This window comes from Canis lupus, chromosome 1 (assembly GCF_011100685.1).
Source record: "Canis lupus familiaris isolate Mischka breed German Shepherd chromosome 1, alternate assembly UU_Cfam_GSD_1.0, whole genome shotgun sequence".
Taxonomy (NCBI): Eukaryota; Metazoa; Chordata; class Mammalia; order Carnivora; family Canidae; genus Canis; species Canis lupus.
The window spans coordinates 53,143,590-53,215,678 of record NC_049222.1 but is presented as its reverse complement, the minus strand read 5'-3'; the positions used below and the strand labels follow the sequence as shown (position 1 = coordinate 53,215,678).

The 72,089-nt window shown below is 37.2% G+C and overlaps 2 long non-coding RNA genes across 4 annotated transcripts; one reads left to right on the top strand and one right to left on the bottom strand.

Moving 5' to 3' along the window:
- Positions 1-38,845: 38,845 nt before the first annotated feature.
- LOC111095940 lies at positions 38,846-59,221 on the top strand. The gene is made up of 3 exons (XR_005353786.1): positions 38,846-39,073; positions 47,566-47,689; positions 57,028-59,221. It is a non-coding gene; the product is annotated as an uncharacterized LOC111095940 (long non-coding RNA).
- On the bottom strand, positions 39,013-53,737 carry LOC106559700. 3 transcript variants are annotated; one of them, XR_005353784.1, is made up of 7 exons: positions 53,558-53,737; positions 53,010-53,086; positions 49,748-49,958; positions 47,406-47,661; positions 45,333-45,394; positions 39,457-39,524; positions 39,013-39,342 (listed from the first exon to the last, which is right to left on the bottom strand). It is a non-coding gene; the product is annotated as an uncharacterized LOC106559700 (long non-coding RNA). The 3 variants fall into 3 exon arrangements; XR_005353783.1 differs by lacking the exon at positions 49,748-49,958; XR_005353785.1 differs by lacking the exons at positions 45,333-45,394; positions 49,748-49,958.
- Positions 59,222-72,089: the final 12,868 nt, after the last annotated feature.

Here is a 72,089-nt window from a genome sequence, read left to right as displayed (position 1 = left end):
TCAAAAAAAATAATAAGTGGAGGTAATTACACGTGGACTGGGCAGTCCATGTTTCTGTTGATTTTCTCTAGCAATAGTATCATGGTAGAAATTATATGTTATTTATCATTTGAAAATGCATAATGTATAGTGAAGTAATAGGAGAAAGGGGTAGTAGAGGAGAAAGGACATGATTCTATGTAATTCATTTTAAAATACTCAAATAAAAAATGAAGTAGGGGACAGAAAGAATAAAATCAGCAAAAAGTTAACTATTGCCAGGAATTGGGTAGATGGGAATTTAATATATCATTTTCTCTACTTTCTTATGTTTGAAATTTTCAATAATGAAAGTAAGGAAATCACTACAGGTTAAGATGAGCACTATTAGGATGGAAATGTGACCCAGACTGGAAAGGTACGGGGCAGGGAGACCTGGAGCTGAGCTCTGAGTGGCAAGAGAACATGGGAGGAGGATTTAGGTTGGAACAGGATGGTGAGAATGTTCCAGAAAAAAAGAACCAAAAAATGGGAAGTTCTTGTAGCAGATAGGAGCACGGAAGAAAGGAGAAGGTCTGAGCAGTGGGTTAGTACTTATGTATTATTATTTCAGCCTACAAGTAGATCACATGGATATAATGATATTTCCAACTATAAGCCATTGGAGCTACTGGGTTATTATTTTAGAATGAAGGGCTATAGGTGAGATGTTAAACCTCTGTGTATTGCAGGAACTTATAGCTGTGTCATGAATAATCCCAACACCCCAGACATTCCCCACGTACTCTCCGGAGACTCTAAGTTGTGATCACACCTTTACATGTCACTCTGTGCTGAATGATCTCGGCTCTCTCTCCAGCACAAACATCTGTCCAAGTCAAAGCCTGCATTCCTAAAATGGTAAGTCTAGAAGTCCTTGGCACTGAGAAGTCAATTAGTTTGGAACAAAACCATCACTGTCCTGTCAAATGTGGTCTCTCCTCATACAGTTTCATAAGGTTCTTGTTTCTTGGAATGGCACATCACTCTAGCTGCTTAAGCCAAGAAGCCAGGAGGGTCTTAAGTTCCTTCTTCCTCATATTCCACATTTATTCAGAATATCTACTTCTACTTTTGTTTATTCTGCTCACTAAATTTATCTTGAGATTTATGCCTACCTCTCCATGCCCCAAATATTTCAACATTGTGTGGGTGGTGGTGGTGGGGTATATCTGTGTGTTTTATATGTGTCTATAGACTGTTAACATAACTCCTACTGTTATCCTTCCTTTAGTTCTTACAACAAATGCAGTGATATTTCTCCAAAATGTGGATCTCATCATGCCAGTTCTCTGAATCAAAACTCTCGATAGCTGCAGGGGTAAATTACAAGACACAGTGAAAGCTCCTGAGGACATTGGGCAAGGCCCTTTATGATGAAGACCTTGTCTGCTGTCTTTACCCTCTGTTTTACACTCATGCATACGGACCCTACAATTTAATAATACTTGTTTACTACTTGCAATCCTCTAAGTGTTTCATAAATTTTTGTTTACTCTTGACATTATGATGAATGCCTTACTCTTTATTTTTATTTATTTGTTTTTATTTTTTAAAGATTTTATTTATTTATTTGAGAGAGAGAAAGAGGGAGTGGGAGGGAGAGGGAGAGAGAATCTGAAGCAGACTCCAAGCTGAGTGCAGAGCCCAACACAGGGTGTGATCTCACAACCTCAAGATTACGACTTGTGCCAAACCAAGAGATAGACACTGAACTAATGAGTCAGTCACCAGACTCCCCACATACTTCTTTTTAAAGGACAAAGACTGTCCACTTGACAGGTAAGCGTCTGACATGTATTGGGAAAAGAGTAATATTCAGAATCTTAATACCCAATGCTGTCTAGTTTCTTTGTATATATCTGGCTTTAGTAGTCTATGTCTGCGGGGGCTGCTATTTCCATAAATGGCTAAGTAAGGCAGCCACAGGCGGTCACTGGCAAGCAGTCAGAACCTCATTAGCTATAGGAGTTCCAGGCATTTGCCTGCTGCCAGGAGTATAATATCCCCCGAAGATCACAAGATCAGTGCCCTCTCTGCCCAGCCAAAGATGGAGACCCCTGGCCAGGACTGGCATCTCCCTGTGGCCCAGGGAAGGTGATGAGAAAGCAAACAGGTGAGCTAGAAGGACTCTGTGAGCTGTTCTCCATGCAGTTAACTTAAATTGGCAAAGAGGCTCCCATCTGCTCACAAGACAACCTTTCATGAGTCCAACCCAGGGAGACATGTTGCTCTGTGCTCCTCTCAGACAGCTGAATGAGCACACTGCTGACAGCTTTCGTCACAGGTGTGACCCGAGGACAGCTCTAAGGTAGGAAGAGGAGGAGGCCTGGCTAGCTCTCAGGTCTAGCCAAATTATCTTACAATTTATCAGAAGTCCTAAATTGTTGAAGCAGCTGCTATGACCTTGTTTATCTATAATCTATGGATCTGTTGGAACCTAGGGAGAAGAGGTGTCCTCATCCTCAACTACAATATTCACATTCACATGTGTTCCTGACTTTATAAATGGCAACTTCAAAATTCACATCAGGATATATGCACCCATGTAAATAGAGTAATATTTCCAAGATTTGGATGATCTATTTTGTGGGGAGTGTATTTAGACATAATTAGGAGTGGGCAATATGTATCTGACATCTCTGTTCTTATTTTGTTCATTGCACTCACCAAATGTTCTGCTACAAGATTAGGAGTCTATTGACCTAAATTCCAGATTACTAATGAATCCTGCTACTGCCATTCTGTGCAGTTTTGAGCAACACACCAATTCTCCCAGGCCCCCGTTCGCCTCTGTGTTAAATGGAAGGTTTGAACTAGAACCTCTCTGAGGGCTGGTCAGGGATGCCCTGGACAGTTCCTCATGGCCTCCTAAGCTCTTGGCAGAAAATGCCAAAGGCAAACCTCACTCCCTGCTTTGATATTTGTCCAAAGTCAAAGAGGCTGCTGTAAGGACAATGGAGGCAATGTTAATCTAGATAGAAATACACCAAGAAGATAGGCAAGCCAAAGCCTCGAGTGTTAGAATTTCCATGGAAAGAAAGTAGAAGGCTCAGTGACACTCACCCTAAGTCTGAGGAGGAAACTTTCTGGGCCAGTTTCAAAGGACAGGAGAGGAAGTGGCTGGGGATCAGTGACCCGAAAGTGGGGAAGTGACCAGAGCTACTCAGGAAAGGGGTTTGGTGGTGCAATCACAATTTGAGTCTCACTAGGAAAACTGATTCTGAATGTTGTTGAATGATCCTGAATTTCAAAACAGTAAAGAAATGACAGCAGCAAAAATAAGTCCTTCAATTGTGTATAAAGGCTTAGGAAAAGGACCTTGAGAAAAGAATTTACCTGTGTCTCTCAAACAGAGATCAGCAGAATGCTAATGTCCTGGAAGTGTTAATAAATATTAATCAGAAAAGTAGGGTCCGTGGAGTACCTGGGTGGCTCAATCAGTTAAGCATCTGCCTTGGGCTCAGGTCATGATCTCCAGGTCCTGGGATCAAGCCCTGCATTGGGCTCCCTGCTCAGCGGGGAGTCTGCTTCTCCCTCTCTCTCTGCTTGCTGTTCCTCCTGCTTGTGTGTGTACTCTCTCTTCTCAAATAAATAGGTAAAATCTTTTTTTTAATTTTAATTTTAATTTTATTTTATTAAAGATTTTTTTTTTTTTATTCATGAGAGAGACAGAGACAGAGACATAGGCAGAAGGAGAAGAAGGCTCCATGCAGGGAACCCAATGTGGGACTCAATTCTGGGACTCCAGGATCATGCCCTGGGCCAAAGGCAGGCGCTAAACCATCGAGCTACTTAGGGATCCCCAAATCTTTTTTTTTTAATATTTATTTATTTATTTATTTATTTATTTATTTATTTATTTATTTTTATTTATTCAGAGAGAGAGAGAGAGAGGCAGAGACACAGGCAGAGGGAGAAGCAGGCTCCATGCAGGGAGCCCGACGTGGGACTCGATCCCGGGTCTCCAGGATTACACCCCAGGCTGAAGGCGGCGCTAAACCACTGCGCCACTGGAGCTGCCCCAAATCTTTTTTTTTTTTTTTTTTTTTTTTAAAGAAAAGTAGGATCTATCACATAAGTTTAGAAATTCTGGCTAAACAAAATAATGCATTTTTTTCATGAAAGGACTTCACAGATTTTTTAGTGTGCTAATATGCATGATAATTATCCAAGAGCATGCAGTGTTTTCCAAACTATTTTAACTTCAGAATTCCTTTTTTTTTTTCTCTTCAAACATTTATTAGCATCTCATTGGACATTTATGATCTGTGCCCCTCAATTTGGGAAGCATCAGCAGGGTGTCATTTACATTTCAATGGCTGTCAAGAACTAAGCCCCAGGAGGATGATCCCACTGAAAGGTTTGGCTGTGAAAGGTGGAGGCTGATTTTCTGAACCCAGAAAAGCCAGTGTGTGGACATGGGTAGTGCCCAAGCTGGACACCTCCAAGCTGACATAGACTGTTATCAGGTTTCTGTGACTGACAGAAACCTAAAGGGACATTTACATTGGGTTTCCAGACATCTCCTGATCTGCACAAGCCAGGAAGCCCTGGATACAGACTGGGATGTCAGTGAGGAATAAAGAAGGCAGGAAGAAGGGGCCACAGAGGATGCTCTCCCCCTCAGCAGTGTAAGGCTCTGGGCCAACTGCATCCTCTGCCTTCTGGAGTCCCCATCAGCTGTTAGGAGAAAAGAAGTGTGGGATGAGTAGGGAGAGGGAGAGACACAAATGAGATTTCATGTTTTTAGGGACTCAAGAGTGTTGTCAGAATCATTATGTAAAGATTGTTTTTATCGTCCAGAGGAAGCATCAGCAATGAGAAGACAGGAACCATGGCAGGAGAGCAGTCTGTCATGAATAAACTGGATGTCAGATGTTTGCTGTTCAGAAGCTCAGGAAAACTGTTCAAGAAGTGAGTTACCGTATGGTCAGTGGCCTCGGTCACTACATAGGTCTGAGTGATGTCAGAGGGGGACAGTATGAGCTGAGATGCCAGCAGCCACAGGTAGGGGCTTCTGCTAGAGATGAGGCCCTCACCTCCATCATGACATAGATGCTCATCTAAAGAGACAGGTCCTTAACTTAGGGTCCTCCAAAATGCTGAAGTGAAGGAAGTGGGTGAGAGCACCCTGAGGGTGATTAGTAAGGCCCGGATTTCAGGCATGAGCCAAAGAGATTCAAACATCTGCACACTGGAGAACTGTCCCACATGCAACTGGCTGGGATCATATTTGTAATTCCTGGAGAAGAGACATTCAGATTACACTCTCTGGTAGTAGGATAGAAAAATTAATAATTAGCATTGTACCATTTACAATAGCTATGAAAAATTTAAGGTAACCTGAAATAATTTTTTTAATGCAAGCCTCTTGTTTTAAAGGAAATTTTAATACTCCATTGAAATTCATTTAAAAACACCTAATTAAATGGAGAGATGTACCATTTCACTGCATATAAAGCTATCATAAAAAACTCAGTTCTCCCCAACTTGAGCCATTGCTCCAGTAAAAATTTCCGTGGAGGATTTTGTGTAATTTAATAAGCTGAACAAATGGTCAAAGTTAGTAAGACATTTCTAAAAAAGAAAAAGGAAAATGGAAGTAGGAGGAGCTTGCCAATACGGCAAGTGTGAAAAGCCATCATCTTGTGGTTATAATTTGCATTTCTCCAATTACTAAAAAAGTTGAACAAATATCTATATTTTTACTCTTTTTTTCCTGTGAGATACTTAAAAGTTACTACCCTTTTCTCACTGGATGATTTGCTTTCCCCCTACCCCTGATTCGTAGAAATCCCTTTTAATATTCTGGATATTGATTTTTTTCAGTTGTTGTTAGGTAAATATTGTCTGCTAGCTTTTGACTTGTTCTCTCTTTGTGGTATCTTTCTGTATACACATATCCACAGATATAGCGGAATTATCTTTCCTTATTGTTATATCTGGAGTTGATTTTTGCTTATGACATAGGGAAGAACATAATTTTATTTTTCCAAGTAGGTAACTAATTTTCCAGCATTATCAATTGATTATCTCCCCTTTCTGTACTGAAATACAATAGTACCTCTAATATGCAGCAAATTTCCATGCATAGATGCATCTGCTTCTGATCCATATCTGTTTTGTGCTTCTATCTGTGCATAGCAATCACAGTATATTAATTTGCACCTCTTTTAAAAAGTGTGGCTACTGAAATATGTGGCCTCCATTTTAAATGCTTATTATATATTTTCTATTGGCTAATGCTAGTATCCACAGCAAGTTTCATTCTGGAATTTGTTTTTTCTGCTTATTCGCAGTTCAGATCTATATTTGAGAATTGTTTATTTTATACAGTATGTTTACATGTTACAAACCATCTTTACCACATTGCTAGAAACAAATTCTTTTCAATTACTTTAAAAAAATTTCTTTCAATAAAATACTAATTTTATGACAGAAACTTTATAAAATTCGTGAGTATAATCTAACCCATAAGAGATATATTTTACAAATAATAACTTATAAACTTTATATCTAATACTTTATATTTAATAACTTTATATTTATCTTATATTTAATAACTAATAATTTATAAACTTTATAAAATTCTTCAGTATAATCTAAACCATAAGAGATATATTTTACAAATTGCTTCAATGAATTTTCTTGAAATATTTAAATATTTGATCTCAAACAAAATAAGTACTATTTGGGACATGAAGAAATGTTGATGAGATAATGATAGATGAAAATACACCTTTGTTTCTCACTGCTCCTGAAGCTACAAGTGCCAAATGTCCCATATAAATTTTAGAAAATAATCCCTTTTAGTTTTTGCAAACCTATTAATTTTAGCCTTATTTTATTTTTTATTTTTATATTTTAATTTTTTTCAGATTTAGCCATAGTTTCAGTAAGCCTGGGTTTATTTCTACAGATACTAATGGAATAAGTCTGGGATACATTTGGGAATCTGTTTTTAAAGAAAAAAGTTCTCAGGGTTCTAGTTGGAAGCAAACTATGGAAAATCCTAGAAATAGATCTTTTATTCAGAGATTCCACAGTTACACACAGAGATGAAAATACTTTAGTCAAATTTGAAATATATGTCTGAGCTAATAGAAAAGCAGTTCTTAACTCACATTTAGTAGCATTTAAAGGACTAGAAAGTTTTGGTTTTAGTTCCAGTTATGCATTAATTAGTCAGATCTCATATCCTGCTTTTAGTCAAACTGTCAAGAAAAATGTAGGCATATTTGCATTTCAGAAAATAATAGCAGAAACACGGCAGAGTTGCTGTCAGGAGGATGGTGTCTTCCATCAGTAGCCAGAGCAAGGACACCCTGGTCTATACTGATGAGCCACAAATCCTTCATTAAAAAAGGGTTAGGCCTAAGTTACAAAAGTTTCTCAGAAAGTGAAGTATTTCTTTTCCTCTTTAAATTATTATTTCTTGGCCAGAAGCCTTGAATATTCTGGGAACATCCATTACAAAATTGAAATGTTGCACCAATAGTTTTTTAACACCAGGAGTTCTGTTAATAATTTTTTTCACTAATCATACGGGAAAAAAATGTGTGTATAGGTTTTAGATAAAATACATTCAGTTTTATGGTCTTGCCGAGCCAACCAAATAGAATGTTAACAAAATACAAACTAAGTATGACTCGCATTATGAGTTTTAATCCCATAGATCTTTCTGTGAATAAGAAAATTTTCCAGTTACAGTTTGTCCATTCAAAAACTTGCAGTCTTTATCAGTTTAGCATGTCTTGTCCATGCTGCAAACAATGCTTCCTAGTAGCTGATGGTTAGTTGTGCTGTTAACCATAAAGGACTTGTAGAAAGTTACAGGAACTGCAGACAATGGGAATGTGAGACCCATTGGCTTTCTGAGACAGCAGCTGTTTGACTTTCTAAAGCCCCCATAAGTCCAACAAAACAGAAAGAGTTGTTCCATTTTGTTCCAGAATCCATTTAATTAAATCCATGCCCTTTAGAAATCTGTTTCTTAAAATGGCATCAACCATGGAGATACGTGTCAGGAATCTAGGGGAGAAATATGCTTTTTCTGTTTGTCCAATTACTGGTGCAGACAGCGAAGAAGATATTGAGGGGAAAGGTAGAAAAGAAATTTTCTTTTCTGCTGACTTTCCCACTTTGGGTTGGGGAATAGTAATGAAAGTTCTTTCAATAGTAGATGATAGTCTTAGCAAAAGGAGAGGAAGGCTTTGCACACTTTATTTTTTGCTTCACCTGCAATTTTCTTTATAAAATAAAATACTCAAAAGTACCTACTTGAAAAAAATACATAAATCACTTATCTATATGTCAAAATCAATAAACTTAGTAGTTATATAACAAACCTGCAAGTGAGCATGGAATGTCTTTTTAAAAGTCCCCATAAAGTCAGAAGTTTATGGATTAAACCACTGCAGCTGCCATTGAGAGATCACTGATAACATCACACAGGAAACAATAAATATCTTCTGAGTTAGGGTGGGAGGGGAGCATTTTCCAAGGCAAGAAGTAATCTCTCGTTCTTTTTCAGTTTAGGAAAGTAGAGGTTTCCATATCCCGCATCCTGACAATTGCAAAAAGCATTTATGGACATTTAAGAGCAGCATTTTTTTCTTTTCTTTCTTTCTTTCTTTCTTTCTTTCTTTCTTTCTTTTTTCTTCTTTCTTTCTTTCTTTCTTCTTTCTTTTTCTTTCTTTCTTTTTTTTCTTTCTTCTTTTTTTTTTTTTCTTTTTCTTATTTCTTCTTTCTTCTTCTTCTTTCTTTCTTTCTTTCTTTCTTTCTTTCTTTCTCTTTCTTTCTTTCTTTCTTTCTTCTTTGTTCTTTTTTTTTAGAGAGCAATACATTTTTAAAGAGCATTGCCAAAACCTGGGCACATCAAGAGAGCAGTACCTTGGCTCTTTAGCATCATGTACACACAGTTAGACAAAAGGATAGCAAATAAAATGGCTAAAGCAATTAAAATGAGATTTGGCTTGTATAACTTTATAACTTTTTAAAATAGGACATGCTAAATAGAAGAAAAATGAGAATATACAGATTAATGAAATATGAAAATATCAAAATCATTTGCTATACTACAACTTAGGTATAATTACTATTGATATTTGGATGTGTCTTCTTCTAGACATTTATATTTATCTACCAAATTTTTAAATATTTAGAAATATCTCTATCAATCATCTATCACAAAACAAGGTTGTATTAGATATTTTAGATATAAATAATATCTAAGATAGATATTAGATATAGCCTTTTTTAACTTAAAAATATATAACACACAGCTATAGTTTTCTTGGAATACATAACTTCCTTATTATTTTAAATCACTATATGTTGTTCCATCTTATGTCTATATATCGAGAGAGGGATTATATAAATAGATATATTAGAGATATACAGATAGTTTTTAAATTATTTAATAGTAATTTGTATTTTACATAGAGGCAGATTTAGGGTTCAGTTGGAGAGTTCAGATGTACATATACTTAAAGTCAGGTAGTAGACCAGGGAAAAGATATTATTTTAAGGGAAAAATATATTATTTTATGTTAAATAAAGCTAGGCTAGCATTAAAAAGACCTCTCACTACAAATATTTCAACTTATGCAGCAAGGCTTTTACATTAAAGTTAAAATAGTTAAAAAAAAAAAAGAGAGAGAGAGAGAAGAGTATTTGGTTTTTTAAACCAATTTTTTCTTTGCAGAATTTGAAGTTTTAAACACAGAGATAGTTATATAACATATCTCTATCCCCATATCTGTTGTCCAAATCCACAAATAGCAAAATTAAAACCACTAGCCCAATGAAATAGTAATTAGTGAGAGTCTTTTATGTACAAGAATAGCTTCTGAACTGAGAACTTTCAAACCCAAAACTGATATGAACTCAGGAGCATGGTGTTCCAGGATGGGTTATAAAGTGACAATGAGGAGGTTGTCCAACCTTTGCAATGACTGGTTATTACAATGTGGTTTCCAGACAGCAGGGGATTGGCTAAAGGCAATGATCTCATACCATTTTGGAAAGATGATTTCAGTTTCTTTCATGATTATCAGAAACATTTATAAGAAATAACCTAAATTACATTTTGCTTATGCTCATGAAATATAGTAAACTTAGTTTTGCTTACTTGGCTTAAAATTGTTTTGTCTGCTTGAGGGATTTTCAAGCCTGGTTTCCACTTTATGTTATTTTAGCTCATCCTATCTACCAATCAGTTGATTGATTGATTGACCAACTTGGAGGCATTTAATTTGTTTCTGTATTTCACCTGAGTTTCATCATGGGTTCCTCAGGCATCCTCTCAGATGGTTTCTGCATTCCAAGAGAAACCATCCTTAGGAGAGTGAGGTGCGTGGAATTTTTACCACCAAGCCCCAAAAGTCTCACAACGTCATTTCTAAAGTTCAAACTATTCTAAGCACTTACAAAGTCTAGCCTAGTTTCCAGAGAAGGTAATAGATCTCATCTCATGCTAGGGAAGTCCTAAATCCCAGAAGTGCATGCAGCATAGTTTTGCAAATGATCCTCTGCATTATATTTATTTTCACTGAGTAGAGATTTCATAAAGGGTTATCTTTTCAGCACTGAAAAATAGAGAATGTCTTCATAATTTTTCATAGCTTCTCTATTGCATGAATGAGGCCCGAAATGAGATATTATTTCTTAGATATAGTTTTAATTTCTTCTTTTTATGTAGAAAAATACTTTCATTATGAAAGGATTCAACCCTTGCTTGAAATTTAGAAACAAAGTTTAAAGGGAACCCGGATTTTTAATTTTTTTAACTATTAGCTTTGTATTTTAAGAGAACATGAGACACTGGTTTTCAATCTTTTGTCCAGTGTCTAGTTGAATGGCATGCACCGATAGATACTATATGCACACCTGTTAAGTATCTGAATCAGTTCTGTTCTTGATCAAGTGTTCTGTTATAACATATGTGTAGCAATGATAAGAGCTGTAAATTTATCCTCCTAGATTAATTACCTACACAGAAACTAACAGAATTCTTCATTAATTAGTGAGAGGTTTATTGGTGAACTTTTTATAATTTTGACTCCTGGGACAAAGGATTGAGATAGGAAGGCAAGAATTTCTAGCCAATAAGACATGTCTTTTGCACTGAGTCAGAGCCTAAGTACTTATGTGATGTCCCAGCTTCAATAGACACCAAGCCCCTGGAATGGCTCCTCACTCTTCACCCCTTCAAACAAGCCATTGTTGGTTGAAGCACCTGCCACTCTCCTGACAGATTTTGAATAGCAAGGTTTTTCAAAAGTATCTATATAGATACCTCGGCTGTATCTATTAGCTTTCTAAACAGGCTGTCTTTAAATAAAGACATGGTATTTTTCAATAGCTCTTGCCTTATGCCCCTCCCAATTGAGTTGCTAAAGAAATACACTTGTCTGAAGTGAATTTCTTTCTTCACAATGAAAAAATTATACTCCCTCTTCTGAAATATCTAACATCCTGACCCTCTACTATTCCTCCACACTCTTCACACTCTACTCAGTATTCTGTCAAGAGAGAGAAGGAAGTCCTTTTCTTAAACTGCTGCTAACACTGACAATGGACTGCACTGTCATTTATCTCTGTGAAAAAGAGAGAGACAATTATTGAGTGTTGCTTTACTTCTTATAGAATTCCTACCTTGTCATAATTTTTACATGTCTAATGAGAACCGCTGTTCTATGAATATTTCCTATTGAAATCTGCTAGCTGTCAACTTCCCTTGTCTTTTCATTTCTCTTGTTTTAAGGGCACTGGTCATGCAATGTGCTGAGCTGAATCAAAGAAGTTGATTATTTCCCTAATGAATTGCCTTATGATCTATGTGACTTTTTGACATTTGGTTGGTTCATTTTATTCTTTATTTGTTCCTTAGTGTTCTGATATTTTTCTCCTCTGAGTAATGACCAAATGACATTCATCCTATGGAATAGACTGCTTTCTAAATACACATGTGAAACATTCCAGTAGCTGATGGGCTCTTTTGTTTTCCTGAAAACGACTCAGTTCTAATTTTGGAAACACCATCTATGCAATCATGGCACTAGAAGGCAACATAATGAGATATGTTGAAAACATGGACAATTTTGTTATAATGGAGATGCAACTCAGGAATATTGAAAAAGATACAGTCAGTAAAAGTGTGGTAATAAATGTAATGAACATGAAAGTGCCTTTTAAGCTATAGAGTGCTATACAAATATCAGCTTGCGTGTTGACAATAAAAATTAACAATTTCAGTTAAGAAGCTCACTCTCAAAGGACACATTTACCACAAGGGGATATATGCATATAAAATGAAAGCAATTCTAAAGAAACAATCCTATATTCTCATTATTTTTCTGTGAGAGTGAAGCAACTATTTGCCTATAATTAGTGCTTTGAACGAGTGGGACATGATAAAGAACAATCACAAAGCAATTTTTAAATTACTCTCACTGGTCCTTTTCAACCTTCTTGAAAGCATAATCTCCGGTAGGTCCATTTGCATTTCTGTTCATTCCTAGATAACAAATAGTTCTCCAAATTGAAGTCACAAAAGGTGTATCATTTCTCCAATTAAACTATAATAACGAAAACTCCAAATTTCATTACTCATCAAAGCTTCTTTCTTGCCCCTGTCAGGCTGACTGGCTACTGGAGCCCTACAAGAGCAAGAATGGGAATGCCAGCTTTCTACTTCTTCCACACCTGAGCTGCTCCTGCCTTTTGCCCACTAGGCAGCAGTTGGCTCTTCTTCCAGGATTGGGATGGAAAGGACAAATAAAGTGCACATGCACACACACCTTACCTGACTATAATGGCATGAATTGTAAGCAAATATTTGAAGCTGACTCCTCAGACATTTTCACTAGAAATAGACAACTGTACTCCCTGTGGTACGAATGCTGTATTTCCTCTGACTGACTCTCCCTGAGTGTCATGATGCCTGCTGTTCTCTTCCTTAGGGTCTACAATTAGTAATAGACAAGTTGGACCCATGGACCCACCATAGATAGAAGTGCACATCACTCCCAATGGCACCATCTTCACTTTACAGTTACAAGTCAGTCTCTTGCTTTGGACTTTTCAAAAGCATAATTCAGATATCATTGTACTGTGTCCACAAACCCAGGAAATACATATTGACCTCTGGCCCTGTCCAAGCTCCCTTCACCAGATTTCAGGTGAGAGAGAAAAGGGGCAATCACTGCCTTCCTCTCCATGATAGGAAGGGTGGGATCATGTCACAACACTACCCAAAAAACTCTCTATCAGATTATATAGAAGGCCTAGTCTTTTCAACAAATCAGTAACATAAAAAAGGGATGGCAGATTTAGACCTATACAAAACGTGGGCTCTGGTTGGACACTGTTTGAACAAAGCAGATAGAAGGGCACTTTTGAGGCAATTGAACATTTGAACATGATGTGGATTTTAAATGAGATAAACCTTATTGAACTGGAAGTTTGAGAGTGATTGAAGAGGAGTAAGAAACACAATATGCACTATGATACCACAAATTAAACAAAGCATACAAATAAAGAAAAAATAGATATGTATCTAATATATATTAATGTATTAACAATGGTCATCTCTGTATAGTGGAAATATATATTTTATTTTGCCATTTTTGACCATCCTTATTTTCTCATTCTCAGGAAGGTATATGAGTAGCTTCTATAGTGCAACAGTTTATGTAAGAAGGAAAGAAGAAATAAATTCTGTGTAAGAAAAGTCTTCTTTTCTACTATCTCTGACTTTGTAAATATCTACTTTTGGTAAGTTAGTCAAAAGTTTAAAATAAAAAAAAAAAGACTAGTGAGTCTTCCCTTTCCCAAAATCTCCACAAATGACCCATCTCCTCCTATAAGATCACATAGGGATGGAGTCCTACCTGGTATCCTGATTCTTTGTTTCCTTTGTTTGCCAAAACCGAGGCATTTTAACATTTTATTACACACACCACTCATTCAGTAGACCACAAAGATCCCTAATGCTTTAGGGACAGCCCACTCAGAGCACTTATTTGGATCACACAGACCCAGACAGGTGTAATCTCTGATCTATTCTGCCCATTGCTAAAGAACTATTGCGTCGGTATACCTGGAGGGTATAACCATGCAGGGATTTGCAGTGACAACAATGACAGTGTCAACTGACAATTCAAAACAGAGGAGCACCCTATGCTTTGCTTAAAAAAAACCAAAAAGACAAAGTATACTCTTTTCCTATTATAAGAAGATAATTCATGTTTACTATGGCCTGCAAAGTTCTGAACCCCTCTCTCTGCCTTGTCATAGTCTTGTCCCAGATCTTCAGTGGCTGAATATTTTACATGATACTTGGTTTATCTGAAATGTCATGCCCTCAAACAGGGTTCTATGACATTCTTTCTCAATCACACTATTCTCTATTCTCTTCATATCACATCAGTACCTGCAATTGCTTTGTCAATACTTTGTTAATGATGTGATTGTTACTACTTTTATTCCTTACGTCTCTTTCAGGGGCTTGGGCTGTCTCCTACTTTAAATGATTACTTCATATGCATACTGTATTTGCTCCATATTAGTGGCTTAAGGAGTATCTGTCAAATGAGTTAATCAGTGCTAGAGAGGAGTGGGTTCAAATAAATATGCTTATTAGTAGTGACTTTAAGTGGGTACTGAGTCCAGCAAAGAAGTGGAGCTAAAGATAGTTTGTTAAGAAACACAATTGCCAGCAAGTATTTGAAAATACATCCAAAATTAAAAATGAAAAAAAAAGCAATGAAATTACACATTTTTTCTTTAGTATGTTGAAAAAGATGAAAAATTGGCAAACTAGTATTGTCAAGATTTTAATGGAAATGAGTATGCTCATGTTATTGTGAAGAGGGTGTAAATTGGTATGATCTTTCTGGTGAGAACAGTCAAAAAAAGTAAAATGTGAAATGTTCAGCAATCACAATTCTGGGTCATCTTACGTAGAAAATATCACAAGTGGGATTTAACATAAAGAGAATGATATCCATGACTACTTTCACAATAGGGAAGAGTTTACATATAGTTCTTGCATTAACAGGGAATTGATTAAAGGGGGGCACATAAAATGGAATAGTATACAGCCATTGAAATGTTGATGCCACAGAATTAATGATTTTTTTCCTGGTGGTGGGATTAGAAGGGGTTTTTCATTTTCTTCTCTGTACATTCTCAAATGGTTTGATATTTTTTACTTAACATTCCTATTTTCAAAACTAACAAAAGCTTTAACAAAAATCACTTCTGTACCTTTCAAAAGCTATAGTGTATTATACTAAGTATAGTATTTTAGCAGTTCAATATAGTGCTCAATAATGTATGAAATAATGAAGAACTTCACTTCACAATTTCTTCAAATGTGGATGTAGCTTTAACCTTGAATTAATTGAATTTTAGAATTTAATCTGCATATATTCCATAAGCTTAATATGAATTTTATGTCTGCTATTCAGGGTTGTAGTTTCTTTTATTGTACTTTTGGCAGTCTAAGCAATAATTATAGATATCTCTTATAGGAACCTCTGAACTTCTGCCTGAATTTATAATACTATTCATGTTGATCTGTGTTATTCTTTTGAATAACTTTGTACCATGATTAACTGGAATAAAAGATGAGTCATTGCATAACACAAACTATACAAATGAGGCTATATATTTTCAGGAACAAGTGGTCTCTATTGCCTTATGATTTTGGGATAACTACTTAACTTCTAGTCTCATATTTGGTTTCAAAACAAGAATATTTAGCTTATGTCAAAAAGCTAGGCATTCTGACATAGCTACTCAACAGTAGGTATATAACCAGTATGACCTAGAATTTTTTTTAAAAAAATTATAAATAAAGAGTACTCAGTGTGAGTCACTGAGAAAATTAGTTTCCTTTCCTGAAAGAAATATTTTTGGCATTTTTGTCTAATTCCCCAAAGCAGATATGTTGTCTTGTTGTGATATGCTATCGTAGCCCCCCCCCCCCATGAAGTTTACAGTTTTAATATAGTCCCTCTATAAGTGTTAGGTGGTTTTGTTGATTTAGCTAGAACCTTGTTTCTTTCTTCTAGTATCAATGGGTCAGTCACCATATATTTTAACAATGTCTTTTAGCACTGTTGTGTATAACCTACACTCATAAAAAATCACCGGTTTCTTACATCCCTCTACCATGTCAAATGGGAAGAAGGCATTAGAGCTAAACTGTATAGTGAGACCCAACCAGAAAAGTGTAATAGTTAAATTCTCTATCTGTCCTCTTGACCAGAATGGAGTCTTTTTTTTTAAGATTTTAATTATTTATTTATTTGAGAGACAGACATAGAGAGAGCACAAGCAGGATGGAGGGGCAGAGAGAGAGAGGGAGAAGCATACTCCAGGTGTTGAGTAAGGAGCCCAATCCTGGGCTCAATTTCAGGACCCCAAGATCATGACCTGAGCCAAAGGCAGATGCTTGATCAACTGAGCCATCCAGGCAATCCAAAATGTAGTTATTTTAATGAACTATCTACACAGAAGTTCCATTGTTGTTTCTCTCATTTTCTCCTTGTTTTAAAATTGAATCACCATTTCCTTTGAGCTGTTTTGCAGGCTTAGGTAAAATTTCTTGAGAAAAACCTTTATTTGGCTTTCGCTCTTCTTCAACTATGCCATCTAATGTCATTCATCTCTTGGAAATGTCAGAATAATAAATGCTTCTATTCTTTCTCCTCTCTGTTAGATAATTAGTATATTCTCAAATATGAAGCACAATGGAAGTTTCTTACTTTACTCTATTGGACCACTTTCAAAAATGGCTATTAGTCTGTAACAAGTTCCTTGTAGCTTTATATAACTCGAAGTTCTTTCACACACACACCATGGATCACTCACGCTTTCTCTTCTTTATCTCCTAAGCCTCTCTGACTTGCCTTTTTCCAGCTCACCAACCGAAAGCATCTATATCTCAAGCCTGAATCCCAGTAATTTATTATCCAGTTCTGTTTTCATCATCCCTTTCCCGGTCTCCAACCTGAGCTGTCGTCAACTCTCTCTCACACTTTTCACTTATTCATCATGGACTCTTGCCAATTATTTCTTTTTTTTTTAAGATTTCATTTAATTATTAATGAAAGACACACAGAGAGAGGCAGAGACATAGGCAGAGGGAGAAGCAGGGTCACTGTGGGGACTCATGGACCAATGCAGGACTCAATCCTGGGACTCCGGGATCACGCCCTGAGCCGAAGGCAGATGCTCAACCACTGAGCCACCCAGGCATCCCTTGCCAGTTATTTCTCCATCATATCTTTCATTTATTTTATCTATTTCCCATTTTTATAGTTACTAGCTATTTTTGTGTACAGTTCTGGTCATAGAAAGTTGAATATGGCATGGTTTTTTTTCCATGGAAACACTGGCAGTATATTTTGCACAAACCTCCAAAGAGCTACCAGTGTCTGCTCCTTCTCAGAGATTTTATAGCGTCCACTGAGATAGTTCTAACTACAAGAAAAACTCTCAGGGGTTTCTTACAGTTTATTGGAAAATAAAATCAACTTCTCTAGTTAATCTATTGTTTTTCATTAACAGACACCCACATTTTAGTAGCATTTTTTAACAGAGACTTGATACTTCAACCAAGACATTCTCTAGCAAACTGCACTGAAATGCCTCAAAAAAAAAAATATATATATATATTAGCTCTCTGGAATATAAGCTGTCTTACATCTCTTCCATTAATATGGCTAACTATGGTCTAAAACAAATTTACGCTTACTTTTGTCTATAAATAGACTTCCATTAAAAATATTTTTGGGAATTTATCATATGCAAGATACTGATGAAATTATTTCCAAATGGATTATAGTTGGAGTATGGATAAATATTTCCATTACAAATATAACTACAAAATTATATCATGTGTTATTAGTAAGACCTGGTATATAACAAGTCTTTCCCAACAGTCTGACATTATGGTACACACAGAAAAGAATATTTATAGAGCACTTTGATATAACCAGAAAGATCTGCACATGGTCAGAGGTGACTAGCTGGGAGTTCCAGCAATCTACTCTGCTTCTGGACATCTAAAGGGTTGAGGAGATCAGTATCTTGAGCATACCTATAATTACTCTGGGCACACTTCTGTACCTCTCAAAACTGGTTGGAAAACTAGTGCAGAAAACCTCAAGAGAATCACTCTTTCACCTTGGATAGTCATTGAAGTAGGATTTAAATGTCCTTGGAGTAATTTTTCTTATTTAGCTATTTAAATCATAGAAGGAGGGGAAACCCTCTGGTGCATAAATGTTCAGGGTAAATAAAAAGAAAAGTATGTTTGCAAAGAAGAGATATATTTTCTGGACTGGAGAAGATTTGGTTGCTATGCATTCATACCTGATTATATTGAATGCTTTATTTTATGCCTTCTTTGAATTTTTGTATTTAAGTTTTGGTCTTTAATTTGCATTTTTAAATATTGCATAAGGTTAACACTTAATATTAATTTTTTTCATTCTCTTTACCCTATTTGTTCCATTCTTAGCACCTCATCATTAATGCATTATTGAATATTTTCTACATGTACTGACTGAGAAGGAGGGCAGATAAAACGTTGAAAAAGAAGACAATTGAAGTGCTGAACAGACTTTCAGTAAATCTATCACAAATAATTAGATACATGAATGAATAAATGATAAATGACAGATAAATAATGTTAAAAGTAAGGTTTTTTTATTTGGAAAAACAAAGCTTTGCTGAGAGAGAAAAAATGTGGGTTTCAAGAAGAAAATCCTTGCAAAACTACAAAGAACATTTATATTATAAGCCATAGAGTAAGAAAAAAAAAGTAACAATCATCTTCTTACCAAAAGAGAAATAAGAGTTTTATCAGTAACATAAAGAGAAAGACAGGAGAGGACATGCCTAAGATTTGGACACTGTCTGGATTTCAGAGCAAGGATCTGGTTCTTCACATTTTCAGTCCTAACTACAAAGCAAAGTTGGAGGCAGAGTGTTATAAATACACTAACAGAAACCTGGATAGCTTAATGAATTTTCACATTTGTGAGCATTTGTGTAAGGAGACTACAAGCTTTGTAGAGAAGCCCGAGGTTGTTGAACATGTCATGTAGGCCATGTTAGGAGGCTAGATTGATGGTGCTGGTAAACTGAAATAAATCTTGACAGTATGGGCAGGACCATGGACAGTGGCCACAGCTTCCTGGTCTTCCTGAGGAAGGGTGAGCAAGATTTCAGGGGCTGTCAGCTTATGATGCCCATAAGGATAGTTGGAATGAGCTTCAGTGCAAGAAGGTCAGCAAGAAAAGAAGATGGCCCATGGATAAGAATGTTCCTTCTCAGATGTAAGGATAGTATATAGATCTATTAGAAACTTATATCAAACCAAGGAGAGGAGAAAAAAAATTGGAAAGAAAAAAATCCTATATTTGGTTATTTATCCAAAAAAACGCACAATTTTAAGAGTGGAAACGGTTGAGTTACCCTGACTTATTACATTTTTCAACTATTATATGGAATAGCAGCTCATAAACTGTAATGAATTCATTTGTAAACAAATAAATAACATTAGATTCAGTTATTCATTATTTATAACTATAAATTTTAAACCAGTTATGATATGTTTTAGATTCTATCTTCTTTTGGAAGAACTCATCTCTGGAAAAGACAAGTCAGTAGTTTTATTAGTCATTGAAGAAAAATACAGGAATTAGGTGATTCAGGTTCAAATTTTAATTTCTTTATTCACTAGCTATGTGGCTTTTGTTGAGAATAGATTCTGTATGGGTGTCTCACATTTCTGCATGTCTTATAAAAAGAGACACTCCCTTCTGTGTTCTGAACTTTCCTTTCAAGGATGCCTATAGAGTGAACATCCTTGACAGATAGAGATGATGTCTTCCTCTGGGGCAAATAACAGGTATGCTTTTTTCCCCATTATAAAAGATTTGGGTTCTGTAAGCTCAGGGTCTGCCTCCTATAATGCTATCCACTGCATGTAAAATAGTCACCTGTCTCTCTTCCTTTCACTCTGTTAGAACTGTGGTTTGGGGAATTGGAACACAAAAAATACTGTTATTCTGGCTACAGTATTACCAGAATGGGAGTCTCATGTTTTCTGTCAGTGTCTATGAGACATGAGCAGGATAATTTGTTAGTGTGCATGGCGCTGAGCCTCATTTTGTCACCTGTTGAATGAAGATTATACTTCTTTCTTCACAGGGTTGTTGCAGTAATAGGATATGGTAAAAAATACACAGAAACTGCTTAAAAGCTTGGACCCTAGACTCTGATAGCCTGAGTTTAAATTCCAGCTCTACCATTTACCAACTAAATGACTTTGAACAAGTTTCTTTATGTCTCTGCACCTCCAATTAATAAATAAAATGCGAATTGGTAATAATATTACTAACCTTATAGTGTTCTGTGTACAGACACACCTTGTTTTATTGCACTTCGTGGATATTACATTGTTTACAAATGGAATGTTTGTGGCAACCTTGCATAAACTGAGCCTATCAGTGAGATTTTCCCAACACCATTTGTTCACTTCATGTTTCTGTCACATTTTAGTATTTCTCACAGTATTTCAATTTTTTTCATTATTACTATATTTATTATGGTGATCTGTGGTCAGTGATTATGATGTGCTGAGAGCTCAGATGGTGGTTAGCATTTTTTAAGCAATAAAATGTTTTTCAATTAAGGTATATAAATTTTTTAAGACATAATGCTATTCAATTTAGTAGGCTATAGTTTTTAAATATAGCCTTCATATGTATTGAGAAACCATAAAATTTATTTGGCTTGCTTTATTGTGATATTCACTTTACTGGAGTGATCTGGAAATGAATGCACAATATGTCCAAGATATAATGATATTAAATGTTCTGAGAATATTTCCTGGCACAGACTATGAACTGTATTAGTGTTTGCTATAAAGCATTGACAAAGAAATTTGCATCTAGCTGGTTTGCAATAAATGGTAGATTAAAGATATACAGACAGACACATAAAAGGTAGATAGTAGATAGATGATAGATAGATAGATAGATAGATAGATAAGATAGATAGATAGATCACTCATACATACATACATTCATACCTACATACATAGAAAGATAATTCTGGTTCAGAAAACAAAGAGATCACTTCTGACCACAAATGCTTATCTAGAGTACTAGATGCTTGAATTCCCAATGAATGATTGATAGAATTCAGATATGTATAAAGAAGTATTTGCAGTCTAGAAAAATACCCCAGCACAGACCGAGAAATTCAAAAGAAGTTTACACAACAATAGTAGCTTTTAGCTACTGTGCCTTTTCCCCCCCTTTCATGTCAAGTTCAATGCAAAGCACACAGTAAGTGCTCAGTAATTTTGTTGACTAGAAAATGAAGACCTTTACATAATTATCATGCCCATTGAATCTTTAAGTTAGAATTTAATATAAATGACTTTGATGTGCATTGATTTTTCAAAGATCTTCCAATTCCACTGGCTCATAAGATAGCACTCAGAGCTATTTACAACCAAAAAAACCCAGATTCGAACAGTACTTCTTTAAGTGTAAATGCATAATTACCCTCTCTTCTTTCCACAGGATTCAGAACTTACTCTGTTACATTGATCTGGCTATAATGATGTGCTTCAGTCTTAGAGATGGATTATTCTACTTTTTTCTAAGAGAAAATAGTGATAATTTTAGTTTTTCTGTAATCCTTTTCATTTTTTTTTATTCTTTGCCTTTCTATTTTTTGTTCCAGTTTTATGTTATGAACATCAGGTGGTAGCCACAATAGAGAAATACATTTTCTGGCAGCTGTGAATGTTATCTTGGATACATATACTTCCCTAAAGAAATTAAACCATCTGGGTATTTTTCCAAATGCATTGAATTTATTGAAAAAAAAAAAACAACCATAAGATGCATCTTATTGGAGAGAAGAGCAAAAGAAAAAGTCTTTATAATAAATTGCAAATTGATGGTAAGTTTAACAATCTAGAGTAATTTCCCACACTGGGAGAAAAGACTTTTGATTTTTTACGTTTGCCTTTCAATTTGCTTTCTTTGTTCATCTGTTTGAAGATTGGAACAATCTGTATAATTCTAGGAGAAATGTTTAGAAATAGGGAATGTCATAATCGTAGAAGTCTATGCTACCCTGGTAGCATTAGATAGTTTTGTAAGATTCTGCTTCCTTATCTGGCTAATCCCAGCTTTATAGATGATGGTATATATATGTGCCAGCTTTGTCAATTGAAATAGCAATAGCAGATAATAAACTATCTTCAAGAAGAAAGATGAAACAGCTGACTGCATAAAAAAATTAGTGTGCTAGGCAAAACTAACATAAAGCATATGCTCTACTGTAGCATTGCTGCCCTAGGTCTTAGGTTAATGGAACATATTTTTTGGTGGTCTGTGCACATAGTACATTTCTGGGATGACATCAAAAGCCTTTACTCTGCTCTTTTGACTTACATGAGCTTTGCAAACTGAAGACCCTGTTGGCAATGAGGAAAATGTGATTTTTTTTCACCCAGTTCACCCTGTAGACCTGTGCTGTTATTTGTGCTTCTGACATTGGGTCAGCCTACTTCTCAGACTATATTGAGTGAAACAGGTCTGTGTAATGTGTCTTCTGGATGAGGTTTGCCCCACATGGGCTTCTGGGGACAGCAGGAGAGGAGATAGTGCTGCGCGGGAAAGACAAAAAAGTAGCCTCCCCCCTACTGCATTATTGGCATTTTGGACAAGATAAATCTATGCTGGGATGCACTGAGCCCTGTCCTGAGCACTCCAAGAACATTCACATTCTTGGCCTTCATCATTGCACACTGGCAGTGCTTCTCAGGCTGTGTAACTACCAGGGGGTGCACTGTTGCACGTCCAGAACTTTCCCTCATGCAAGATGATGGTGGTACCTGGGTGTGAGCAACTGGCGCTTGACTGCTTTCACCTCCCAGCACCAAGAAACATCCCTCACAGCATTTGCTGGTTTCCAATCTGAGAAACCAGATTGGATTAAGTCTATGAGGATTGAGTCTGCTGGGATATTTACGGTGTTTTTATTTCTTAAAAAAATACTTTTATTTTTATTTTTATTTTTATTTTTTTTTAGTTTAAAGGGGATGCCCTATCATTTTAAGGCCAGGTTCTAAACTATATATTTCATGCCCAGGATTGGCGATAAAACTTGCAGGACCCAGGAAAAGATAAAAATCTGACACCCCCTGTTCAAAGAGCAGAAGGGAAAAATGCAATTGAAGTTGTTAAAGACTATTCTTTCAAAAATTTTATATTCCTTACAAAATCCATAGAGTAATAGTAATGCATTAGTACAATTTGAAAAAAATTGTGTCATAATTTTAAAGAACACAAAAATATTTTATGCACATAGTACTTTAATTGATCATAAGATTTTTCTGGCTTGCTTTCCTGCAAATGCATTTATTAGGTCATCAAGATTTATACTTTCAGCAAACATCATGAAAATGCCAGCCAATTGCTACTTTTATCACTATCCTTTTACAAAGCCTTTACAGAAATTGGGTATCCGACAGGTAATTTGTATTGATGAAATACAGTGTATACAAGAGAGAGTTGATTTTTTCATAGAGGCCCCTGGCTCTCATTTTGCTTTCTTTGAAAACTATGTTACTCAAGCCCAAATTTGGAAACCACCTTCTTAATGATGCACAGGTGAGTCTGTTATGAGTCACTTGCTAAAAATATGTATGAGGACATCTTTCACACTTAATAGAAAGCAACAAAGTAGCTTTTGGCAAATTCAGAATTACAAATAATTATAAAAAAATTTTAATATTGAGAAAGATCTTTCCATTGATGTAGCTCTTGCTGGGGTGGGGGAGGTGTTAAGAAGATTTCATAGTCTATGACTGCATTGGGATATATTTCTGATAAATGATTTCAAAACATAAATTTTTGTTCAGCTAGAGCTCATGGTTCTCAAAGAGCAATCTTTACTAACACGTTCATTCTACATACAAAAAAGCTTCACGTAAGCTTTAGTTTAGTGTTAAACAGAATTCATTCGATGAACTTCAGTATTTCCTCAGACGTTTCCTGTAACATGTTATAATTGTGACTTCATGAGTTGATAATTCAAAATGTCTTCTATGCCTTCTATTGCTATATCTTCAATTACAAAAAATGTTAATTTTAGAATTGTCTTCCTTATTAATAACTAATTCATCCAAAGCTTCATCTGGAAGTGTTATTTTCCATCCAATGCCACAACCTTTAAATTATGTCTAAGCTGGTGAATATGTGCTTCCCAAGGTTATACCAATTGCTGAAATCAGGACTCTAAATCTCTGAATTCTAATGTGTTCTTGATATACTTTATTGAAATGTCCATGTAGACACTTTTTTTTCCTTTTTTTGTTGAGATAAAATTCATAAACCATGAGATTCATCCTCTTAAAGTGTAGAACTCAGTGGTTTTTACTTTCAATGTTCTTTCACCTTCAATCACCACAATGGATTTCCAGAACATGTCATCATCCCATAGCATTCATTCTTATCAGGTTCTCTTCATCTCTGTCCACCCCTGAGTTCATGGAGACTACAAATCTGTACTCTGTCTCTGTGGATTGGCCTCTTCTGGACATTTATTTGAATGGGAACATATAATATGAGGACTTTTGTGTCTGGCTTCATTCACTTAGCATAATGTTTTCAAGATCCAATCATATTGTGGCATGGATCAATATTTCATTGTCCTTATGACTGATGACCCTTCATTGTTTAGATATACCACATTTTGTTTATTGACTCATAAATTGATGGACACTTGGAATGCTTCTACTTTTTGACTGCTAAGAATAATACTTCTATAAGTATTAATGTACAAGTTTTGGTGTGAACATGTTTACTGTTCTTTTGCATATATATCTAGGAGCAGAATTACATAGATAATATATTATCCTTCATATATATGAATTTATGTGTGTATATATGTATATATACATATATGTATATGTATATGTATATATACATAAGTTGATACAGGATGTTATATTAGTTACAAGTGTACAATATAGTGATCGATTCAAGTATTCTATATGTTATGCTTTGTTCCCCACAAGTGTGGCTACCCTCTGTTACCCTGCAACGCTATTACAATACCATTAACTACATTCCCTACAGTATATCTTTTATTCCTGCATCTTATCCATTCCATAATTGGAAGCCTGTATCTTCTGCTCCCTTTCATCCATTTTGCCCATCCCCCCACTCCTCCTCCCAGCAACCATCAACTTGTTCTCTGTATTTATAGATTTGATTCTGCTTTTTTAGTAACTTTCTATTTAACTTTTGAGGAACTTCCAAACTGTTTCCTAAAGAGCTTGCACTATTTTACATCCCAACCAGCAATTTAGGAGGGTTCCATTTGTCCATATCCTTGTTAACACTTCCTGTTTTCTACAATTATATAACAATCCTGATGATGTTTTCTTTGATTCTAAGCATATTTACTAGACAGTGTAGCTGTATCATGCTTTGGTTTTTGAGTGTTTTGTACATTCCCTCAATATTTATCTTTCATTGAAGTATTTATTAATAGATTTACATTTAATATAATTACTAATAAAGTAGACTTTATATCAGCCATTTTGTTATTTGTTTTTTATATATCTCATTTCTTTTTTCCCTCTATTTTCTTTCATTGTTTCATTGTTTCTGTTAAACATGCATTTTATATTATACCATTTTAAATTCCTTGTTATTTCTTTCACTATTATCTTTTGAGGTATTTTATTAGCCATTTTCCTGGGGATTACAATTAACGTATTACCTTAAGATAACTGAGTTGAGATTAATACCAGCTTTAATTCTAATTGTATAGAAAATGTATGCTCCTATATATCACTATTCCTTCCATGCTCCTTTGTGTGGTTATTGTCATATAAATTACATCTTTTTAGATCAAACCACTACCAACAAAGATTTGGAATTACTGCTTCATGTAGTTTAAAAAAAAAATCAGAGAGGAAAAATAAACATGTAACAAGCATATATGTTTACTGTTATTCATATTTATTTATGTAGTAAACTTTGTTGGTGCTTTTTTTCTTCATGTAGATTTTTGCTGCTTTCTATGTCCTTTTATTTCTGCCTGAAGCACTCTTTTTTTGTGTCTCCTTAGACATGTCTCCTAGCCATGCATTCTCTGTTCTTGGTTATCAGAAAATGTCATAACCTCTCTCTATTTTTCAAGTACAATTTTGGTGAATATGGAACTTTCATTTCACATTTTTTTCTTTCTGTATTTTACATATGTCATCCCAATATGTTCTGGCCTCCTTGTTTTGTGTCGGGCAATCAGTTGTTGCTTAGCAGTCATCCCTAGTAGGTGATGAGTCACTTCTCATTGCTTTCAAGATTCTCTGTTCCTGCCTTTCAAAGGTTATATTGTGAAATGTCTAGATATAGAACTTCTTGAGTTTATTCTACCTGGAATTTATTGAACTTCTTGGACATGTAGATTAATATTTTTAAATACATTTTGGGAAGCTTTTGCCATTATATCTCAGATTTTAGATCCTTTTTTTTTCTTTCCTTTCTTTCTGGGACTCCCATTGTGCAATATGTTGGTACATTTGATTGTGCCCACAGTTCCCTGGGCTTTGTTCGCTTTTCTTCATTCTTTTTTCTTACTGTTTCTATGACTGATAATCTCAATTGGGCTGTCATGAAGCTTGTTGATTCTTCTGCCTAGTGCAGTCTACTGTGATAACTTGTATAGGGAGTCTTGCACCTCAATTATAACTTTCACCTCCAGAATTTCAGCTTTCTTTTAAAATAATTTTGATCTCTTTATTGACATCCGCTATTTGATGCAACATAATTCTCATACTTTCCTTTTGTTGTTTAGACTTGATTTCCTTTAGTATCTTGAGTATATTTAAAGTAGCTGACAAAAATATTTTTCTAATAAGTCCAACATATAGGCTTCCTCAAGGACAGTTTCTGCTGACTGTTTCCTCTCTTATGTGTCATGGTCCATACTTTCCTGTCTCTTTGCATGCCTCATATTTTTTTTTTTTTTGATAATTGAACTTTTTAAATGACCTAATGTGACAACTCCAGAAATCAAATTCCCACATCTCCCCAGAGATTTTTGGTTTTGCTGTTTTCTCTAATTGTTATTATCTTCTTATTTTGTGACTTTTAAAAACAAGTTCTCTAAGTCTGTATTCTTTGTCATGTGTAGTCACTGAAGTCCCAGCTCAGCTTAATGGTCACTTAATGGTTGGACAGATATTTCCTTGAATGCTTGGAACCAATAAGTCTCCTGTTATTTATCAAGTGGTGACTATGTGGGTGTGGATTATGTCTCCAGTGCTTAGACTGGAATATTATACTTCTTCCTTAGCTTTTCATTCTTGCTTGTACAATCTCAAGATCAACCAGATGTGGGAGCTTGGAACCTTCTCAGACGTTCCTTAGTATATGTACTGCTCGTACCTGAGCACAGCCCTGGGAATGCACACAGCCTTCTAGATTCCCAGGATTATTTCAGAACATATCAAAGTCCCTGTGAAGAGTCTCACATCCTAACTCTTCTTGTAAAGCTTTTTTGGTACATTTTGTTTGCCACAACTATTCACTATCTCAGGCACCTATGAAGGTAATTAACCACCTGCTGGTTTGTTTTGTTTCCTGACATTTGTCTCCAGAGATAAGTGACAGAGATTCTGTCACTGGAAGAGCCATGAGTCAAGTCAAATACAGACTGTTTTACAAGTAGAGTCTCAGGGATCGATCACATAATGACAATTTCCTGGGAATAAAGCTTTTAATGAGCCTCATTCTGTTGGTGGCTGTCAGTCTATTATTTTCACCACATTGTGGATTATAGTTTTTCAAAATTACCATGGAAATGGAGAGTGGGAAATGGGGCTAGGGCACCTTAAAATGCCACAAAACCAATTGTTCTTACTAAAATTCAGCTATTTTTCTTGAACAAATGCTCCCCAGATTTCTTTCTGTAAGCCTCTGGCTAATTTCCAGATTTCTGAAAGGTTGATTCTAACTACTCTTTTTCAAATTTTCTCTTTGCTTTAATGGAATACAGAATATTAGGAGACTCTTATTCCATAATTTTTACTGACATAAGTCCATGTATACAGTTCTTTTTTTAAGGATTTACTAACAAAATATACTGCCTGGGCACTGACAGTTCCTTTCCTGGAACCAGAGAATTAATATATGTGCCCCAAGAATGAACTCCAGTGATGAATGGCAAAATTATGTCCCACTGAGGGTCCCAGTGTTGTCTCTGCATGGAGCCCCTACTCTCTCTCTCCTGAGACTGTGACTACTCTTATTGCACCTGCAACATCTCTTGCCATCATCACCACTGCTAATATGGGTGCAGACCCTTCCCATTGCCCACTACTCACACACTTGTCATGCACCAGATTGCCCCATGCTTGTGTTTACATGCTGGATGACAAGGTCAACCACTCAGCCCACACATAAGCTACCTGGCATATCTCCTCTGTTTACCTGCATGTCCACTGTCCCATAGAACTTCATGTGTAAAACATAAGTTCAAAGACAAAACTAGTAATAATTTCAATACACTGACAGAAATGCTGGTCATGCTTTTCCAGACTTTTATCTCTTCTTTCCTTCTGTAGCATTATTTAATATATATATATGTATATATATATAGCCTTCTTCCTCAGAAGAGATCTCATGAACTAGCTTATGAAGAAAGAGTACAAGCAAAATAATTTTTATAGTATCTAGACCGAAGACACATCCTACAAATGATAATTCCTTACTCATCTCTTTTCCTTGACATTGTTAACATTGAGTAATGCTTCAGTTTCTGGAGTATGTGTATGTTTTTACATTTGAACTCTGTTCTTATGAATCCTTTTTCTTCAGAAGTTCTGAATGCTTTTAGTTCTTTGAACCTTTTTGTACTCTTTTTCAGAGATTCCAAGGGTTTTTACCTCAGTATTAACTAGAGTCTCATTAACTTGTTTCCTCAAGCTTGAAATCACCTCCAAAAGGTATATGCTATTGTGCATTGTAATTTTGATGACTCTTTATTTCGATTACAGTAATTTATCACAAGACACTTTAACCCATTAGCAAGCAGTCACTTCTTGATCAAGCTTAGGTTGATATCTTATTTTTAAATTAAAAGGATGATCATATTGTCACATGTAATAAATATTGTTGTTAAAATACTAAAAATTCATCTTCTATTGCTTTTATGAATAGCTTTCTGAGAATCATACCTTATAAGCTGGTTAAGCTTTTTTTCATAAACCTTAAATACTCACCCACTACTATTAGAATCAATTTTGTGAGATAACAATTTGTATATTCATTTAGCTCTTTAATTGAACTCAGAAAAATTTCAGCTTTCATAATATCTTTAGAATATCTGCTAATTTAAATTGAGTTCAAATAGTGAAGTTCTCTTATGGCAACATACTGTATTCAGTGCTTAGTGTTAGGCTAAAGTGATAAGTAAAGCATGGTCTTTGAATTCTGAAGTATCACAGTCTAGGTATAAAATAAATTATATATATGTAAATAAATCTACAACTGGAAAGGGCTTTACCAGTTCAAAAGAATGGAGGAGATAACATTTATTTTGGGATCCAAATTGTAGTGGCTTTGAGCCTGACTGGCAATATTAGTGGAGTCGGGCCTTGAGGTAAGGTAGTATTGCATTAAGCAAGTCTGTCATATTCCATATATTTATTCAGAAATATTACTGAGAATCTACTATGTGCCAGGTACTCTTTGGGGCATTTAGTTTATAGCAGTGAATGAAAAAATCAAAATCATTGTCCTTATGATGTTTGCATTCTGTTGGAGAAAGATATGCAAAATTAATAAAGGCAATAGATACAAAATTAAATAATATATTCTTCCTTGAGAGAAAAATGAATGTAAGGTAGGTTAAGGCACACCAGAGTGCCTAGGCTCAGAGCCGGAAGAGCTTTGGGATTTTAATCAGATATGGTGTGGGTGGGTCTTATCGAGAAAATGACATTTGAGTAGAGTTTTGGAAAGGGTAAAGGAATAAGGCATGAAGATATATGGAAGGTAGAGCATTCCAGAAAGAATCAGCAGCCAATGTAAGATGTGAGAGAGAGATGAGTAAAGATAACTCCAGCCATGTTTTGATGAAATGCATTGAAAGAGTGGCTGAAGCAAACTTAGATATAATGAACAAACACAGTATCAGACAACTTCATTAGTTCACTTTGATCCCAGTATCTTTGCTCATGATTATTAGTCTTAGAATGTACTTGTGCTAGCTCCCAGAAACCATTCCAAGTAAATCCATCATAATGTGATAATGTAACTGTTACTAGTAACAATAGATAAGATGGTTTATAATATGGAAACATGGGAAACAAGGTTAATTCTCAAAATGAGAGAGGAGTATAAGGAACATTTCCTAAGGGAAAGGAGGATTGAACTAATCCTGAAATAACACAAAGTGTCAGAAGTTGTCTCTATTTTCCCCTTGGGAATTAGGGGGTGGGGAAGACAAATCATATGCATGTGATATAGACACAGAATGGAAGACCTACATCTCCTTGTCTGCCAATTCATTTCCTGAATTTCTGAGCCAGTGTAGTTTCTGCTCCCTTTTATCTTTATGTATTTGACCAATACTTCAATGCCATCATCTGCTCACTCTTTACTTCCTTCAGTAGAATTTGTCCATCAGTTCTGGTATGCTCCCTGCTCTTCCTGTTTCTATAGTTTTTGCAATTGGTTGTACCTCCCTCATCAGCTAGCTTTTATCTTACTTTGTTCAGATCCTCTCCCAGACTACACTTCAGTGAAAGTTGGTCTGAAAGCTCCTTTTCAAACAAGAGTTGCCAGATTTGACAGATGGCTACAGAAGGGAGAGAAATTCCACAAGAGAAAACTGAAGACAGTGGACATGTTAATCATGTGTCTGATACACAGATAATGTGACAGTAAGGGTCTCAACAGCAAATAGAGCTATCCTAACTCAAGTTAGTATAAATTACAGAAGATTTACTGATGAGTCTATTTGCAAGGGTCTGAGTGAATCACAATGGTTAGTGTAGTAGTAGGGAGCAGCAGACCCCTAAACCTAGAGGAGGGGCAGTCTCAGCAAAATAGGACACAAGTGCAGAGAAGACCACTTTGAGAATAATCCAAGCACTGAGAAAATTAGGACTTTCATGTCCTGGCATTCATCATATGTATGAATTAACTGCTCTTTGTAATGAATTAAAGCTGTCTTTGGAGAATTGAAAAATAGGCTCTCAAATCACTTTCTGCATTCATGGTTCTGAGTGAAGAGACAAAGAAGCCCAAACATCATCACAACAGTACTTAGGTATAAACACTCTGACTTCAATCTTCTTCCTCTATAATATCCTGCCCGAGTTCCCCAACAGTCAAATCCATTTGGAAGTCAGAGGGCAGTGAAGTGTGCTGACTGTAGTAATTTTGGTCCATCTCCTAGGGTAGAGTACATTGTGGAGGTAGATCAAACAGAACAGTGTTTCCATGCCTCGTGACCTGCATTAGTTTCCTAGGACTTATAACAAAATACCACAAATAAGGTGGCAAAAACGACATCAACTTATCTTCCCCAGGTTCTGGAGACTAGAAGTCTGAAGTCAAGGTATTGATTGAGCCATACTCCCTCTAACACCTATAGGGGAAGCTGTCTCTACCTCTTCCAGTTTCTGGTGGTTTGCTGGTGATCTTTGACATTCCTTATCCTATAATACATTGTTCCAATCCTACATTTTCAGGTGGCCTTTCCCTATGATTCTGTCCCTTCAGTCTTCTTTTAATAAAGACACCAATCCTATTGAAATAAGGTCTCATACTACTCTCCGCTCAACTAATTACATCTGTGACAACCTTATTTCCAAATAAAGACACATTCTAAAATAGTACAGTTTAGGATTTTAACATATCTTTTTTTTAAGGGTGGACACAATTCCACCCATACTAAGGCTAGGGGAAAAAAGTATATTGTACAAAGATTCAGTTTAGATTTAATTAGATACAGTTAGTTTGGGAAAAAAAGAACAATAATATTATCATACCATAAGAAATTCAGTTAAGTTAGGAAAGAAAGATGAAAGAAATATAAAATTAGCAAAACAGTTGGCAGTAATTACAATTGTAGGTGGGATGGTGTATTATTTACACTGTCAGGCCCTAAACTGGATCCTGTGGCAGTAATTTTGAGGTCTAAATCACCTGCTAGGTAATAAGTTAAATAATATTTTATTTTTTCTTGTCACATTTGCAATAAAACCTGTTAAACTATAGAAGTCAAATGTTAAGATTCTATGAGAACATGAGTGCCCTCTTTTTTATATGTTCACAATACATCTATGTACAAAAGATTCCTAGCTTAGAAAACACTTTAAACATGTTATTGCCACATATGAGGATCAATCCATGTCACTGTGCTCCCCATCTAGAAGATACCAATTTGGAAACTCCTCTAAACATACTATTTAGTTTCTCAATTGTGTTACTTGCTTGATTCATTTTCATGGAAATCTATATCTCTGTAGCCAGAATTATCAGATGATAGCTCTTGGTTTGGTTGTTACAGTTCGTTTAAGAGGTAGTTTGGAGCACTGAAGAGCTGGTGTAATTGCTTGTGAGAAACTTACAAGCTTTCCAGAATGCACAGAGAAATCTTGCTGCAGCTTATCTGAAGTTTCCCATGGACTGCTTCCTCTGCGGGAACTCTTATGTGAATGTGTTACAGCCAGGTGTCTGTGTTTTCACCACCTCATGTTAAGAGAGGTGGCATAGCTAGATGGGACGAGGATAGAGTCCTCAGCATTAACAGAGCCAACTCATATTTTGATTGTTCACAGGGCTTTGTGAATCAAACGTTATTTGAAAACCATTTGCAAAGCTGAGTTAATAACCTTTAAATTTCCTATATTTTTCTGGGAAAGGAAAAACAAATTACATCCTTGGGGTTTGCTTTGCCTTTTATAAATCCTACAAGTTATACTTCTGGGGAAACTTTTCTGAGCTTACAGAGTCATTAAAGCAAGTGAGGCCCTACTCTTGCAAAATGAAGACTTACCTTTCTTAGAGACCGAAGGGTGCTCTGACCAAAATGCATTTCTGCTGCACTAATCTGACCAGGAATTCCATCTTCAGGAGTCAAAAGTCTGGTTTGCTTTCATGGAATGATCACATAAGGCAGACAAATGGGCTCATTGCTGAGTCAATTGATTAGAAAACATTAAAATAAATTCTAAAATATTCTAAATTGTCTAAGGTGCCTTTGCACCAGTGTGGGAGCAGAAGGGTCCCCTTGCTCACTCCGTGACGAGAAAATCCAAAATGAGTGCCAAGACACTGATAGCTCTGCAGGCTTCAAAGGAACTATAATATCTGACTAGGAAGAAATCTGCAGTTGATGTCTCAGGCTTGGGCTTCACAGAGTCACATTTAGATAGAATTTTTATTTCTCAGGTCAAAGGATAAAGTGTGCAAAATTATAATAATAAATAGAATTTTTATTTCTCAGGTCAAAGGATAAAGTGTGCAAAATTATAATAATAACAATTAGATTAATTTCCATCTTAGGTACTTGATTTCTAGATTATACCCTGGTCTATTGGAGGTAGAGAATGTAGATAAAATGAGTAAGAAGATATGGCCTATGATCCCCGAACTCCATGTCAGAGAGGGAAGCAGACAGGTAAATCATTTCTGATATCATAAGATTTAAAAAAAATGCAAAAGAGATGGAAAAATACTGTAGTATTGAAACAAAGAAAAAGAGGGCAATTTTGAGTTAACAAAACCAAGAATGGCTTTATAATGGAAAGAAAATTTGAAGTGGACCCTGTAAGATTTTAATATATAGAGAGGAAAACAGGGATTCTGGCATAAGGAAATTTGAACCAGAGATAAGTTTGCATAAATATCCCTCAGCTTGTCTAAATGCATGAGAACAGTCAGCAATTTTTTCCTGTCAGAGCCACATTTCAGTCTCGGTAGGGCCAGTGGTCTAAACTGCAACTATTCAACTCTGCAGCTATAGTGGGAAAACAGCGTAGACAACATGAAAATACTGGGTGTGGCATATTCACATAAGACTTTATTGACAGGGGCACCTGAGTGGCTCAGTGGTTGAGAGTTTGCCTTCGGCTCAGGTCATAATCCCGGAATTCTGGGATCAATTCCTGCATCGGACTTCCTGGAGAGAGCCTGCTTCTCCCTCTGCCTATGTCTCTGCCTCTCTCTATGTGTCTCTCATGAATAAATAAATAAAATCTTTTTTTTAAAAAAAAGACTTTATTTACAAAACAGGTCGTATGTAGTCATAGTTTGCCACCTATAAATTCCATGAGGACAGGAATTTTTGTCTATTTTGTTCACTAATTTATCCCAGCTACCTAGATCAGTGCCTGACAAATAGTGCATGGTCAATAAATATTTTTTTTAACTAAGATATAATTAACTTATAACATACAATTGACATTGTAATAGTTCCAGGTCTATAATACAATGATTTGATATTTGTATATATGGCAAAATAACCACCACAACAGGTCTAGCTAACATTTATTAAATGTTGAATAAATGAAAGAAAAAGAACATGAAGCTGGGGGAAAAAAAAAAAAAGGACCAGATCTAAGAACCATTAACTGTCATTCTAAAATTTGGCTTTATGTCATAGGTAACAAGAAACCACTGAAGGTTTTCTACAGAGTGATTATTGCCTGCATTTCAAAATGGCATCTCTGGCAGATAAGCTTGGTGGATTAAAGAGAAAAGATATTTGAAGCAGAAAGATAGGCTGGCATATATCACAATTCATGCCAAAGAGAAGAGATTCTGAACTAGAACCTGGTGTATCAGGCATAAATAGAATAATGATTTTAGAGACTGAACTTGTGGGATCAACCATGTCTAAAGATTAGAGGAATGAATTTAGGATGACTCTTGGTGACTAGGGGTGTGATTGGCCCATTCTATAATTCACAGATGCCAGAATACTTTAGGGATGAGTAGATGAGGTTTTTAATTCTGAAACAGTCAAGGGTAGGTGAAGGTGAGATATCCATGTGTACATGTCCTGTCCAGCAGATTATCAGAAAGTTGGGATACTAGAAAGTTCTTGAGTAAGAATTAAATGCAATAATTATCAGTAAGTGAGTTCCTCGGCCCATAGTATACTCACTTGCAAGGCATTTAGAGAGAGTTTCCCACATTTCTATTTAGGTAATATCAGAAACTTAACAAATGAAAGTCATAGGCCTCTTTTGAAGTCATTTCTATCTTGCATGCATTGTTTATCATCATGCCAATTACCTGTCAGATATTTCTTTTTAAAAGACTTATTTAAAAACAACAACAACAACAATAAGAGTGATACAATAGTAGCTGGCTGAAGTTTTCTTGAGGTTTATATTTATGAAGCAGGGACATTTGTGATCATGAGCTGGAACAACAATAAGGTTCCAAGCTCTTTACCATACGGATCACTGTGCAGAGGCTGATAACAGATGTCACTGATAAAACAGGGTAGGAGTGCCTGGGAAAGACCACTCAGGGGACCAAATGTACATGTAGTTGCAATTTTACTTATGATTCTATTTCTAAAACATTGTTCTCTGTCATCACAATTGCAGGAAGAAGCACTGATGAGAACCATGATGAAAGTAGGTTGGAAATTAACCAATGAACTTATTTCTAAAGAAATCAAACAAAGGATTACTTAGAAATCTAAAAGCCTAAGGTTCATGCAATCCCCTCGATTCTTGCTGAAGACCATGGTCTAGGCTTGCAAGTTTTTGCTCCCTTTCCTAAATTTGCACAATCAAGATGTTGTTCCTAAATATTCTGTTATCTAGAGAAAAAGTTACAAATTCACTGTTACAAGGGCCATGCTGATAACATCAATGTGGGTGAAGTGAGCCAGGAGAGACAAAATGGTGGAGAGGCCAGATGGAAACTGTATCCTTGTGAAAGATAAGGATGGGAAACCCCAATCCAATTCAAACATATCTGACTTTGTGTTGCTAGCTCTCACCATTTTTATGCAAAGTAAGACCAATGTATGTTTTATGAGCTCTCTGAATGTTTTCATGTTGGCAATTAATTAATTTTTCAATCTTTGCGGATCAAAGTAAACTGTGTCCCCAGTTTATTATCTCTCATCTTTTCTTATGAGAGAGCATTGATAACTGGTTTTGTGGATGATCACCATGAACTGCTGTTTTGAGAAAATGTGCTTTCAAAAAATTTTGCAGGGCCTGATTCAGGAAAGAATAGAAAGTTATCATGGTAGATGAAAGAGCAGACAGCTATTATGCTAGCTAACACTTTTATCAAATAGACTGTGCTAGATGTTTTAAGTGCTTTTGATCAGATAACACATTGAATCCTTAGAACAGTCTTGGGAGAAAGACACTATGATTCTTCCTATTTTATAGATGAAGAAATTGAGGTACAGCTTGTAAGTGGCAATTCCCCAAGAGGAAAGAATTAATCCACTTTCCGTGCTCTGCCTACTACACATCCTGCTGCATTCATCCTGGTGTGCCAGGAGGTCATCTAGCCCAGTTAACTTCACTTCCCTTATGGATAAAATTGGAGTTGTTAACTATCAATCAATCCTATGTGGTTGTTGTGGGGATAAAAGTGGGTAGTAAACATGAGGTTCTTATACATTAACAGGTGTTACTCAAACATATTGTTATGAGCAATTGAGTAGATGGCTCTTCAGGCTGCTGAGACCAATGCCTCTATCACCAAGTTTTATCAGAAAAGCTAGCAGCATCCCAGCAATTCTGTAGCCAAAGCACAGCGTGACAGTTGGTAAGTGGCCGTTCAGTGTTTGAGTTGATCTCACTCTGTGGTCTCCCTTAGACTACTCTAGGTTGTAAATAGGTGTTGAATAGCCAGAAAATTGATGGTAGCCAATTGTGCTGTTACAGCAACACATCAAAAAAAAAAAAAAAGTGCGGCCAGCATTGTGATGGTTAACACTTCTTGGCTTAGTAGGTCTCCATCAGCACCCCCATCTCATCCAGCTACTTGAGTTACCAATAGCTGAAGGAGTGCTGGATGCCGTCTGCAGTTTTGTAGCCTTCACCAGGGAGCTGGAATGGAACATCCTAGTGTGTAAATCAGAATCACCTTTTACAAGTTGATGATCTGTAGGTCTTCTGGTAATTATCCCTGCTACCCTACATGTCTAACCATGGTGACTTTCCTCAAATAGAAAATTGAATTACTAATCAATAGATAGTAGCTAAGGTGTTATTATTCTCACTGCTTTCAGAGCATAATATCCTGCCATGGACTAAGGAGGAAGAGAAAAAATAAACAACTGAACTTCTAGTGTTACCCAATGTGCTAAAAGTCAACTGTATCAATTATAGAAGGCAAACACCAGGAAAAAATGGAAATAACCTTAAATGATTTTCTGGTGTCTCATCCAGGGGAAACTGGCAATTTAAATAGAGTCAATTCTGTGTGGCAGGTATGCTGACAAAATACCTAAATGGTTATCTACGGTGTCGTTATCCAAGACAGTTGACCCAGATGACTGGGCACAGCAGGTGGGAGACCACTCATGGTGAGAAGATTGTCACAGAGCTGGCCCCTTGGCATCCCCTGAGAGGCCCCCAGACAGTGACCATTTTAAATAAGCTAATGTAAAATACTTAGCTTGGTGCCTGGCACATAGCATGAAATCAACATTAGTTCCTGTTATCGATAACTCAAGAAGTTGGAAATACAGACCAGGTTACCCGAAAAAGAAGAATAGCACCATTTCATCATAATACCAGACTTTGAACTCAGTGATTGTCACAAAGGATCTTTGTGACTCTGTGGAATGTGAACAATCATTTCATTTCTGAAGAAAAAATTACTGTTTTGAATTTTAAAGAATGGCAATAAACTATCCTTGCAGTTCAGATGATGAATATTTTATACTCTCTGTGGTAGATTGCAAAAATAGCCAGAATATGTTACTTTCCTGTGTCCAATGCTTCCCCTCCCCCTTCAACAAGTGGAGTCTCTTTTCCTACCCCTTTTCTTTTGGTGGATTGCACTTGTTCTAAGATTCATTCCAAGAGGTCTGCCCATTTCACTTCCTTTCCTGGAAAGCGATTCTACAGTGAAAACAGGTCCTGCTGCTTGTCGAGGATGCAAGGCCAGTGGTCCCAGCTGAGGAACACTTCTACCAGCCAATTCACAACCAACCTGGCAGTTGACCTCAAATACATGCAGAAGTTCAGCCCAAGCTGGAAAAAAACACTCGACGGAGTCCAGCCCAGAACTCTGAGCTATGTAAACACTTATCTGCTTAAACCACTAAGTTTGGGGATGGATTGTTTTCCAACAAAAACTGAGTGGGGGAAGCAAGCGAAACTGATTTTACATTCCACAGCGGGCTGAATCTACTGACAAGTCATAGCTTTCCATGGTCAGTGACAGAGCAACAGTACTAGAGATTGGCCAAGAGTTGTTTCTTTAATGTCAAAGGGACACTAAATAATGTTCTCTTATTGATCCAAGTGTGTCAACTAGACTAGACTGGAGACAAAGACGTTCTGAGAATGTTAAATAGAGATTTCAAATTTCTTCACTCAAAAGGCTTGGATATTTTAGGGACATATTTCAAATTACTATCATAATGTGACATGAACTGTGACACTGAAAGTAGTCATCCAAGATAAAGCCAGGTTCACTGATTTGTAAAATTGAGAATGTGTGTGTGTGTGCTTTAGTGTGCATCCCTTCTCCTTCAGAGGCATTTAGGGAATCTGAAGAATCAGATTAATAGGAAAACACAATATAGTTCTGCTTGTTTAATGAAGGATGTTTCTATTTTTACTAAGTTTTAACTATAAGGATAGGGTGTATTGGTTTGCAACGGCTGGCTAAGAAGCACCAGAGACCGAGAGACTTAAGCAACATTTATTTTCTCACATTTCTGGAGACCAGAAATCCAAGATGAAGGTGCTGGCAAGGTTGGTTCCCTCTGAGGCCTCTCTCCTTGGCTTGTAGACAGCTGTCTTTTCCTTGTGTCTTCACATCATTTTTCCCTATTAGCGTGTTCACATTTCCTCTTCTTATGAACACAGCAGTTGTATTGGATTAGAGCCCTTCCTAGTGACCTCATTTTAACTGAATTACCTCCTTTAAGACTTTGTTCCTAAATATACTCGGATTTGAGATATTGAGGATATAACTTCAACTTATGCATTTGAGGAGCATAATTCAGCCCATAACACAGGATCTACATAGAAAAAGAAAGGAATCTGACAAAATAAATATGTAATGCAGAGTAGAAAATGCTAAACAGAAAGAAGTGGTCTAAAACTTCACAATGAGCAACTATCAATGCTTTTACCTTTTAAAACTTCAGGTAATTTCAATGTGCATCCTTTATTCCACAAAACAGAATAGGAGTCTCATTTTCTACAAAAGACAAAAGATAATAAACCCTGCAAGTACTTTAATAGACTTGGCAGAGATGAATAAACTGTCATTTTCTTTTCATATTTTTAAAATAAATTTTATTTAGGCATAATTTGCATACAGTAAAATGTACCCATTTAAAGTGGACAGTTTGTATGACTTTTGAGAAAATCATAAACTGATGATGTAACTGCCACCCCAATCTAGATATAGAGCATTTCCACCTCCCCCAAACCCCTCATGTCCCTTCGTAGTCAATCCCCTCAACCCTGCAACCACGAAACAACTGATCTGATCTGGCTTGTTCTAGAACTTCATATAAATGGGATCATACAGCATGTGTTCCTCTGTGAGATAGCTGTTTAAATCTTGCCCATTTTTTAACTGGATTATTTGTCTTACTGTTGAGTTACAAAATTTATATACGTCTCATGTGATCCTTTGTCATACATGTGTATTGTGAATATCTTCTCCTGTCTATGCCTTTTTGCTTTCTGAACAGTGCTTTTTGAGGAACAAGTTCTTTATTTTTGTGAAGTTCAGTGTCTTGACTTTTTCGTTTCTGATTGTGTATTTGGATTCTACACTACAAAGATTTTTCTCCTGTGATGTCTTCTATTAGCTACATAGTTTAGCATTCCCATTTAGGTCTATGATCCTTTTTGAGTAATTTTTGTATAAAGTGTGAGAAAAGTATGAAGGTTTATGGGCATACAGTTGTTTAGCTACATTACTGAGAAGATTATCTTTTCCCCATTGAATGACCTTGGCCCCTTTGTGGAAAATCAATTGACCATGTATGTGTACATTTTATTCTGGATTCTATTCTTTCTATGCCTCTGTCCTGTCCCCATGCCAATGCTAAACTATCTGGATTATTGAACCTTTATCGTAAGTCTTAAGAAGAGGTAGTGTGAGCCCTACAACTTAGTTCTTTATTTTTAAAAAATTCTCTAGCATTTCTAGATCCTTGCATTTTCAAATACATTTTAGAACCTACTTTATTTTAGAATCAATTTCTGTGAACAAGCCAGCTGGCATTTTGATTGAAAATCTGTACATCAGTTTGGGGAGAATTGACATCACAACAATACTGAAACTTCCAGCCCATGATCATGATATATCTTTTCATTTAATTAGAACTTCTTTAGTTTCAGCAATGTTTGCTAGTTTTCCACATACAATACGCCTTCCATGTAACATGTTTTATTGAATGAATCTCTAAGTATTTTATGTTTTTTGATGTTACTGTAAATAGCAGAGATATAACTGATTTTTATATACTCACCTTATATATATATGTATCTTATATATATTATATGTATTTTATATTCTCACCCTTGCTAAATCACTTAATACTTCTAGTAGTTTTTTTTTTTTTTGTAAATTCCTTAGGATTCACAACAAACACAATTATGCTACTTAAGAATAAGAACAGTTTTACTCTATCTTTTCAATCTGTAGGACTTTTATTTATTTTTATGTTTTATTGTCCTGTCTAAGACCTCTGATAAATTTGAACAAAAGTGATAGAGGTGTATGCCCTTGTCTTGTTCCTCATCTAGGAGAAAATATTCAACCTTTTTACCATTAAGTATGATGTTTGTTGTAGGGCATTTTTGTTTGTTTTTTGTTGTTGTTTTTGGTAGATAAGATATCCTTTATCAGGTTGAGGAAAGTTTCTTTTTTTCCTAGCATGCTAAAATACTTGTCTTGTGATCGTGAATGGGTGCTGACTTTTATCAATAGCTTCTCTGAACATACTGGGAATCTCTTATGATTCTCCCGATAGAGCCAATTGCACAGATTAATTTTTTTTTAATCAGATTTTAAGTTTTTTAGTGAAGTTTTCAGTTCCCAGAAAAATTGAAAGTCATAGAGATTTCCTATATACCCCTGTCCCCACACAGCATATAGCCCTCACCATTATCAATATTCCCCACCAGATTGGTACATTTGATACAATTGGTGAAACCTTCACTGACACATCATGATTACTGTAAGTCCATAGTTTACATTACAATTCACATGGATTTGGATAAAATGTGATGAAATCTATTATTATGGTATTATACATAGTATTTTCACTGCCCTGAAAATCCTCTGTGATTTGCCTATTTATTCATTCTTCCTCCCCTACCCCACAACCCCTAGAAACCACTGATCTTTTTACTGTCTCCATAATTTTGCCTTTTCCAGAATGTCATATAGTTGAATCACACAGTAAGTAGATTTTTAAGATTGGCTTCTTTTACTTAGTAATATAAATCAAAGTCTCTCCATATCTTTTCATAGCTTGAAAGTCTTTTTTTTTTTTTTTAGCACTGGATAATTTTTTTTTTATTATATGGATGTTCCACACTTTATTTATTCATTCACTTAAGAAGGGACATTTTGGTTGCTTCCAAGATTTAGAAATTCTGAATAAAACTGCTATAAACATTTGTATGCAAGTTTTTGTATGACTATAAGTTTATAATTCCTCTAAGTAAATACCAAGGAGTGCATTTGCTGGATCACAAGATTAAAATATGTTTACTTTTGGAAGAAATATCAAACTTTCTTTGAAAGTGCCTGTATCATGTATATATAAATGTGTGTGTGTTTGCTCCATTAAAATATAAAGACTGTCAGATTACAAGAGTATCTTTGTGTCATTGAATAGATATTGGGGGAAAAGCATGTACTTCTGATATATCACAAATGTTTGGTCATGTGTACATAAATTCTAGATTATTTTTCTTTTTAAAATAGTTTTTACAATCTGTTCACTATTTTGATTCATAATATCCTTAAGAATGTTATGAATTTTTATAGGTACAAACTTCAGATGTTATAACCTTGTGTGTAAATTATAACTTTAATATTATATTTAATTATCTTTTTGGCAAATTTCATGTTTTCTGTTTTGTTTTGTTTTATTTTTGTTTTTTGTTTTTTGTTTGTTTGTTTGTTTCATTTCCCTAGTCCATCTTTTCCCAGTCTTTTTCCAAGAAAATTTTTTTTCCAAACATATTGCCAAACTGTTTTCTTAGAATCTGATAGTCTTCATTCTTTTAAGATTTTATTTATTTATTTGAGGGAGAGAGAGAATGCATAAGTAGGGGGAGGGGCAGAGGGAGAGGGAGAGAAAGAATCCCAAACAGACTCCCTGATGAGCACAGAATGCTAGTGGGATTTGATCTCACAACCCTAAGACTATGACCCTAACTGAAAACAAGAGTCAGACATTCAACCAACTGAGCCACTTAAATGCCCCAGTCTTTATTTTTTAAAGGAATAATGTACTCACTTGCATTTGTATTGATTAATATATTTGGTTTATGTTTTCTTCTGCTCATTAAATAAGTAATGAGTACCTAGCTTGTATTTCAAATCTCAAAAGAACTAGAAGTAGTCCATATCTTATGATATAAATGACTACAGAATTTGACATAAGAACTGACATAAATTTCATATTATCTCTAGCTGATGTTTGTGAAGGTTTCATGGTTTAAAAAGTGCTTTCATAAATACGGTCATTCTTATTGTTGTTATTTTATATCCCTTTTACACTGATGAATTTAAGATTTCAAGAAGTCTATTGACTTGTTTAAGTCACACAACTAGATTGTGAAATGGACAATCAAAAGTTTGTCTTGCTTAAAAAAAAAAATCAAAACCCCAACACTGTCATTCTTTCCACTGTATACCACAATCAAGTAGAGACCATATGGATAGCCCAGAGGGAGAGTTCTTCCTCTATTAATGGCCATCTACCCATAACACTTGTGGTCATTAGTCAACCCCCATTCTTCCTTCCAGTCTCAGCCAGTAAAGGAAGAGTGACTCCATCTGGTCACTCAGTTGGGAAAGAGACAAGGTGGTTCAGTCAGTCGCTTCCTTTTCTGTCTTTCTGAGCATAGCTGCCACCCAAGAGAACATGTGTTGTTGTCGGTTCCTGAGTGCCAGATATTTAGAGTCCAGACTCTAACCATGTGGGTGGATGTCTGCCCAACTCCCACCCTTCCCGTGACTAGATAAATCAGTCTCAGTTGGGGATTCGAACATAAGAATACCATCACTTTTATCCATTATCAGGTTTGGGTCTCCCAACTGCCTGATTCCTTGGTTCAGGATTTGGGCCAAAAGAAATATGCAGTTTGGGGGGATTCTTTTGAACCTTAAGAGATGATGTGTGAACTAACCTGGATCCTCTCAATTTAGATTTGGTGAGAAAAATGGCTTATAGTATCCTGTAGCTACTATGACACTACTAGCTAGTCTGTAATTACAAATGTTGGCTCTGGGAAGGTTTTCTCCACTGGTTTAAAAGTAGGTCAGCAGAAGCTCACAATGATTGAAATAATTTGAGGGGAGGAAGATTATATTCAAATGATCCTTAAAACGAAGGTAATCCATTAAGTCAGCTGAGCCATTTAAGTTTTGGGGATGAGATATGATGACACCAGTGTATGAATATTTTATAATGTCATCATCTCAAGTTCTGTGTCAGGTCAGAATTTAAAAGCACAGAGCCTTTTGAAAATGAACTAGGCATATGCATGCATCCTGTCATTCCAAAACCAGAATATGGAAAAGAAAGATGGAAGTGCTCACATTCAACAAATATTTGCCCAGCGTCAGTTATATGTAACAAGCCAAAAGAAGAATGCACAATATGCTAAAGATGGACCCTAAGTACAATGAACTTATTCAATGAAAGAGGAAATATGATGAGCATGTATAATTCTAAAATATGAAGTAATAGTATGTTTTATCTTTTAAACTATACAAAGCAGGGATCCCTGGGTTGCTCAGTGGTTTAGTGCCTGCCTTCGGCCCAGGGCATGATCCCAGAGACCCGGGATAGAGTCCCACATTGGGCTCCCTGCATGGAGCCTGATTCTCTCACTGTCTCTCTCTCTCTCTCTCTCTCTCTCTCCCTCTCTCTCTATTTGTGTCTCTCATGAATAAATGAATAAAATCTTAAAAAAAAAAAAACTATACAAAGCACTGTAGAGATTTAGAGGCAGGAGCACTACTTCTGTTTTTCCCAGAAGAGTGGTTAAGGACACAGGGAGGAGGTGGCATTCACAGGTCAAGCCCTGAAGTCAGAATGTTCAGCATTAATACAAGTATGGAGGAGGTATTTTTCTTAGTTCCCAGTAAGGCAAAACCAGCTGTTACAGAGGCTCTCAGTACATGAAAGGACCACTGATCCTTGTGACTTGTGACATTATGAACCCAAGTCAGAATAGCCCCACTTTTTGGATCCTACAGTTCAGAAGGTAAATGACAAGTAGATTTCCCAATAGCAAATAGATGGTAGTCAGTATTATTAATTTTTTTCCTGTAAAAATAATAATAATATTAACCTAGCAAATGTGCATAAGAATAACTCAGAGGAGAGAGAGGGAAGTAGCAAGACTCTGCCACTTATGTAAGGCTGTGAAGAAGCAGGCATGGGACGCCTCACTGGTGGTCAGGCTGAACAGGAGACCACGGTGAGATGGTATAGAGTGAACTGAAGAGGAACCACAGCAATGTGAATGAGCATGAGGGAGAACACGAGGGAGAAGAAGTGAATGATGAGAGAGGGAGGGAAGTCCTTCTCTGCATACGCATCACTGGTTTATCTTCTCTTTCTTCTCAGCTCACAAGCTACATAGACTCACTGTGAGCTAAAAAAGAATAGCTAAACATCCTCCCTAAATTAATTAAATATCACATTGGTCCCTAATTTTAAGAGCCCCAAAGGAGCCTAACATCCTAAGAATTTCCCAAGAGAAAAAACCCCAAAGTGTTCCTAGGAAGCCAGTCACCCACCTGCCTGGTGTCCTGCCTCCTCAGCAGGGACTCTGGCCTCATGTCCATTCTTCTTACATGTTCTAGATTGGAACATGTTTAAACATAGTCAGCAAGAGTCAGAGGACGTTTGTACCCCCAGCTTTCCCTGGGAGTAATTGATCTTCACATATTTTTTCACAGGTGCCTCATGTATTGGTTACATTACGTTTGGATCTACTTTGGAGGATTGAAGCTTACTGACTCCTGGCACTGTGTTTCTTTATGTAAATTTGTTCGGTACAGTGGTTTACCACTTGATAAAGCTGCCAGTTCATTTGTCACAAAGTAACAAATTGGTTCATTATTTGTTTTCCAAAGAAAGCAAAACAAACTGTAAGGAGCAATCACAGCACATAGATAGCACAGTAACCTAACCACCAAAGATCTCCTTTGTCCTTTTGAATAGAAAAGGGCATCATAGTGAAGGAACCTTCTTCAACTGTGCTGCAAATAAGCAAAGTGATCAAAGCAAGCTTAATATTAATCATCCAGCCCAAGAATCGATTTCCTGTCTGCTCATTCTGGTCATTGAATTTCATTTTTCTAGATTTCCCAATAGCAAATAGATGGTAGTCATTATTATTAATAACTGTGTAATGTAGTTAGGGTAAATATTGTTAATTTGAGTTCATAGAGCATAAATCTGAGACCCACGGTGGTTAAGTAACTGGCACAACAACTTACAGATGGGACATTCCCTGATTTATTTAAAAACCAAATCTAAAAGTTTATTTTTAAAATTCACTATTCTTCTTATTGCATCCATTTGTCGAATCACATCATTTGTGATTTTCTTCGACATTTGTAAAGATTCTCCGCAAGAGAAAGAAAGTTACGCTAGCTGCATTTTCAAGAAAGCATAGAGGAAGCCTAGAAGAAGAATCTAGTTTCTTTCATTATGTTATGACATTGGTGTTGACATTCTGTAGCAGAGTGCACGTGTTTGTAAAAGATAGACCAAGAACATGGATGTCTAGAATGGTCTTATTTTGCATACCAGAGGATGGGAACATGTGTTACTTACACTACAGAAACCCTCCCTAAGTCACATGAAGAGCAGAATCATTCTGATAATAGGATTTGTGGTCCCATTATCTCTGAAGGGACTGGAATAAAAGCTGCAATTTAGAAAAAAATGAATAACAAGTTACAATGAGCTGGGCACAATGCCCAGCATAAAAGTACACCCAGTCCTATCCAAAGAAGACACTTTATACACATGGGCTGGTACTGTCTCTCTTTCTCTCTCTCTTCACTCAAGTGATAAAGGAGAATAATTTGTACTCTTAAAGAACCTCATGGTACCTGTGAACAAAATGTTTTTAAAAGAAGCATTTCTTTATAAAGTAAAATAAGATTCACCTTTGAATGACTTTCTGGATTTTTTTAAACTCCCTCTTCAATAGGGAGAGAGGAGAAATTATGTGAAGGTTAAAGAAGGGGATTTTTTTTTCCTGATTCAGGTCATGACAAATTAATATTTTTGTTAGCTGACAAATTAGTGTTTTGTTAGGGAAAACTTGTTAAAAATCTTTTTCTGTTCTTCTTCTTCTTCTTCTTCTTCTTCTTCTTCTTCTTCTTTTTCTTCTTCTTCTTTTAATATTTCATAGAAATCCAAGTTGTTCTGTGACATCATGATTTCCTCCCCATAGCAAGCTGTTCTTGTTCAAAGAGTTGACCATTTAATAATCTTAGACTTTAAAAACAAATCCTTTTAATTTTGTAAGCATGATAGGGATTAATGCATGACAGTCCAACTAAGGCTTTGTTTTATCCCCAGGACCCATGAATCAAACAACAGAATGACTTTCTATAGCCATTCTTCCTGCAGCGGCGAGTGAGTGGTGCATTTTGCTCAGGGACAATCTGTCTTGAAGCCTCCAGCCCTCAGCGGTCACACTACCCTCATCAATAGATGTCTGGACTCCAATTGAGTGTGTGGGTGGCAAGCACCAACACCTCATTTTGATGAAAGAGCCCTACAATGCCATTACCAAGGGTGATGTTTTAATAGCAATCAGACATATCACTCTTATCTGAAAAGTTACTAACCTTCCATCAATGGTGCGTCACCTGCCTTGGGAGTACATATGAAACCTCCTTTGTGCTAAAGCCAGTTAGCATCCTTAAAATTGTGACCAAAATGCATGCCTTAACATCTGGCAGCTGCTGACTTTGATCGAGTCTCTTGTCTGTGCTTATCTTGTCACAGGAGCAAATTTTCAAGTTTATATATGGCAGCAGTCCTAATCAATCATGGGCCTTGGCTTCTTGGCTTTCAGTTATATGAAAATCCCCTCACAGAAACCTGGGATGGCAGAAGACAAGGACATTTAGTAAGTAGAAGGAAAGAAAGAATTCACTTGGAAATACAATTTTTTTTTTATACAACCATCCAATGTTTGTTACACAGAAGAAAGCATGGAGATTTGTCTCTTTTTGTAGAAGTGCTTACCCAGAATTTGGGGGAAAATCAGAAACACAAAATTAGTTAATGGTGTCTAGACCAAGGTCAAAGCATTAAAAAAAAAAAAAAGTTTTATTGGTTTCTCAGTGCTATACTCAAAGAATGAAGCAAAGGAAGGATATGAGTACATATTCTTCTTTTTTTAAGTTGGAAAATAACACAGAATTTGGAGTGGAAGCCAAATAACAATTAAATTATCATCTCTTTGAAGAAGACAAAATTATTTAAGTGAAATACAGAATACAAACCACACTTGAAAATTATGAAAAGTACATATACCTAAAATATTACCATCAACAAGAATTTACTCAACATTCTGTAGGTTTAAGAAATTATCATAGGCCTTTACTAGGAAAAAAATAATGTGAAAAAAAAAAAACTTAAAATTCAAAATAAAAGCCTGAGTCTGAGGTCCAGCTGCGTTCACGATGTAGGCAAGTGATGACCTCATGCCTGAACTGTGATTTCCTCATGTGATTATTGAGAATGATGTTTATCTACTAGAGTTGCTGTGGGAATTAAAACAATCTATCATTTATTTTATTGACTTAATGAATCCTGGTAGGACACTGTCTCTGTATTATGACATGTTCGTGAATTCAGAATAATATGGTTGATTATAAAGACAAAACTCCCTGTCCTCAAATGACTTAAATTCTGGTGGGAAAGATGGACAATAAACAATATTAAGTAGTACAATAAATGTATGGTAGGCAATGAATAGTATTAAGTGCTAAAATAAAGTAGGTGTTGGGGATAGGAAATGTCTGATATTATGAAATTTTATGTAGGGTAGCCATGGAAGCCTCCATAGAAAATGTGAATTTTGAAGAAAGGCATAAAATTGATGAGACAGCAAGTCAGGCAGATATCTGGATAAAAAACATGGTAAGCCAATGGTTTCCTGAAGTGCAGGTAGATCTAGTGTGCTCAAGAAAGTGCAAGAAAGCTGGTGTGGCTAGATAGAATACAGAAGAGCAAGAGAAGTAGATGAGGTCTGGATATAATGTCAGTTAGGTCATGTGCATGTCAGTGAACCAGAGGATAGACTCCAGGTTCATTTTTTGTTAGTGAGAAGCCACGTGGGGGCAGGGGGAGTTTAAGTAGGGGATAGATGGGATCTGGTTTATTTTTGCCACCATCCCTCTGACTGCTGTGTATTTAGGACTCTGAACAGGAACCAAGAGTGGAAGCAGGCCATTGAAACAATCTAAGAGGTTGGTGACAGACTAGAGTGGTTAGCAGATCCAGTCAGAATCTGGATATACCTGAAGGTGAGGAAGCGGGATTCAATGACAGGCAGACATGGAGTGTGTGAGAGGGATACAGAATAACACATGGCTTTTTGGACTGAAAAACTGGAAATATATGTTCACTAATAATTAAAATGAAGAAGCCTATAGGATCAACAGGTTTAGGGAGAATGTCATGAGCTCAGTTTTGGACATGTGAAGGGTGTCATGCCTATTTGTTATACAAGTGACATGTTGAACAGGTAAAGACATAAATATGTAGTTCGAAGGAGAGGTGTAGGCTAGAGACTATAATTTGAGTATCATCTCATCTCATATTGATGCAGTTTAAAGAAAGAGATTTGGATAAGATCATTAGAGGCGTACCAAGAGATTATGTCAAACAATTGAGTCTATGAGTATCTCACCTGTTGGAGGTCAGGAGAAAAGGGACTTTATCAGAGGAGGCTGGAAGGAGCAATCAGCAGGATTTAAAGAAAAGCAGCAGACCTTGGTGTTCTGAATGCCAATTAAAAAAAAATCCAGGAGGAGTCGGGAAGTGTTTTGTTTGTTAATATCACTCATAGGTCAAATAAGATGAAACTAAAAGATGATCACTGGATTTAATGGCCTAGTTTTATGAAATTCTGTTGCAATTTTTTTTCTTTTAATATAGCAGATAAAAAAAACTCTACCTGTTTATTTAATGTAGTCCTCCTCAAACGTTTCCTCCCATAATCCTTTTGAGAGTACAGTGATCTCTGTAATTCCAAATGCCTGGTTGAGTTGGAGTCGGTTGGACCATGGGTTGATAGCAAACTCTGAATGGGCCAGTCAGTTTATTTCTCTGGGAACTTAGAAATCCCCATGTTTGAGGGACTTGAAATAAGGGGAGATAAAAGTAAACTGGAAATGATGTGGAGAGAGAGGAAAAGGGTTTCAGAAGTGTGAGGAAAACTTAGATTAAATTTAAATGTAATTGTTTGAAAGGAGACATCCACAAAACACCTAAATGTGGATGCCGTACAGACGTTGGGTTAGGTCCTGGAAGCCACAGTGTGGACACAATTCTAGTGAAAACTTACAAGAAGCAAACGGGCAAAGAGCCCTCAGTTATAAGAAAATCTAGAAGTGACATTTTAAGGTTGAGATTACATTTTAAAGCAGCCCTAGGCTTTTGGTGCCCACAGACAAGTATCAGATTACAGGATCCCAGGATGGGGGTCAGAATATGATGGGAGAACTTCACTATCTTGGAAATATTTGAAACCACCTCACTAGAGGGGATGAGGAGAAAGGTGCTGACCTAAATAATTTTGGAGATTAGTCAAGTCTATAAAACCAAGTATAATAAATTCTATATTGTACTGGACTCTAGTCAATGAAGCTGCTTCCCACAGGGATACCAGTCAATAATTTTGATGCTACAGGTGTACAGTACAATGGAACAGTTATGCAGATAGTTGGTGGATGGTAGGAGCCAGGTTTCTCAGTATGCCAGTGGAAACTTATGGAGAGGAAAGGAAAAGAGGCTGGAATGATCCATATGACAATGGTCAATTATACAACAATAACAGGTAAATTGTTTCTTATTTCTCTCATGTTTCCATGTGCTTTCCATTTGTTCTACCTCTTTCATGGTTTGTTGTAGCTCTTATCATCCCTTTGGACTCTTTAAAATTGATTTCTCCCATTCAGTTGTCCCCTAGTGTTTGGGATTTAATGAACTCTCTTTCTATAATTTTGTTTTCAACATGTAAATGCCATCTTTATTTCTACTTTTCTTCCCAAAGTTTTGTTCAGCACTTTATCTTGGTTTTAAATACGATTTTTACAACATTTTGTATGTCATCTTGTGTGTTTTCTATAGCCTCTAAAATTAGATGTTAATGGTATATCTTCTTTGGGGACACATCATCTTCTTAGATCTTTCTTTAAAAAAAATATTTTATTTATTTATTCATGAGAGACACAGAGACATAGGCAGAGGGAGAAGCAGGCTCCCTGCAGGCAGCCTGATGCAGGACTTGATCCCAGAATCCCAGGATCATGACATGAGCCGATGGCAGACACTCAACCACAGAGCCACTCAGGCATCTCTTTTTCATACATATATATATGAGAGAGAGAGAGAGTGTGAGAAAGTTGGGGAGGAGCAGAGGGAGAGCGGGAGTCCCAAGCAGGTTCCATGTTCAGTGTCAAGCCTTACGGAGGGCTTGACTTCATGACCCTGAGATCATGACCTGAGCCAAAATCAAGAGTCAGAGGCTCAAACAACTGAGCCACCCAGGTGCCCTTTCACCTGTATTTTAATTGAGTGGCTTATTTTCGTATAGTTGAGTTACAAGTATTCCTAATGTATTTTCAGTACACATCCCTCATCAGATGCATGTTTTGCAAGCATTTTCTCTCAGTCTACAGCTTGTCCCTTCATTCTCTGAACAGTGTCTTCATCATAGCAGAAGTCTTTACTTTTAGTAAAATCTAAATTTTCATTTTTTTTTCCTTTCATGGATCATTCTGTTAGTGTTGTACGTAAAAATTAATCACCAAATCCAACGTCACTTAGATTTTCTTTTAAAGTTTTTTTTTTTTCTTCTAAAAGTTTTATTGCTTTTTCTAATCTAGTGTTAAATTGTTGACAATGCTTCAGTGTAAATGTCATGGAAATTCAGCACAAGTTTGATCCAACACCCATTGCACTGAGCTAGAAGGCTATAAAAGAGTTTGAGCACTCAGTGTAAGGCAACACATATGGAAAACAGACATCATATGCTTGCAAAAATTACCGAAATACAGAACAGTCACCAGAAGCAAAAATTCAAAAACAGAAGTGTTTAAGAACCATGTAAACTCTATAAAAGAATCCCAGAAATTCTAAGAGCTCATGAAGTCTTCCTGTATTTTAGGAATGGACACTTGAGCAAATTTAATTTGAATCTCATAAAACAAGGTGACACTGACATGTAGTAGAAGGACAAGTAGAAATTCTCTCTCTTGTAGTTATTGCTACAAAAAAAAAAAAAAAAGAAAGAAAAGAAAAGAAAAGGGCCAATATGAAGGCTTTCCAGAATCTTTTTTTTTAATCTTACTAAATTAGAAACCATCATAGAGAAACTGGTCTGGTGAGTGAAGAGAGTAATAAAATCTCAGACCACCAAGATCATGTCTTGTTCTTCATTACATGGCATAGATAGGTACTATTGTTTGTTAAATCTCTGCTTATTGAATGCATGAGGAAAAAAAAATGGATCCCATAAAGCAGACATTTACTAAAAGAGCAAATAAAATGTATTTTAGATACATCTTACCACAATTCTCCTGGAAAAAATATGATTTTCAATAACAGCATAATCTTATCTACAATAGAATTGTTAGATCACCATTACCAGTGAACTCTGGCTACTTTAGGAAGATCAAATCATAATGTATCTTTAAATTCAGACTCGTTTGGATCTTTATACCTCTAGGAAATAAGTTTTCCCTAATTCTACTGCAAGAGCTCCCTCCATCAGCACATACCTAGCTAAGCCTTACTGCCACAAATCTATTTATCTGCCAAGCAGCTCTCTGGGAGCAAACTTGAGGACCACTTATGGACAGGACATATTCAAACAGGAGATGCCAACCATTAACAGAGATCAACACACTCTCTCATTTCCCTTCCGGTATGTGTTACTATACAAAGAACAAATACCTTGTTTCCAGAGCATTTTTACACAGCACTCTCACATAAATGATCTCATTTATCCTTATATTTGAAGCAGGAAAAGCAAATGTTTTCCTGTTTTTTAAGATAAGGAAGTATAAGCAAAAGGGCTAATTGTCTTAGCCGAGGTCACACAATTGATAAATCATAGAACAAAATCCCTAGCCTGTATCTGTTTTTTCACTACATTCCTCTGCCTCAAACAAATATAACATTGCAAAGGGCTTAGAAGAAGAAATGCTGCTTACCAGGATATCCGGTCTCAATGCCGGTGAAGTCACTTAGCAGCTTCCAAATACTCATCGTCTTTAGGGGTTGCTGTGTACTTTTTTGAAAGGAATCAATAATGATTTAAATCACGGCAAAACAGTTGGTAGGATGCCACTTTAACAAGGAGCATGAAAGGCTCAAGATTACTGAGCAACAGAAAGATATTTAATATTCATAGACACACAGTAAAATACTCTACAGAACAATAATTAATAGCATCATGACAATGTGTCATGTTTTATTAAATAAAAACTATTTTGACTTGCTTTTAATACCCAGATTTATATATATTGATAGGTAAGATGATTCATAATGCCATTTTACTATTAAACTACCAAAGTTTCACTTCAGATTTTAAACTAAACAATTAATTTTGTCCATGTGCACCCTCTCTGAACAGACTGACATGTATTTGTCATTTATTCTAATTATGCATGCAAAATAAGTTGCAGACAGCAATATCGTTGAGCCGTGTGCTTACTGTTTAATATTTATAGGGTTCCAGCGATGATTAGGCAGTACTTACAACAAAATCCCTGCTCCTCCAGGCACATAAATTCTAGTGTTATGATGGACTTTGTAGTCAAGACACCTGTTTCTTTCTTACCAGCAGGTTAGCTCTGTGAATCTGCAAACCTGCTATGCTGCTAAGCCCCAAAGTCATGGACTTGCTCCCCCTGTTATGCAATTAACATTGCTTTGTGCTAGAGCCATGAACTGCGCTGGTAACTCCAGCCAACCATCTGAACAACACACTCCACTGGTTCCGGAGGCAGGACAAGATGGATGAGAAAGGACGAGTGAATCAGTATAAACTCAATTTCACTACTGGTAAAGGAACTCAAAGAAGACATACAACTGACAAATCCTTAGCATGTTTATAAAAACCCACTCATTCTTCAAAAAAAAAAAAAACTCATTACCCTGCCTTTGTTTATTACCATGTTCATTCTGAGTATATTGGCACTGAAAATTTTATTTTTATTTTTGGTTGGTACCAAACTCCATCCAGTCTCCATCTTGTTGAAGAACAATTGCTAAGTGTTCCAAGAGAAGCTTGAGAAACACATGTGTGTTCTCTTACCCTGCAAATCTGTCTGTCCAGGGACTCCTTGAGAACATTCTTGACAAATGAGACAAGATGATTATATAGATGGAGAGAGATGGCCGATCCAGGCACTCATAATGGAGATACTAAGCAAATGGCTGTTTTCAAGTATAGACTAAGGGGATGGATAGAGGGTGGAGAAGGCAGGGGAAGAACCCAAATTTGAAATAGGGTACCAAATAAGTCAGAATGAAGTGAGTGACTTTAGAGGACGTGGGCAGGCGGGCAATCTGCAGAGTGAAATTAGGAAGAAAGATGTAAAAACCTAATTCTCATATTTCTTCAAACAGGTAATTAGGGGCAGTGAGTGGAGTATTTGCCGAGGTCACAAAAATGAGAATTGCAATAGTTCACGTGTTAAAATCTAAAATAGAGATGAAGATAAAAGCAGCTCAGAAAATATTATAAAAGGCACTATTTTGGATCACCTCTTGTAATCTTCACATCTGAGTTCTAAGTTTATTGTTCTATGGAGGGGTGGGAAGGGGTGGCATTTAGTGACAATATCAGCTCGAATGTGGAAAGATTTTTTTTAGTATTAAATTCACTCTGGTGCTTTAAAACTACATTATCTAGTGATGGCTGTGCTTCTACAGCAATTATGATGATTATAGTAATGTGTGTGTGTGAGAGAGAGAGAGAGAAAGAGAGAGCAAGCATTGCATGGAGGTGGTGTAAAGAGAGAGGAAGAACTCCTTTCTCCTCTCAAAGGAGACAGAATTTTAATATGATTGGGTCAGATTCCAAGAGACAGACATGTGTGCAGGTTTTGATGGGCAGGGTTACTGTGAAATGTGAATCTTCCTTATGTTTCTTCTGTTCTTGTCTGGGAAGGTAAAATGCCTGGGGATTACTTTTTTCCTCCACCCGTTTTCTTCTACCTGGTGTGCTTCTGTTCAGGAAGAAAGGGATTTCCCTCTGTAGCTTGGAGTTTATATAACATGCTCCAGCCTAGCCTATGAAGTCTTACATCAAATGATCAATTAGTGGCCCAGCAAATAATGCATTTGAAAGTTTATTTGCCTTTACCAGCAATCCCTGAAGGAAAGAGAGGTTCTCACTGAATAAAGGCAAAGCCTTCTAATGCTGCCTTAAAACCCAACACTGTGCATGAGAGTTCTCTCCAGAAACTTCCCCCAGAGAAATCCATCTTCCTCATATACTTTGAAGCCATAATGGAATAGCTGCAAAGTTAGAATTAAACATCCTCAAAAGAGGTGACCTCTAGTAGCTAGGAAATATCAGCTGTGAAAGTATGGATTTGGAGGCATTTCGGTGGTAAGCAATTCTGAAAGACCCACCGTGCATGCCTGCCTCGAGAACAACCTAGGCTTATGAAGATCTCTCACTTCAGAGGGACCTCACATGTGGCATATGAGTGGATGGTGGGGGAAAAGAATCAGGGGTGGAGATCCAGGAACCTGGGCCCCATATAACCCTGCAAGAACTGGGGTCAAAGGAGAAATCAAGTGGGGAAATGATACAATCTGCATTTCCAAAGAAATAACATGAGTCCATTTATGTTAGGAAAAGTGACAACTAAAGAGATTATTTGCTTTATCTGAGTTGGGTTTTTTGTTTGTTTTGTTTTAAAATCTGGAACCCTAGAGAAGGAATTAGGTGAATATGATGTACTGGGGAGATGGGGGCAGGGGGAACATGCCCCCCCAAAAAAGGGTTCTGAGACCAGTTGCTTACAACACCACACACTCGATGTTTGTGGTGAAGGCATTTGATGAGAGCTTGAGGACCAAGACACCTGCAGCAAAGTGCTGGGGCTGTGCCCTTGGGCCCAGCACCCCTTCCCCCCATCCTGGATATAGCCCCTTCCCCTCACAGGACTTGACAGTAGCACCCCTTTGCACCCACTCCCCTGAATCTGCTCTCCCCATGGGTTGGATCTCTGAGGGCCTTCCTCCGGGGTTTGGAAACTAGGTTGATGGTTGATCCAGGCTCTCTCTGGGAGACTGACCCGCAACAGATGGATGTCAGAGCCCCATGTGGCCTGTTTTTATTTTCCCATGTGAATTAGATAAGTGCGGGTGGACCCTCTGCAGATACAAAGAAGAATCAAGCAGGTATGCGCAATGAGGCAAATATGAAAAGACCTGAAATCATCTAAGATGCCCTGATTTTGTCCTGAGGTCTGGCCACTTTCCTCTCAACTTCTGTTCACGTGAGCACAGATACGTTTCTGATGCATTCAAGCAAAAGACATCACATAGGTCAGGGAGGGAAATCATCACAACTTTTGGGTCAGTAGTTAGAAATTATTCTCTGAATCTTTCTAAAATAACGAGACTCATTTTGGTTGTGGATTGGGAAAATAACGCCATCATTTTAAGATTGAATTTGGCAATCTTTAAGGGTAATTAGGAGATTTTCCTGGAAGTGAGAATTGCTGTGTCAACAAATCAGCATCGAGCCACTAATAAATTCCTTCTGGGACAGATCAAATGTGCTTAATGTTTTCCTTAGGCTTAAGAGATTTTGAGAGAAATTACAGTTTCTGAGGGATCAGCTGCAAATGGTGCACCCTGCATACCAGTTGGGTAGACTTGAATTCTAGAACTCTAACCTCCTATATTCTCCTAAAATCAGCTTTACCTCAGTCAAAAATGAACACTTTCTTGGAAATGCTTACATTTGATCTTAGCAAAAGAAAACAAAGCAAATCACTAAACAAGCAAACAAAAAAACCCCCACGATTTTAAATTATTCCTTAAACAAATTTCCCACTTATATCATCTATGTATTATTGAGAATTCTTTCTTTCCCTTTTCTGACCTCACCTCACCGTGTTCAAAATACAGGTTCCTTTTAATTTTGTTTTAGTACCAAGTGTAATGTTTTATGTCATTTGACTTTCTTATATTCATAATGTCCAGGTACAAGGGGCGGGCGGGAATCACTACAGGACTTCAAATAAATCCTCCATGAGAAGATTTTCCTGTGTCAATGGATGTAGAAAGAGAGCTGCCCCTGTTGTTTTGCAAACAATGAATCTTCTCCAGCCTATAAATAATGAAAAGAGAAATCTCAGAAAGGGTTTTTCTAATTCGGCTGGCTTCAGGCTACCTACCCAGCATGCCTTCTTGTTTACAACGGCAAGTACAAATATATGATTTTTTCCCCCCTTTCACTCAAAACATTAGCTTTTTGGCTTATGGAATTAACCTCTGCCATGCATCTATGCTATTTGCTTGTGGTTGCTATTTTAAACATTGAATCTGTTTTGTACTTTTTACCATAAGGCTCTTAGAGCTTTATATAAACTGCCACTCCATGAATTCTCTTCTAATCTCATATAAGGTAAATGTTAAAATCTCACCCAGATTTGCTGATGGACAAACAGAAAGTTATAAGCACTCAACAGAAGGTGAGTATTCTATATGATACATTTTGAACATCAGTAACTGTATTAAATGTGTTTCTAGCCTCTGAAATAGACTTAATGATACAATCATCTGACCATATACAACTGAGAGAAGCCCCAGTTTCCTGGCTTTGACATCCTCCCTCCCATAGGACCCATTTCCCAAGGAGTCCGCTTCCTGGGGTTGCTTTTCAAATACAAACTGATCAATCCCGAGTCTACAGGGCTTGGGGCCCTACCCTGAACACCCCAGGGCCAGATGCCAGGCAACCCTGGACAGCCCTTGTGCCCCAGAGCCCACTGAAATCATTCAAGCTAGTAAATCCTACACCTGTCTCCCCTTCTTCACCCTCTCCTTCTCAGAAACCACAGGAAAGGCTTTTTAGCCCAGAGCTCTCCCCCTTCACTGCCTCGTGCCTGACAGAGAAGCTTTCCCATGTGGCTTCCCCCAACATGGTGTACCTTCTAGAAACTCTAATCGACTACCTTTTCAATGGAAATCATTTCCTCATCTGTTGGATTTACAGTGAATTTAAAACAGCAACCGCCTTGGAGACCAAGAAGGTCCCTCCTTATTTCTACTTACTTATTTCCTTTCTCCATAACAGAATTTTGCTTGAATTATTCCGGTTATGTGAATCACCTATTAACCTGTTACCACATCTCCAGAAGACATGGTACAAAGTACTACAGCAGTCCTGAGATACAGTTGTACCCCAAAGCCAAGAAACAGAATCAAATAGCTCTTCCGCAACACTATTGGTTCTTAGAAGCTGAGATTTAGTCAAGACTTGAAAATATGCTGATCCTCCTATTTGTAAGGCTAAAACAATTCTGTATGCTTTGCAATTTCTTATCTGTCTTCATTTGTTTGGTTTTTATGTAAATTTTGCTGAAAGAAATCTGATGTAATTACTCTGGGTAGTCTAGAAGGAGGCAAATGTGTAAATGTAGGCAAAACGGAATTTTTTCTGTGTTAATATTTTTGGGAAACTATCTGTGATTTTTTTGGTGCCCCTACCAATATAGATGTAAACACAGCTCAATGATTTTGATAGAAATCTAACTCTTCAGAGCCCAAGTGCATTTAAAAATGAGATGACATGGGGCGCCTGGGTGGCTCAGTGGTTGAGCATCTGCCTTTGGCTCAGGGTGTGGTCCTGGAGTGACAGGATCCAGTCCCACATTAGCCTCCCCTTGGGGAGCCTACTTCTCTCTTTGCCTATGGCTCTGCTTCTCTCTGTGTGTCTCTCATGAATAAATAAATAAAATCTTAAAAAAAAAAATGAGATGACATGGTTACTAAATTCCCATCCTGCCCTCTCAGCAACCTTGGGTAATCTTATAAGGAGCAAATTATCTCAGAAGTCTTATTCAAATTTTCAACCAAATCATAACACTTAGTCTGCAATGGAATGATGAAAGTGTACTCTCTGCTATGGTCCCTGGTCTTCCTGGCCTGCATCATTATCCTTTTGTGCTGTGCTCTCTAGGACATTTGAACTTCCTTTCACTTACACTGAATGTTTACTTTTTATGAGAGGAAATCTATAAGAATGCACCATGTAATACATCACTTCTTCTGGGTGTTGAGACCAACTCAACATAATGGTGAGCATTCATGGTGTTTTTTTTTCAAAGATTTTATTTATTTATTCATGACACACACACACAGAGAGAGAGAGAGAGAGAGACAGGCAGAGGGAGAAGCAGGCTGCAAGCAGGGAGCTGGACGTGGGACTCGATCCCGGGTCTCCAGGATCACGCCCTGGGCTGAAGGCAGCGCTAAACTGCTGAGCCACCCGGGCTGCCCTCATGGTGATTTTTTAAAAAATTAAATAGTGTGGTTATGGATTTTCATAGTTTTTTTTTCTTTTTTTTTTTTACAGATTTTTTTCACTATCCTTTATTGACATTGAAGAAGCTAATACACTGAAAGGCATATCAACAGATGCTTCTTTGGGTTTTTCCACAGCAGCTTTCATACATTCACCCTTAATGTAAACTTCAGCAACTGTATCATAACTGTCATAGACACAGGTGATAGAACGTAAGCTGTAAGCAGCACATCTCAGAAAGAAGATAACTTTATTTTAAATTGGTTACTGGATTCCGACCAAAGGAGATGAAATCTTCATTCTCCATAAAATTCTGAGTATTAGAAACCAGTAGTCTTAGCATTCAAGAGCAAAACATCTTATCAAGAGTTCAAGAGCTGACTGTTGAATTTTCAGGAATGTTGTAAGCCTGTTGCTTAACAGAAGCATATAGATAATCAATCTCTGGGTGATCTCTGAGTGATTCATCTCTGTGTAATAATCCATCTCTGTGAGCAGCAGAGTCACATTGGCAGGTTAACGTCAGCTATGATGAAAGAATTCACACCACAGAAATCAGCAAATGCTACAAGCTGGGGCTTGACTTGCTGTTTTGCTGATGGTCTGGACATAAGGACATGTGGAAAAACATCAATAGAGCAGATTAAACTTGAAAGTACTTCGTGTCTGTAGCTGTCACATTATCAATGGCACAAAAAAGAAATTAAGGGGAGATTGTTCCAGTATTCAAAACTATTTTTTGACTCAGAAAAGTAGTCTCTTATATTATTGATGAACTAGTAAAGTTGCTCATATATCTTTGTTGTGTCACGTACACCTCGCTTATTAACGTAAATTAACGTGAAAATCTTAACCAATATTCATGTCATCACTACACGAGGTGGTCAGTTGCAACCATAGCTTGGCTATGGAAACAATTTAAAAAAAAAAATCAGTGGAAGCATGCTGAGAAATTCAATTTCCTATATGAAATTAACAAGAGTATTATATTATTTGTAAATTACTTGCTACACATCTTGGTTATCAGTGAAATTTATAATAAATTTACATGTGTGAATAGATCCATATGTACACAAATTCTTTCTTTTCAGAGCTGTTTGCTAAACATTTACCTGCATACCACTGTCTATAGTAACCTGTGACATTTATCCTAGAAGGTGAGACTGCTTATAAAGGCCTTTCCATGTGACAGCCTTGTTTTATAGGCTAAGATGTGTAGAATCTCACTTTTTTTTTTTTCTAGTCAAAGCCATTCTAGGTGGTAAAATTGTGCGTGAGAATCTTTAGATATTTAATCAAGCTTCTACAACCGTGACATCCCTGGGTAGATATTAGTCCTATGTCAGGATAAATTCAGTGACAGCCCCTCTTCTTTCCACCTTACAATTTGTAGTCACTTAGAATAATTTTCTCAATATGCCTTCAAATTGTGTTTAGTCTCCAATATTTGTTACTTTCATGGAGTTTTTAATTTATATCTTTAATATACAAGAAAATGACTAAAACTATAAAGATACTTTGTTTTCATCAAAATCCCAAATGGGACACATATTTCTCACTTCCTCTGAGATATACCTGGATAATAATTTAAGTACTCAGACGTAGCTACACGAACTTGTGTAATTTCCAGAATATCAACAAGTTTTGCAAAAACATTTCTCACTGCTTAGATGGGTCTTAATGTATTAAGACCTTGCAGTACTGCAGGAGGGGAAGAGGATTGGCAGGGAGAGACCAGTAATACCCACCTGCTATGTGTTCCAGTATTTTTACTCAAGAATACAAAACTGAACAACAATGAGGTGGAAGTAGAACTAAAGCAGGTGGCACTTGCCTCTAGATAGCTGATTTCCTTGGTCTGCATTCCCTGAGGAGTGCCTGTAACATTCTCCTGGGCCCTAGGTTTCTGCCAGACTTGAGAGAGAAACCAAATTCTTCCCCTGCCCTGCGCTTGCATACTCAGCTTATCTTCTGTACGAAATCTTCAAGACGCACTCACCAGATAACTAGATCGGAAGACATCACATACAGGTAGTACCAGAGGTCATTGCATTCAGTGTCTCTCATCCTCTCCTGCTGTTCTCTGTCTTCAGTGTTGTGAAATCCCAGCTTTTATAGGTTGAGGAGTGTGTGCTATGGTTTATCCTTAAGTCCAAGCAGATTTCCTGGCTTTTTTTTTTCTTTTCTTTTTTCCAATATAGACAATTCCCTGAGTTTGCAATGAGAATGGCCTCTGTTTGGGTGAATCGATTACGCTGACATTTGGTATTTAAAGAGAAAAAAGGTGTACAAAGAAAATACACAATATGCTGAAAGAAGAGCTACAAAATACAGCAATTGCTGAAGTGATCTTCATTTTCATGCAAGGACAGCATCATTGCTTTCAAGGGTTTGTGTAGTGAGGATGTAGACATCAGTGTGTTCTATGCTACTCAGAATCCCCTCCAAAACACACACATAGACACACACACAAATCCTGTTTTTACAATAATTTCACAGAGAAATTTAAAATGGAAATTTCTCATCCAAATGAAATAGTGCTTTAAAAAATTCATTTTTATTTCTCCAAGCATATATTAGGCACAGATCAGTAATATAAAATAAACACATAAGAAGGGGCAATTACCCAAGAATGTTCATTTTAAAACTTTAGAAAGAATTTTTTCGTTCTAAATTCTAAATTCATTATTTAAAAAAATATTGCATCCTCTATTACATGACTCCCAACATAGTAATTCCCGGTAGATATTGCTACTGAGAACCCCAGAGTCCCTGACACTAGGAGCCTCTCAGTTTCTTTCCAATTGGAAGACCCTGGGATTTAGTGAATATCTGTAACACCTTCTTGCTTAGCCTAGAGTGTATCAGGGTTCCATTTTGTGAAAGGAATCAGTATTTTATCAAATCTGAATAATTCAGATTACTAGGCGTGGAGTTCCCATCTGTCTTAGTTTCTGAACATTCAATATTCACTTTAATAAACCCAAGATCGAGGAACACAGTGTGTGACATGTTTTGGTTGGCTTGCAGGGCAGAGCACAGTCTGCTCACAAGGATGGACCATGCCTCAATCTTCCGCCAAAGGAGAGTTGCCCAGAGGCCCCCACATTCGGCCATCAGAGCCAGGGCCTATCAGCAAGAACAATTTTAAGAGGGGGATGAAACTGTCTTTCCAATCAAACTGTTTCCTTGGAAGCAAAAGACACTGTGACAAAGGTGATTTTGTTCTTTTTTGCAATTGCAGTTATGAGCAGAAGATTGGTTTCATTTTCTGTCTTAATTTGAAAAGCATAACACAGGACAAATTTTGGTTTCCAATTTACAAGTAGGCCATTATAATGGAATTGAATTTGACAAAATTCTCAGATTTTTGGCATTCATTTCAAATCCCCCAAATTCTAGAAGTGCTTTTTGGTCACCAGATCAGAGAAACAAGAGTCCTTCTTTATTGCTACTACCCAGATGTTTTCCTGTCCTGCAAATATATAAACCCTACAACTAAAGATCATCCATCTGGTGGAACAGCTGCTAAGTGCTCCTTCCAAAATCCAAAACTGGCCTGTGAGTTTGAGAACAGCAGCATAATTTAGGCAAGCAGGAGATCTTCCCAGGTAGGGAAAGGGCTGTGGATTATATTGCTAATGACAATGATGCTGACGGTCTTTAGTATGGTAATGGAGAATAATAGCCTCCCTGAGGGCAGACCCAGAAGTGAAGACAGCATTGCTCATTAAGATAATGTTACTGTGGTGTCATTTAAAGGGGTGTATGTGCCTCTGTGTGTTTGTGTGTGTGTGTGTAATTTAATACTGGGAATTATGCATCGTCTATCTCAGTGTGGGTTAAACCTAATCTGTCTTTACACTGTCAGCAACAGGGTCTGTTTATATGATATTGATAACACAATATTCCCAAGCATCTAGCATCGAAAAATTGATTTGTGAGAGTCTTGGGGAATAAGCTTGAATTAATTTGCCCATATTTATTGTCTACAACCTTGGTGGGCATTAAGCCTGAATATGCATGATAATCCTTTAGCATATGATGCATAAAACAGTTGGCATCTATTAAATATTTGGAGAAGAAATGTATGTGTCCACTATTGAGTGCTTTCCACTATGGAAAGGGAAAATGTGAACAGTGTGGGTTTTTCAAAGTACAGACAGAGCCACCTCTGCTTCCCCCCACAGGCTAACCAAGACCATGAGTAATACCAACATTTGTGAACATTTTCTAGTCAACACTAATGGTAATTTTTCAGTTTACTGATAAATTTTGCTAACTTTTTCTAAAATCTCTGGACAAGAAGCAAAAAGAAAAAATATTATTAACCACTTCACGAGTTGATTACACTCCAAGATGATTTGCTTCAAAATCAGACCTATTATTCTGTAACATTTGTTTAAAAAAACTGTAAACTAACTTAATTATGTATACCTTATCTCATTACCATCTCATTTAATGCTTAAAAATTGAGAAAAGTGCTGTAGGTCCTTTTTTTTTCCCCAGGTTACAAACAGTGTAAAAGGCACAAAAAGTGGTTTCTCTGGTCTGTGTGGTAGACCTAGATCCTGCAGGCCTAGATCCCAGCCTTGGAGTCTTGGAGCCTGATAGCACAGGAGTCTCCTGGAATAAGTCCTCCAGGCAGACATTCTGGAAACAGTATTTTGTGGTGCACGAAACACAATACAGTGTGCCCTGAATATCTGATAAAGAGAAGAAATTTAAAATGTGAAAGAGATAATGCCTGTCAGTGACAAAGACAAATGAAACACTTTATTATAAAAGTTTAATGGGGTAAAAATGAAAAATTCACTTATTATTGCAGAGCTCAATAACCTTGTTACAAAATCTTGTTTGCTTACCAAGACCCTCTGGCACCCTGACTGGGAAGAAGCAGCAGGCAGGAGTGACATGGAAAGATGCCAAGTGGGGGGCACACCACTCAGCCTTCCTTTCTGACCCCTAGTGCTAAGCACGGCCTCGGGTGGTGTCAGAAGAACAATTAAATAATTCAAACTCATTGAAGCCAGAAAATCTGTGCACTCTCAAATCTTCAGGAGTTTCCAGGCTCTACAGAATCATCAAGGGCTTGACTTGTTTTCATCTGTAGAATGAAGGAAGTGTCTAAATAACTTTGTGGAGCCCTGTAGATTTTATGTGAAATAATCATTTTGTACACACGAGGGCTGGGTTCCCTATAGCTCTGGAGTCTTAGCCCTGGACCCCCTGGAGCTCCTCTGTTTGGGGCTCCTTGACCCTAATGGGAATGTAGCCAATGTAGCCCACCGCTAGGGTAATCTTCTTTGTAAAATGCAAGTCTGATCGTGCTGTCCATTTAAATCTTCCAGTATTTGCCCATTATTGCTAAGATAAGGAAGACCAAATCCTTAGCTGATGTCATACGTGTCCTTCAGATTGCTCCTTGGACCCCAGCTGGAGCCATCACCAGCCCCTCCTCCACACCTTCGTGGACTGGTCACGATCGTCCTCTGGAATGGCCACCATGTAGTGGGTTCCAGCATCCTTTGTGTCCATCTGCCTGCTTCTGGGCCTGAGAGCATGTCCTCCATGACCAGGGGCTAAGCTCCTCAGCTTTGGGATGCCTTTAATCCTGCGATGAGAAGAGCGTTTGCAATATGTCTGTTTGATCTGGTCTTAATTTCCAACTTTGCCACTTACAAATGGGCATGCCAATGAATATCCCTAAGCCCTAGCCCCTTGAAATTGTGGGTAATCCCACTTAATTCAAAGAGTTGTTGTTGTAAATAAGTATTATGATGAGTGCAAGGCCTCTAAGTCTGCCTGGCACATAGGAATCATTCAATAAATACTAGATCGTGCATTTATTGTTATGTGAGACTCAGCCCAAGCCTTCCCTCCTCTGGAGAGATCCCTCTCAATGTCTCATCTCTCCTCACATAGCACCTTGACCCATCTCTGTGAAATAACCTATAATATGCACATGTTCAACAGTATCTGTGCTCAATTCCCACTACACTGAGAGAGTATTGAGGCATAGATGTATTTTATGCCCAAGTACCCCACCTAGAACATGATGCATCCATTATGCTGAATACTTACTGTTGACATAGTGACTGAATATATAAGATTAAGAAAAAACAAGATTAAATAACTTATACCCACACTGGCAGATAATATTCTCACAGTTTTTAAACATTTCATAGTATTTTAAGTGCATCTCTTAAAATATGCTTTCTCCTCAAGTGTTTTGGGGTTTTTGTTTTGTTTTTCTCTTAGTTTGCACTAAATTCTTAAGGTGAAGTCTCAGCAAAAAAGAAACCCCCCCAAAAGCCAAACCAAGACAGAAGACACATTCCCAGGACCTGGAATGAATATTAATTGTTTAATTTTCTGCCTTCAATCGGAGTTAGTTGCATTTATTACTTCTCCTTCACTTGCTTATAAATTCCCAGAGGACAGCAACTCAGTTTTTATACGACTCTATATTCTTCACAATCTTTTCCACATTATAATTCTCAGCTAAAATATTTAGGGGAGGAGGGGCAAGATGGCGGAAGAGTAGGGTCCCCAAGTCACCTGTCCCCACCAAATTACCTAGATAACCTTCAAATCATCCTGAAAATCTACGAATTCGGCCTGAGATTTAAAGAGAAAACAGCTGGAATGCTACAGTGAGAAGAGTTCGCGCTTCTATCGAGGTAGGAAGACGGGGAAAAAGAAGTAAAGGAACAAAGGCCTCCAAGGGGGAGGGGCCCCGCGAGGAGCCGGGCTGAGGCCGGGGCGAGTGTCCCCAGGACAGGAGAGCCCCGTCCCGGAGACGCAGGAGCTGCACCGACCTTCCCGGGGGAAAGGGGCTCGCGGGGAGTTGGAGCAGGACCCAGGAGGGCGGGGATGCCCTCGGGCTCCCGGGGACACTAACAGACACCTGCGCCCCGGGAGAGTGCGCCGAGCTCCCTAAGGGCTGCAGCGCGGGCGGCGGGACCCGGAGCAGCTCGGGGGGGCTCGGGCTTGCAAGTTCCAAAGATAAAGAGAAGATCCTTAAAACAGCAAGAGACAAGAAATCCCTGACTTTTATGGGGAGGAGTATTAGGGTAACAGCAGACCTCTCTACAGAGACCTGGCAGGCCAGAAAGGGCTGGCAGGATATATTCAGGGTCCTAAATGAGAAGAACATGCAACCAAGAATACTTTATCCAGCAAGGCTCTCATTCAAAATGGAAGGAGAGATAAAGAGCTTCCAAGACAGGCAGGAACTGAAAGAATATGTGGCCTCCAAACCAGCTCTGCAAGAAATTTTAAGGGGGACTCTTAAAATTCCCCTTTAAGAAGAAGTTCCAATTCCTTTAAGTTTCCAGTTCCTTTAAGAAGAACAATTCACAAAAACAAGGACTGAATAGATATCATGATGACACTAAACTCATATCTCTCAATAGTAACTCTGAATGTGAACGGGCTTAATGACCCCATCAAAAGGCGCAGGGTTTCAGACTGGATAAAAAAGCAGGACCCATCTATTTGCTGTCTACAAGAGACTCATTTTAGACAGAAGGACACCTACAACCTGAAAATAAAAGGTTGGAGAACCATTTACCATTCAAATGGTCCTCAAAAGAAAGCAGGGGTAGCCATCCTTATATCAGATAAACTAAAATTTACCCCGAAAAGTGTAGTGAGAGATGAAGAGGGACACTATATCATACTTAAAGGATCTATCCAAGAGGATTAACAATCCTGAATATATATGCCCCGAATGTGGGAGCTGCCAAATATTTAAACCAATTAATAACCAAAGTGAAGAAATACTTAGATAATAATACACTTATACTTGGTGACTTCAATCTAGCTTGTTCTACCCTCGATAGGTCTTCTAAACACAACATCTCCAAAGAAACGAGAGTTTTAAATGATTCACTGGACCAGATGGATTTCACAGATATTTACAGAACTTTACATCCAAACTCAACTGAATACACATTCTTCTCAAATGCACATGGAACTTTCTCCAGAATAGACCACATACTGGGTCACAAATCGGGTCTGAACCGATACCAAAAGATTGGGATCGTCCCCTGCATATTCTCAGACCATAATGCCTTGAAATTAGAACTAAATCACAACAAGAAGTTTGGAAGGACCTCAAACACGTGGAGGTTAAGGACCGTCCTGCTAAAAGATGAAAGGGTCAACCAGGAAATTAAGGAAGAATTAAAAAGATTCATGGAAACTAATGAGAATGAAGATACAACCGTTCAAAATCTTTGGGATGCAGCAAAAGCAGTCCTAAGGGGGAAATACATCGCAATACAAGCATCCATTCAAAAACTGGAAAGAACTCAAATACAAAAGCTAACCTTACACATAAAGGAGCTAGAGAAAAAAGAGCATATGGACCCTACACCCAGCAGAAGAAGAGAGTTAATTAAAATTCTAGCAGAACTCAATGATATCGAGACCAGAAGAACTATGGAACAGATCAACAGAACCAGGAATTGATTCTTTGAAAGAATTAATAAGATAGATAAACCATTAGCCAGCCTTATTAAAAAGAAGAGAGAGAAGACTCAAATTAATAAAATCATGAATGAGAAAGGAGAGATCACTACCAACACCAAGGAAATACAAACGATTTTAAAAACATATTATGAACAGCTATATGGCAACAAATTAGGCAATCTAGAAGAAATGGACGCATTCCTGGAAAGCCACAAACTACCAAAACTGGAACAGGAAGAAATAGAAAACCTGAACAGGCCAATAACCAGGGAGGAAATTGAAGCAGTCATCAAAAACCTCCCAAGACACAAGAGTCCAGGGCCAGATGGCTTCCCAGGGGAATTCTATCAAACGTTTAAAGAAGAAATCATACCTATTCTACTAAATCTGTTTGGAAAGATAGAAAGAGATGGAGTACCTCCAAATTCGTTCTATGAGGCCAGCATCACCTTAATTCCAAAACCAGAAAAAAACCCCACCAAAAAGGAGAATTACAGACCAATATCCCTGATGAACATGGATGCAAAAATTCTCAACAAGATACTAGCCAATAGGATCCAACAATACATTAAGAAAATTATTCACCATGACCAAGTAGGATTTATCCCCGGGACACAAGGCTGGTTCAACACCCGTAAAACAATCAATGTGATTCATCATATCAGCAAGAGAAAAACCAAGAACCATATGATCCTCTCATTAGATGCAGAGAAAGCATTTGACAAAATACAGCATCCATTCCTGATCAAAACTCTTCAGAGTGTAGGGATAGAGGGAACTTTCCTCGGCATCTTAAAAGCCATCTATGAAAAGCCCACAGCAAATATCATTCTCAATGGGGAAGCACTGGGAGCCTTTCCCCTAAGATCAGGAACAAGACAGGGATGTCCACTCTCCCCACTGCTATTCAACATAGTACTAGAAGTCCTAGCCTCAGCAATCAGACAACAAAAAGACATTAAAAGCATTCAAATTGGCAAAGAAGAAGTCAAACTCTCCCTCTTCGCCGATGACATGATACTCTACATAGAAAACCCAAAAGTCTCCACCCCAAGATTGCTAGAACTCGTACAGCAATTTGGTAGCATGGCAGGATACAAAATCAATGCCCAGAAATCAGTGGCATTTCTATACACTAACAATGAGACTGAAGAAAGAGAAATTAAGGAGTCAATCCCATTTACAGTTGCACCCAAAAGCATAAGATACCTAGGAATAAACCTAACTAAAGATAAATAAAGATATAGATCCTAAGGTAAAGGATCTATACCCTCAAAACTATAGAACACTTCTGAAAGAAATTGAGGAAGACACAAAGAGATGGAAAAATATTCCATGCTCATGGATTGGAAGAATTAATATTGTGAAAATGTCAATGTTACCCAGGGCAATATACACGTTTAATGCAATCCCTATCAAAATACCATGGACTTTCTTCAGAGAGTTAGAACAAATTATTTTAAGATTTGTGTGGAATCAGAAAAGACTCCGAATAGCCAGGGGAATTTTAAAAAAGAAAACCATATCTGGGGGCATCACAATGCCAGATTTCAGGTTGTACTACAAAGCTGTGGTCATCAGGACAGTGTGGTACTGGCACAAAAACAGACACATAGATCAATGGAACAGAATAGAGAACCCAGAAGTGGACCCTGAACTTTATGGTCAACTAATATTCGACAAAGGAGGAAAGACTATCCATTGGAAGAAAGACAGTCTCTTCAATAAATGGTGCTGGGAAAATTGGACATCCACATGCAGAAGAATGAAACTAGACCACTCTCTTGCACCATACACAAAGATAAACTCAAAATGGATGAAAGATCTAAATGTGAAACAAGATTCCATCAAAATCCTAGAGGAGAAAAAAAAAAAAAAAAAAAAATCCTAGAGGAGAACACAGGCAACACACTTTTTGAACTCAGCCACAGTAACTTCTTGCAAGATACATCCACAAAGGCAAAAGAAACAAAAGCAAAAATGAAGTATTGGGACTTCATCAAGATAAGAAGCTTTTGCACAGCAAAGGATACAGTCAACAAAACTCAAAGACAACCTACAGAATGGGAGAAGATATTTGCAAATGACGTATCAGATAAAGGGCTAGTTTCCAAGATCTATAAAGAACTTATTAAACTCAACACCAAAGAAACAAACAATCCAATCATGAAATGGGCAAAAGACATATAGAGAAATCTCACAGAGGAAGACATAGACATGGCCAACATGCACATGAGAAAATGCTCTGCATCACTTGCCATCAGGGAAATACAAATCAAAACCACAATGAGATCCCACCTCACACCAGTGAGAATGGGGAAAATTAACAAGGCAGGAAACCACAAATGTTGGAGAGGATGCAGAGAAAAGGGAACCCTCTTACACTGTTGGTGGGAATGTGAACTGGTGCAGCCACTCTGAAATCTGTGTGGAGGTGCCTCAAAGAGTTAAAAATAGACCTGCCCTACGACCCAGCAATTGCACTGTTGGGGATTTACCCCAAAGATTCAGATGCAATGAAACGCCAGGACACCTGCACCCCGATGTTTCTAGCAGCAATGGCCACAATAGCCAAACTGTGGATGGAGCCTCGGTGTCCATTGAAAGATGAGTGGATAAAGAAGATGTGGTTTATGTATACAATGGAATATTACTCAGCCATTAGAAATGACAAATACCCATCATTTGCTTCAACGTGGATGGAACTGGAGGGTATTATGCTGAGTGAAGTAAGTCAATCGGAGAAGGGCAAACAGTGTATGTTCTCATTCATTTGGGGAATATAAATAATAGTGAAAGGGAATATAAGGGAAGGGAGAAGAAATGTGTGGGAAATATCAGAAAGGGAGACAGAACATAAAGACTCCCAACTCTGGGAAACGAACCAGGGGTGGTAGAAGGGGAGGAGGGCGGGGGGTGGGGGTGAATGGGTGATGGGCACTGAGGGGGACACTTGACGGGATGAGCACTGGGTGTTATTCTGTATGTTGGTAAATTGAACACCAATAAATAATCAATTTATTAAAAAAGAAAAAAAATAAAATATTTAGGACACGACTCAACTGATTAAATAACGGATAAATGATAAAAGTATTATGTATTAGGAAAAAATAGAATATGTGTCTATAATTAGCTGCCAGGTAAGTAGTAGCATGTTCTCGGTTCCCTGATCTCATGCAAGAAGTGTTCTGGAAGTCGTAGAAAAAAGTGAAACTTACCACATACTTTTTTTCTGCCTACAAAACAAACAGCAAGCTAGTATGTTCTTTTATCATGAAAAAAAATATACCCACAGTGTCACCGTGGAAATCGATGCTTTTGTCTTTCCACAGTAGCCAGTACATAGGTCACATGCTGAGGAATTATTTTTCTTGATTTTTATCATGGCTTCCTTGTTAGACACCAAGAGGAATCTTTATAGAAAAAGCATTTAGTGTTTTCTCTTTAAGAACAGGTCTATAGCAGTTATTCTTAGAAATCTTTGTGGGAAGCTGAGATCCACCTCTGTGGAGAGTGAGTCACCACCGCTTCACTAATTATGCATTCTTCCTACTGTAGATTATGGGTCTAAATATCTACAAAACCAAATCCAGGGAACCTGGAGGCTAATTGGGCTGAAAACATCCCTTTTGCTCAAGCCCGAAGGCAGGAGATATGCAGTCAATTAAGCTCTAATGGGCAAACCCAGCAACCAACGCTCCCCTCTCCCCTCAACAGCCGGGCTCAACATGCCAGCTTTAAAACAGTGTGTACTGATTGTATGCCCACTTAATTCCCAGAAGCAATTTCCTGGGATGCTCTGCTGCTCTATTGTTGGGATTTCCTTTGCAAAAATATGATTTAATAGTGTTTCTTTCAAGAAATACTGTTTGTAAGGCACCGTGATGGCTCCTAGGGTGACTAAGATGGAGCATTTGCTTCATGGAAACTTACTTTCTAATGGAGATTAAATAGGCATAGACAAATATTAAAGAGCTTCTGACGAAGGATGGGAGACAAAGCAGATCGGGTTCAGGAGAGGCTGAGCCTTTGACTCCAAATTGGAACCCTGAGACTTAGGGTAAGAGCCTGCTTTGATTTCCATTTCATACTCTTACACAGGTCATAGAGCAATAGGAAACTTCAGACAGAGCGTTCTTTCCTGTCCCCTTAGCCCAAGACTCTGGGTAAGTCTAAAGGTATCAAGAAGCTATAGGATAGACGACGCACAGAACATTAACTTTACCTAATGGATATTTGAAACATTTTCATGTAAAAC